The sequence below is a fragment of the Phyllobates terribilis genome, unplaced genomic scaffold, assembly GCF_046119375.1.
Source record: "Phyllobates terribilis strain yellow unplaced genomic scaffold, ASM4611937v1 Scaffold_2__4_contigs__length_985480577, whole genome shotgun sequence".
NCBI classification, from domain to species: Eukaryota; Metazoa; Chordata; class Amphibia; order Anura; family Dendrobatidae; genus Phyllobates; species Phyllobates terribilis.
The window spans coordinates 482,952,445-483,024,533 of record NW_027362762.1 but is presented as its reverse complement, the minus strand read 5'-3'; the positions used below and the strand labels follow the sequence as shown (position 1 = coordinate 483,024,533).

The window sequence follows — 72,089 nt, the reverse complement described above, 5'->3', positions numbered from 1 at the left end:
GTTGTCTCCACTGGACCTGAAACCAGGGAAGGCCGTGTGCGACAATGCTGCAAACCTGGGTGCGGCCCTTCGCCGGGGCAATGTCACACATGTGCCTTGTATGGCTCACGTGTTGAACCTGGTTGTCCAGCAATTTTTAGCCCACTATCCCAGACTAGATGGCCTTCTGCAGAGGGCACGGTTGCTGTGTGCTCACTTCCGCCGTTCGCATCCCGCAGCTCAGCGACTTACATCTCTACAGAAGTCGTTGGGCCTGCCACTTCACCGGCTAAAATGCGATGTGCCTACCCGGTGGAATTCAACTCTGCACATGTTGCAGCGACTGTGGCAGCACCGACAATCCCTGGTGCAATACGTTCTGACGTATAGCCTGGGCCAACGAGATCCAGAGGTGGGGCAAATCACGCTGGAGGAGTGGTCTCAGATCAGGGACCTATGCACCCTTCTGCACAGTTTTGAAATGGCGACGAAGATGTTTAGTCCTGACGATGCCATTATCAGCATGACTATTCCGGTGATTTACATGCTGGAGCACATGTTAAACAGAATTCGGAGTCAGGTGGTGGCACAAGAGGAGGTGGAGGAAGTAGAAGAGGAGTTGTATGCGGAAGGGCTAACATCTGCAAGGTCCAGACGGTCGGCAGCACCAAGGCGGCAGGCATGTGAGGGTGGGGCAGATGGTTTTACCAGGGCGCATGGTAGCAGCCAAACTAGTGAGGAAGGTGCAGGAGCCCAGGAAGAAGTGGAGGACGAACTGATGGAAGATTCATCAGATGAGGGAGACCTTGATCACATTTCTGTTGTGCGAGGTTGGGGGGAGAGGACAGAGGAAGGAAGCATGATTGTTACCTCGCCACCAACACAACAGGGACTTGGTGCTCCTGGATGCGCAACACACATGAGTGCCTTCTTGCTGCACTACCTGCAACATGAACCTCGAATTGTGAGAATTAGAAATAATCCTGACTACTGGGTTGCCACACTGTTAGATCCCCGGTACAAAAGTAAATTTGCAGAAATTATTCCTGCCATAGAAAGGGATGCACGCATGCAGGAGTATCAGCAGAGACTGTTGCAGAATCTTACATGTGCTTTTCCACAAAACACCAGTGGTGCACGTAGTGAATCTCACAGTTCCAACTTGCCAACCGTGGGACCGTCAAGTGTTCAGCACTCAAACCGTAACAGAACCACAGTATCTGCTGGTAACATCAATTTTGCGGAATCATTTCACCACTTTTTTAGCCCATCCTTTGCAAGGCCACAGGAGACAAGAAGTCTGACACATAGTCAACGCCTAGAGACGATGGTACAGGAGTATCTCCAAGTAAACATTGAAGCCATGACTGTGTCACTGGACCCTTGCTCTTTTTGGGCTTCCAATCTGGATAAATGGCCGGAGCTAGCCACTTACGCCTTGGAGATCTTGTCATGCCCCGCAGCCAGCGTTCTGTCTGAACGTGTGTTCAGCGCTGCTGGTGGTGTGCTGACAGATAAGCGCACGCGGCTCTCCACTGATAATGTAGACAGACTCACGTTCATAAAGATGAACAAATCATGGATCCGAAACGACTTTTCTACCCCTGTGTCATCCTGGGGAGAGTAAAAGCTTGATGATTGGTTAAAATCACCCTACCAACCGTTTTAAGCTTTCAAATTACTAATCATGTTTATCTGTATCTTGGCTGGAAAATAATTTGGGCTTTGTAGCAGTGTGCAGCACTGATTCTATTAGGCCATCTATAATAAGCTCCACCAGATTTAAAATTACTAATCATGTTTATCTGTATCTTGACTGGAAAATAATTTGGGCTTTGTAGCAGTGTGCAGCACTGATCCTATTAGGCCATCTATACTAAGCTCCACCAGATTTAAAATTAATAATAATTTTTAGCTGCATCTAGCCCGGAAAATAATTTTGGGGCTCCGAGATGCACAAGACACATAAGTGCCTTCTTGCTGCACTACCTGCAACATGACCCTCATATTGTCAGAATTCGAAGTAATCATGACTACTGGGTTGCCACACTCTTAGATCCCCCAAACTTTTCGATCAACCTTTTCATTTTAATAAAGACCAAAAAAATGGTCATTTTTGAAATTATAAGCATTAGCAGGTTATTAGAAACTGAAATCAAACAGTTTTCAACTCAAAACTTTATTCTAGGTGATGTTACATTTTCACATAGGACCCCTTGTTCGAAAGGAGCTTCTGAACTCTCTCGTCCATTGAATTTGTCAGGTTTTGGATGGTTTCTGCTTCAATTGTTTTGCATGAGGACAGAATACCCTCCCAGAGCTGTTGCTTAGATGTGAACTGCCTCCCGCCATCATAGACACTCCTTTTGATGATGCTCCAGAGGTTCTGAATGGGGTAGAGGTCAGGGGAGCATGGGGGTCACACCATAAGTTTGTCCCCTTTTATGCCCATATCAGCCAGAGATGCAGATGTTTTATGTGCAGCATGAGATGGTGCATTATCATGCAAAAAAATGATCTTGCTGTGAAATACACGGTTCTTCTTCTTGAACCATGGCAGGAAGTGCTGTTTGAGAAAATCCACATACATTATGGAGTTCATCTTTAGCGCCTTCAGGGATCCTAAAGGGGCCGACAATCTCTCTCCCCATGATTCCAGCCCAAAACATTACTCCACCTCCTCCTTGTTGGCACTGTAGCCGTGTTTGCGTGGGGTGTCCATCATCCAGCCATCCTCCACTCCATCCATCTGGACCATCGAGCGCTGCACGGCACTCATCCGTGAACAAAACAGTTTTGAAATCAGTCTTCATGTAATGTTTGGCCCACTGGAGCCGTTTCTGCTTGTGTGAAGTGGATAGAGGAGGTCGACAGGATGGCGTATGCACAGCTGCAAACCTCTGAAGGACCCTGCATCTTGTTGTTCGGGGGATGTTGGAGGCACCAGCAGCTTCAAAAACTTGTCTGCTGCTATGACAAGGCTTTTTTGCCGCTGCTCTTTTAACCTCATGTAATTGCCTGTAGGAAAGAGTCCTCAATTTGCCCTTATCAGCACGCACACGTGTGTACTGTGAATCAGCTACATACTTCTTGATTGCCAAGAGACTTCATCCTGATCATCGCACAATGTTGATTGTAGTCATGCCTTGACCTAAACACTCCACAATTTGTTGCTTCTCAGCAGCCGACACATCCTTTTTCTTTCCCATTTTGGCAGAAAATGTAGGCTGCTTAATAATGTGAGCCAGCCTTCTTAAGTAGTCTTGCCTTTCATTGGACACACCTGCCAAACTAATTAGCACAGGTGTCTGCAATTGCTTACAGTGATATAAAGAGCCCTGACACACATCACCATCAATGAGTTTAACTGACAAACAAACAAATTCTTCCCTTATCACTCCTAAACACTTTTTGCATAATAATTTGGAACACAGTGTACATGTGCTTTTCCACAAAACACCAGTGGTTCACGTAGTGAATCTTACAGTTCTAACTTGCCAACCGTGGTCTGTATGGAGTTGTTCAATAAAGGGCCCAAAATTAAGATAACATAGATGGGAGAGGTCTCCATGAATAGGAATTCCTAAGTATTTGATACCCTGTGAGGGCCAGGCAAAGGGAAAGTTGGACTGGATGGAATCCTATATGGATTTGGGGAGGGAGACATCGAGGGCCTCAGACTTCGCTGCATTGATTTTAAAATTTGACCATGTAACAAAGTGATCTATTTCAGCCATAACAGCATGGATGGATATATGTGATTGAGTGATATATACTAGGACATCATCAGCAAATAGAGAGCACTTGTACTCGGTGCCTCCCACCTCAATCCACCTAATATTGGGGTTATGGCGAATTGATGAGAGCAGGTGCTCCGTCACTAGGATGTATAAGAGAGGGGACAGAGGACATCCCTGCCTTGTCCCATTGGTGATTGTGAAAGGTGATGAAAATGTTCTGACGCACCCCCTGGGCCTTGGGACACCCGGAGCCGGACCCTTTTTGGTGGATGCTGGTGGTTGTAGTCTTCGTGGCAGCGACCCGGTTCCGTGGCTCAGGGTGGTCAAACCAGTGGCGGAACTATTTATGTGGTTTTGATGTTTAAATGTCCGACTACGCCACCCGTGGATTGCGGTCAGAGTGAACCGCCGCTGCAGGGCAGACCGCTGAGGCTGGTGTTGTGGGTGCAGCAGGGCAGTGTATGCGGAGGATGGGGGTGATGGTGCAGGGCAGCAGCAGTAACGACACGGAGTCAGTGATGCAGTCTAGGGCCTTTACTCACAGTTCTTATTATCCAGACCACGTCTGCAGGTAACGGCTGCCCACGTCGTACTGTGCTCACCAGGTGAGGGGCTCAGACAACTCCCAGATAACTTTGGAGCGCTTCACAGGACCCCCTTTGTGTGTCCTTTGTCTGGCCTTTCTTACCAACGCTTCTGTCCGGCTGCCTCGGGCCTCCTCTTGGTAAACTTGGCACCAGTTTCCCTGACCCTATGTGGTGCCTTCCTAGCGGGTGTAGCGAGGGGCTGCGCCACATAAAATGTCACAGCCTCCGGTTTCTAACTGAGGGTCGTTTCCCGCCTCCACTAGTTTCAGGGACCGGTCTCCCCCTTTGGCCTGACCCCTCTACGCAGGTGGATTCGGGCGTGCGGTGGCGACTCGCCCGTCCGCAACCCTGGGATCCCTTCGTTCCTCGTTCCTGGAGCCTTCTCCGCTCCTCTTCCTTCCTTCTCCCTCTTCCAGGCCTGGGCCTGTGTTACTAGGCCCGCCTCCGGAGCAGAGCTCATGCAGAGCCCCTGCTCCATGTCACTTCTGCTCAGACTTCTCTGCACTGAACTAATATGGTGCCCACCTTTTATACTCCCTTATCAATGCACCCAGGAACTGCTTCCTCCCTGCTCCTGCACTACAGGGTTCCCCTTCCTCAGTGTTCCCTCCCCCCACTCCAGCCAGGGTCAGTGACTGTCGTGCCCATCTCAGGGGCATATTGGTCGCCCTGCCCCACGGCAATGTGGTGTAATGCATGCAGGTGTCAGGGTCCTGATCCACACTCCATCCTTACCTGAGAGTGAGATATCACACCTCTGGGTGAGGTGCAATACCTCTGTAGCAACCGAGCCCTCAGGGTGCTACAGTTCCATTTATCTTCAGCCTAGGTGACGTATTGTGATACAGGGCCGTGATTTTGGCTATAAAAGGGTCCCCTAGACCCCTACCCCAAGCTTTTTAAGAGAATCATATATGGCGTGCCAGGAGACTCTATGGAATGCTTTCTCAGCATCCAACGAGAGTATCTAATTACAAATTTTTAACTGCATCTAGCCCAGGAAATACTTTGTGCCTAGTAGCAGTGTCTGCTAGTCAGCGGATTATCCCGGCTGTTAAGCTAGCTACACCACCTGTAGTTTGGACACTTAATTTTTTCAAAGGAAATGCTTCGGGACCACGGGATACTCAGTGAAGAGCATCAGGAGGCACCCCAAGGCATAGGGGCTGGGACTGGCAGTAGGATGCCTTGCGGTGGACAGCCGAGCTCGATCCTTATAAAAGCTTTTTAACTGCAGCAGCTTTAGTGGACGCTACTGGAGCTGGAATTACGCGGCTGCTGGCATGAGACTTGCCCTCCAATAGATCCTTGTAAATGGATTTAAAGTGTATTCATTCAAATTAGAGAGACAATTTAAATTAAAAAGCTTAGAGCTGCCTCCACCACAGGGGGGCTCGCTCGACCCACCAGCGGACAGGCACCAGTATTGGGAGAGGGGGGCTGGCCGTCAGGGTTCACCGCGGCTCTGGCACAAACCCGGCGACACTGAGGTGGCACGGGCAGGAGCGGACTGAACGTGTCGTCTTCTCACTTTTTGGATTTTAGAAGGGCATGACATGCCTATATCTGTGTCTCCCCCTCCTTTTACTCCTCCACCTCTTTTCTTTTCACATGACAATATGTACTTGTCACTTTTCCATGTGTTAGTTGTGTCTTCTGAGCAGTTTGTCAGCTTTTGGACACCTTTGAAGGTGTTTTCTATGTGTTTCTATGTGTTTTTGTTTGCCTGCCATTGGTTTTAACGGTGTTCGAAGGTGTTCGACGAACAGTTCAACGAACAGTTCGGCGAACACACGGGTGTTCGACGAACCGAACTCGAACACTACGGGGGTGGCTCAACACTAGTTATAACGGCCTGTTCAGAAGTTATCAAAATTTAGGTGATAAAAATAAACTTTTTCATTCTTGTCATGCCACTTTGCATTAATTCCTGAAAAGTACCTGAAGGCTTAATGAACTACCTGAAAGCAATTTTGAATACATTGAGGGGTGCAGTTTTTAAAATGGTATGACTTTTGTGGGTTTTCAATATATAGAACCCCCAAAGTCACATCAAACTGAACAGGTCCCTATAAAAATGAGTTTTGTAAATTTCCATGAAAAAATTCAAACTTACTGCTACATTTTTAAACCTTCTAAAATGCTAACAAAAGTAAAAGAACATTTTACAAATGGTGCTAATGTAAGGCACAAATGAGGGAAATGGTATTTATTAATGATTTTTGTGGTGTGACTGTCTGGATTAAAGGGATAATCATTTAAAGTTTGAAAATTGCAATTTTTTTTACATTGTCAAATTTCTGATATTTTTATAAAATAATTGCAAAGCATATCAACCTAAATATACCATTATTATAAAGTATAATGTGTCACGAAAAAAAAAAAAAAAAATCTCAAAATCAATGGGATATGTTATTACTGCATAAAGTGGCACGTCAGATTTTAAAAAAATTGGCCCGTCACTAAGGGGATAAAATGTACAAAACCCCTTTCAATACTTGGGAGGTTCTGTATGCTCTGGCCTTCATGCCATATCTTCCCCAGCAAATTTACCTTGATGGCGTAAGTTACCTAAGTTTATTGCAGAAAGCAAAGTCCACAAAACTTGTGTCATGACATTTTAATCTCGAGACAGGTCTTGTGGAATTAAAAGGGATTGTCCACAACTCTTTGACAACCCCTTCTCAATTTCTACATTCCCCCTTATAAAATAACCGCAGCCTATACTCGCCTCCGGTACTGGCTCTCCTGGGGCTCGCATGCAGCTCTGCAGCCAATTAGCAGCTGCTTCTTTTGCTTCCTTCTGATGAAACTGACACCCAGAAGAAATGAGAGCTGCTGATACTCTGAGGGCTGTGGAGTCGGTAAGCCAAACCTCCGACTCCTCCATTTCCATGCCACCGACTCCACGACTCCGACTCCCTCATATATGGCTCATGTTTAAGTGATAAATTTACTGTAGCACAGATTCATCTCAGGAGTAGGACAGACATTTATAGGACATTTCATAACTTTCCCAAACTCTTATGAAAAAAATATTCCCCACAAACTGGATTGAACTAATGTACCCAATGTATTATATATTTTAGGAGTTGGAGTCGGTCTATTTTATACCGACTTTGACTTCCTCAGAATGTCAGTTACTTCCGAAGGAAGTGAGTGAAGTAGCTGCTGATTGGCTGCAGGATTCACATGACCTAATTATGTCACGAGAGCCCAAGGAGAACTAGTGCCATCATCACTGGAACAGCACCGGAGGAGTACAGGCTGTTTTTAAGGGGGAATATATTAATTTAGAAGGGGTCGTCAGAGTTGTGAACAACCCCTCTAACCATTTCTGTAAGACTAACTCTGGAATAGCATTTTGCTTAACCATCAGCGGCCCTTAAACATTTTTTCGGCATGGTCTACTTATAAAGTACTGGTGGTATACTAATACCACTCCAAAGTTATGCAATGTAATAAACAAGTGCTTCTCACTAAATTAGAATATCATCAAAAAGTTAATTTATTTCAGTTCTTCAATACAAAAAGTGAAACTCATATTATATAGAGTCATTACAAACAGAATGATCTATTTCAAGTGTTTATTTCTGTTAATGTTGATGATTATGGCTTACAGCCAATGAAAATATAAAAGTCATTATCTCAGTAAATTAGAATACTTTACAACAACAGCTTGAAAAATGATTTTAAAATCCGAAATGTTGGCCTACTGAAATGTATGTTCAGTAAATGCACTCAATACTTGGTCGGGGCTCCTTTTGCATCAATTACTGCATCAATGCGGCGTGGCATGGAGGCGATCAGCCTGTGGCACTGCTGAGGTGTTCTGGAAGCCCAGGTTGCTTTGATAGCAGCCTTCAGCTCGTCTGCATTGTTGGGTCTGGTGTTTCTCATCTTCCTCTTGACAATAGCCTAACCTCAAAGAGAATCTATGGGGTATGTGCCCATGTAGCGTTCTTGTAGCGTTTTTGCGGCCGCAAAAACGATTGTAAAACAGTCTGCCATGCAAAGCAATGTGAAATCGGATGTGCTGTGCACATGATACGCTAATTAGCGCGCCAAATTCGCATGACCATTTCTACCGCAATTACGCCGCAAATTCGTGGCCATTGAGGAACATTGAAACGCAGCAAACCCGCAGGTATATGTGGATTTGCTGCGTTTCAATTAAATTCAATGGCCGCGAATTCGCTGCGTAATCGCGGTGCGTGTGGTACCCAGGATGAAGAGGAGACTACAACTCCTATTCATCCCAGCTACCACGCGGTGAAAAAGAGAAATAAAAGTTAAAAATAAAAAAAACCTGTATACTCACCTCTCCGGTCTCCTCCCGGCGGCGATCCTCCCTCCTCGGCGTCCCGCGGTTTACTGGCAGGACCTGCGGTGACGTCATTTAATCAGCTGATGGTCACGCGACCGCAAACGCCAGCAGTCAGGTGATGGTCGCGTGACCATCAGCTGACTAAATGACATCACCGCAGGTCCTGCCAGTACATCGCAGGACGCCGAGGAGGGAGGATCGCTGCCGGGAGACCGGAGAGGTGAGTATACAGGTTTTTTTTTTTATTATAGATGCAGCATTTAAAGCATCCAAGTTGGTCACACAATATAAATCCATGCCAGTTGCATGGATTTATATTGTGTGACCAACTTGTCAAGCACGTTTCCAAGTGATGCTAAAATCGCTTGGAAAAGATCTTGAAAAACACATGTAAAAACGCTTCTCCCTGGCAGAAAAAAAAACGCTTTTAAATCTGCATGCGTTTTTTTCTGCCAGGGAGAGGCAAGAATGATCTGCATCAAATCTGCATCGTGGGCACATACCCTCAAGGGGGTTGTCCACTACTTTAGACTACCACCCCAATGTACCCACCTGGGGCCCCTAAGACTTTTTGTAAACACCTTCCATTACAGATAATGCCTGTGAGCGGCTCACAGGAATCACATGACCCCCCGGCTGCAGCCGGCTCTGACATCTGATGTCACGACAAGTGCTGGCAGCAGCTGGGAGTCTGTCTTGCACGTTCCAGGTGGATGCCAGACTGTGGGCGGGGTTACCCCCCGTGTCACACCCGGCATGCACCGCGCACTGTGCCTCTCCCCATTAATTGGGAAAGCGCACGGTGGATGCTGGGTGTGACGCGGGGGGGGGGGGTGTAACCCCGCCACACAACCCAGCAGTCACCGCAGGTACCCCAGCGCTGAGTCACGCCTCACTTGTAATGTCAGCGCGGGGTCACGTGATGCCTGTGAGCGGCCACCGATAGTGCCGCTCACAGGCAGAACCTGCAACATAAGGTATTTACAAAAAGTCTTAGGGGCACCGGGGGAATAATATAAAGTAGTGCACAACTTCTTTAAGGTCAGGCGAGTTTGCTGCCCAATCAAGCACAGTGATCCTGTTGTTTTTAAACCAGGTATTGGTACTTTTGGCAGTGTGGACAGGTGCAAGTCCTGCTGGAGAATGACATTTCCATCTCCAAAGAGCTTGTCGGCAGAGGGAAGCATGAAGTGCTCTAAAATTTCCTGGTAGACGGCTGCGCTGACTTTGGTTTTGATAAAACACAGTGGACCTACACCAGCAGATGACATGGCTCCCCAAACCATCACTGATTGTGGAAACTTCACACTAGACCTCAAGCAGCTTGGATTGTGGCCTCTCCACCCTTCCTCCAGACTCTGGGACCTTGATTTCCAAATGAAATGCAAAATTTACTTTCATCTGAAAACAACACCTTGGACCACTGAGCAACAGTCCAGGTCTTTTTCTCCTTGGCCCAGGTAAGACGCTTCTGGCGTTGTCTATTGGTCATGAGTGGCTTGACACAAGGAATGCGACACTTGTAGCCCATGTCCTGGATATGTCTGTGTGGTGGCTCTTGAAGCAATGATTCCAGAAGCAGTCCACTCCTTGTGAATCTCCCCAAAATTTTTGAATAGCCTTTTCTTAATCCTTTCAAGGCTGCCGTTATCCCAGTTGCTTGTGCACCTTTTTTCGACCACATTTTTTCCTTCCACTCAACTTTCCATTAATATGCTTGGATACAGCACTCTGAACAGCCAGTTTCTTTAGCAATGACCTTTTGTGGCTTACCCTCCTTGTGGAGTGTCAATGACTGCCTTCTGGACATCTGTCAAGTCAGCAGTCTTCCCCATGATTGTGGAGTCTACTGAAACAGACTAAGGGACCTTTTAAAACACATAGGAAGCCTTTGCAGGTGTTTGTTAATTATTTTAATTTACTGAGATAATGAATTGTTTTCATTGGTTGTAAGCCATAATCATCAACATTAACAGAAATAAACACTTGAAATAGATCACTCTGTAATGACTATATAATATACAAGTTTCACTTTTTGTACTGAAGAACTGAAATTAACTTTTTGATGATATTCTAATTTAGTGAGAAGCTCTTGTATATAGTCCCACAAATGATACATTCACATGGCCGCTGCAGAGAATCACTGGCATACTACCAATGTATGGCAAGCGATTTCTGCGGGATTGAACAGATAAGGGTTTTTCTTTAACCCCTTTGTTAATGACATGTTATATCTTTCCTGCAATTTGAAGGTACACCAAAATTTGGTAATTATGTGATCTATATCATGCATGTTGATCCTATACATTTTTTAATGACAAAACATTATTAAAAAGGTGGTTTAGTGCAAAATAAGTTATCACCTATCTTGAACATTTTTACCTGTGGGGGTCAGACCGCTGTGACGGCAGCACAAGGAACTTTTATCCCAGTTAGAATGGAGTGGCAATGTGCATTACCATCCACCGCACTATTTATTCTCTATGAGGCCGTAAAAAGCCAAGCACAGCACTCAATAGCCTCATAGGGAACAAATGGAGAGGCGATCGAGCACTCACACGGCCATTTCATTGCAACATGGATAAAAGTGTTTAGTTCTGCTGATCGGTACAGGTCCCAGTGGTTGGCCCAACACTGATCAATAAGCAATAACCTATCTTAACTTGTTTTCTCTGGACAATCCCTTTAAGGCTACTAGAACTTGATAATGAAAAAGACAGACAAGTGTAAACGGGACTTGCATAGTATTATATAGTAACATTTTATTTTTAAGTTGAATCCTTTGCAGCTACATTACACCATTGCGGAAATATGTAGACATTGCTTGCTTTTAGTATGCTCAATGTTTTCTTCCCAACCATACTGGTTACATAGAAGGTAATATCTATTGAGCACAGCCTAGGCAGAAGGTTGTGCTCAGAAGGATTTCAACCCCATCTGGAAGATTAATTCGTTTTGGTGCTCACTAGTGCCTGAAGGGATCAATTTACCACTATTGTTTTTTTTACTTAAAGGGAATCTGTCAGCAGGTTCTTGCTATGTAATCTGAGGACAGCATAATATAGCAGCTGAGACAGATTTCAGGGATGTACCACTTATTAGGCTGAGTGCTGTTTCCATACAATGAAGATTTTATCACCAGGAGATTATCACTGGAGTCCTTGTCCGACCACGCCCCCTCCTCTGATAAGCAGCACACTGTCAATAGACAATGTAGATAGAAAGCGGTGTTGTCAGGGCTAGCTCCCTGAGCTCTGCTACATCTAAGAACTCTGATAGTATACTGGGTGCAGAAGTTGTTAAAGTGACACATCATTGGGATCAGGTTCTCCTTTCCTACATTATGCTGCTCCCAGATGAGGTAGCAAAAACCTGCTGAAAAATTCCCTTAAGGGTGATTTTATTAATGAAACAATTGGTATGGCTGCAAAACAAAACTAAAGCCTCCCAACAATAACAGTTTTAGCAATCTGAGCAAACCCTGGGAAAATTAGCATGGAAAGGCATTGGGGAGTGTTGATGCCCTCAATGTGCATGGACATGGCCCCAAAGCACTTCCAGAGTAATTTGCATTTGACTTCATAGGTTTATTTTTCAGATGAATTATTATGTTTTCTTGTAGAACTAGAACAGCCATACCACTAGTTTTACTAGTAAATTAATTCGAACAGATTCCCTTAAATCAACAGAAGTGAACCTTAGAAACGGGATCTGAACCATTTCAGTTTTTGGAGACAATCATAAAGGATAGATCCCTTCAAGGCGAACAATAACAGAGCTTTATCCAAAACGCAGAAATGTCAGAAGTCAGATTGTATATGCAGTACACCAACACAAAGACCTGTGAGGTTACAGATTCAGTTCTTGTGCTTTCATCCATCAATCACAACGGCTCATAAGAGACTAAACCCAGGAACCTTTATTCCATATCATTCAAAATGACACTAGAGGCACAATATTATTATATAAAGGCTGTGTGTGTAACGTCCTTCTCAACAGGTTCATTCTAAAGAATCCTTGTTAAAGTATAGTATGACAAAACACGCAGTATATGATCATGCAAAAACCAGAAACCCCTTAAACAATGTGTACATCAACTTCCCAGCAGAAATTTTGCCATCAACAGAAAGTAAATTCTGTTTGCAGCAAACAAAACATAGCCAGTTAAATAAAAAATACATATATTTCAGAATAAACAGGCTGGGATTGGCTTGGTTATGTATATAGCAATTGGGTTAATGTCACTATTCACTAAATAAGCCACAGTTATAGTTTGTATGGTCCTTTATTTTTTTTTTAGATCCATATTTTAGGTGCCACTTCCAGAAAAAAAAACAAAAAACAAAAAAACACAACTTGTAACTCAGTTGCAGTGCAGAAAAAAATCCTCAATCTTCAGGGGATAAAAGTGATGATCACGCCATGAAAAAAAAGGTCCTTATACAAAATGCCATATTGGGAGTTTTTGATTGGATATAGATGGATTATCCAAAAAAAAAATTATATTATATTAGAATCTGGCAGATTACAGTCAGTTTTATTGGGCAATGCAGTAAAAGTATTACAACGAACGTTCGTGTAGATAACACAAAAAGCTTAAAAAAAAAAAAAAAAAAAGTAAAGGCAGCCAGCAATGACGTTAAAACTGTCTGGATGACACGACGTGAAGCAAAGAAAAAAAAAAAAAATCGTGGCACCTCCCAGGTGGCAATAATGTGGAGCAGCTGTAAAAGTCAAGACTGGTACCCAGGCTATAGATGTAAATTTCAAGACACATCTGTAAAAAACAGAAAGAAATTAGATAAAGGTTAGAACAAGTAATTCACATTTTTAATTATCTAGGTGAAATTCTTAGGTTGGGGCTGAATATACTTAAGTAATTGAATGTGACCTTGAAGATACATATAGGTACAGCCTCAATTCTTCTTGATACACTGGCAGAAAATCAGGATTTTGTAGGATTATGATCTGGTGTACAAGTGTTCAATTATACCAAACGTGATAATTATTTTCATATGTAGGTTGAAACACAACCATTAACTAAAACCGTTATGTAGGAGGATAAAAACTGGGTGAAGAAGAACAACCAAACTCTGCTACAAGACCGTTTTATGTCACATGTCATACACCATGGCAAGACTGAGCACAGTAAAGACACAAGGTAGTTGTACTGCATCAGCAAGGTCTTTCTCAAACTAAGATTTCAAAGCAGACTGGGGGTTTAAGATGTTCAAGCTCTTTTGAAGGACTAAAAGCAAGCAGCGTTGAGGACTGTAGATGAAGTGGTTGGGCCAAAGAAACTTAGTACAGCAGATAAGAGACACATCATGCTTACTTCCCTTCATAAACCAAGATGTCAGGCAGTGCCATCAGCGTAGAACTGGCAGTAACCAGTAGGACCCCGGTACACCCATCTACTGTTTGGAGAAGTTTGGCCATAAGTGGTTTTTTTGGAAGAATTGTGGCAAAAAAGGTATACCTTCAACATGAAATCAAGACCAAGCGACTTAATTATGCATGAAAACTTAGGAAGTACTGGAAGTGATGAAATTATTCCCTGAGAGTCCTGATCTCAACATTATCAAGTCTGATAATGAAAAGACCGAAGGATTTGAGAAAGCTTACAACCACAAAAGATGTGTGGTCATATCTCCAAGATGTTTGGAATGACCTCTTGGTCAAGTTTTTAGCTCACTTAGGGGACTTGCTTCTGCGATCATCTGGTTGCTTGTTTTATGTTCTGCATTTCCACCATATTGCAGTATGTAGCTAAAATCAGTCTCTTATGAGATTGTCAGCAGCATTTAAAGTGTTAACAGCAGCAATCAGAGCTTTGCTTCAATCATTGCAGTTACAAGGTGGGTGCCAGCTAAGCAACACTAGTGGAGTGGGCTCAGGTCCTAATCCAGCTACATACAGTGGCACCCAATATAGAACATATCATTAAATTTTATGTCGGCAAGGAGTTAATGTTACATAAAATGTAACTTACTATGATGGAAGAAAATTATTTGAAACATTTCAACTACATGCAAGTGTGTGCCACTTGTTATAATGCAGCCCTAGATGGATAAGGCAGGAATTTTACAATCAAGCTGTAAAATAAGGCTAGGAAATGCATGTCAGATGCCAAACATATGGCAGGTACAGCTGAAGATCAGTCATGAAAGCTTATTGCTTTAAACAGCCCAATATTTATCCTACAGGATATTAATAGTATATTCCTTATCAATTATGTTGTATTCACAAAGAGTATTTCTAAAACGTAACCTTTAATTAGATATATTAAAAGAACATAAAACACATAATAATGTGCTCATGGTGCCAGTGCTTATTAAAAAATCACGATCTCACCCAGAATTGATGACTCAGGTGGGTGCTATGTACGGAGACAGGCCAGCTGACATGCAGGGGTAACGATAAATATTCCTTATGTACCCGGTCAAGCCCTGTTTGTCTCCAGCTCTAACGAGAGCAGTACCCAAGTTTAACCTATATACAAATATAACCCCAAAAGAAAAAAGCCCTCCCAAAGCGTTTCTGCCTCAATGGTGAGGGCTCATCAGGGGAGTGTACTTGAAATAGTTTAGCATATAGGGACTGAAGGTCCACTTATATAAGCGGGGTAAGAAAAAAAAACATAGAAGGTCTGAACAACACGCAAAAAGTTACATTGCCAGGTACTGCAGTGGCAATCACACAATGAGAAGATCGTGCAGAGTGCTGCCTGGTCAAAAATGGGGGACAAAAGCTTATTGCAATCAGAAGGTCCAAAATTGTAGTGCAATACACTTAATAGAAGTCAGTAGAAATTTATATGGGCATTAGTGTTGATCGACCAGTGAAATGCTCAAGTGCTCGGGACTTGAATCGAGCACATCAGACGCGCTCGACTCGAGAAGAGAGCATAATGGAAGGGAATGGCAAACTCGAGAATTTTTCTGGAGGAAGGACATATTCTCTCTTTCCTCTCTGTGCTCTGTTCCATAGAAAGAAAAATAAAGTTGGGTAGTGGAAGCCACCAATAGTTGACACCATCTCGTTTTGGAGAACAAGCAATTTTATTGTTGATAAAAGACAACAAATCAAAACATTGTGTAGACTGCTCCTGCAGCCATGGTTTACCCTCATCCTTCTGCATCCTCTTGTACCATCTTGTAGGTTAGCAAAAAGCAGCAGGCGATAGTAACTCATGACTGCAGGATTAGACTACACAGGATTGTTTGCAGTCTGTAACCATGGAAACGCGTCTGTATAGCAACTATATCAGCAAAAGATTTTTAATTGAGCTATGCAATGTAGTCGCGTTTCAGGATTTTATTTTTTGACTCTTGTTCAAACTTAAGTCATCTTAGAAAATCACTGATGTACTTACAGCTGGCAGGTCTTGCGCCATACCGTCGCATTATCTGATCATGTGTAAATTTCACAAATGATTCATATTGTTCTAGGAAAAAGGCAAAAAACAGAAGTTCAAAGATGTGATCACACCAGTGTTTTGGCATAAATGCATTAAAAAAGGCCTACTTAAAATGGTGTATAGCTCCATCATAACACATGCAGCTTCAATATAAACTATTCCATCGCAGCCCATAGGAAATCAGTGTGAAATGTACGTGCACAGCTTTCACGAGATCATTTGCTATGAGTACTAGCAGGAAACACACATGCAACCCGAGTACAGTGACGGTCACTTTACAAAAAGTGTTCGGAGCAAAAGCTTTCTGCAAAGGGCAAAATAAAAGCATCCTTATAGAGCCCTACTTTGTGTGGCAAGGGAGTTTATGTCCTGGAAAGCCTTTTTTAAAGTACCATACTTTTCGAATTCTAAGACACACTTTTTCCTCCCCACATTTGGGAGGAAAATGAGGTTGCATGTTATAAACAGTAGGTAGCTTACAGGGGGGGTAGGGTGACCGTTGCGATGGAGCAGGGTAACAGAGCAGGGTCGCTGCTTCAGGAGGCCCGGTGGCAACAGGAGTGGGGCGATGCTGCCCACCGCAGGGTAATCAATGGGAAGGAGGACTCCGCTCAGTGTCGACTTCTTAGGAGAGCCCAGGGCCCGCAGCGCCAGGACACTCCTCCTCCCAACCCGGGGCCCACAGCATTGCCCCACTCCTGCCGCTGCCGGCCTCCTGAAGCAGCGACACTGCTTCACCGCCGCTGACCCCTCGATGGTAAGCTACCATAAAATGGGATAATAAGCACAACCATTTTATTTAAAACATTTATTTTGCCATTTTCCACCCCAAAATTTGGGGTGCGTCTTTTGGTCCGCACGATACGGTATATATAGTTAGATTTTAGAAATTCTGTCAGAACTCCATTTGCCATCTTGACATGGATGTAGTTAAAAGGGTTGGCCACTACTTTCCATGTCCCTTTCATGTGAACTATCTCCCATAGAGCATTTCACTAAATACCTTGCTTTGTTAAATCCTGCGGTTTCCCGTCACATGATCTCTGGCGGAGAATCTCCTGCTTCCTGTGATGTCACGTCAGATTCTGCCTCACTTCCGGGCTCTGAAAACTGATGGGTGGGGCTTTCCACAGGGCTGTATTCAGCAGAGCTCACTCTGTTTCTGTGATTGCTGCCAGCTCTCCATGTAGACCAAGCTCTCCCCTACATCTGTATGTATACATCCGGGGGTATATACATGTACACACTGCTGGGTACCCTGTATAATGTATATACACCCTGCTGTATTCCCTTTATAATGTGAATATCATTAAGATCTTTCTCCATTTATCAATCCATTCCATCATCCATGTCAGTGAGAGGGCTTAGGGAACAATCCTTATTGCCAGGGTTGGAATAATGGTGCTTTATGCTTTACTTCTATTCCCTGAAGTGTCCTATACAGAGGATTGTGCTGGGGCGGTGTGTGATGTTGGGGGGAGGAATGGGAGGGGTTTAGGCAGAGTTACAGGTCTGTGCTCACTGCTGGCTTGCAGCCCAGAATAAGAAATGATGGGGAATGTACTTAGAAGGGAGCAGAGGATTCTGAAGAGGAAGTTATCGCTATGACAACAGAACTGATGCCAGGGCACAGGAAGTGAAGCAGAAAAGGCATAAAACTTAGCATAAAAGGTATATGGGGACCTTTATGGGCATCATCTTTAAATGGGTTTTCCCATGAATAAAAGTTTATTTTAATCAATAAAGTTCCACAATTGAATGTGTTTAAATAAAACGTTCCTGTGCTGAGATAATCTTATGAATGTGCCCCTGCTGTGTACTGTGTACAGAACACGGTCTGATCATACCACATCTCCTGGGATCGCAGCTGATTCTTTCTATGAGGTAAAACATTTCCCAGCCTGTTTTTAAACAATGTTTTACTTCAAAGAAAGAATCAGCTGTGATCCCCTAATATCTGTATATTACGTTGCTTCCTCCTTGCCCAGGAGCTGTGGTATGATCAGATCATGTTCCTGAACTGTAAGACACAGCCATTACACAGTACACAGGAGGGGCACATTTATAAGATTATCCCAGCACAGGAAGATTTTATTTAAATACATTCAATTGTGGAAGTTATTATTATTTCAAGATCTAAAGATCTATTGAGTAAAATGAACTTTTGTTTGTGGGAAAACTCCTTTAAGCATTTAAAGCAAAACCAGCAAATGAATCAAGAGTAGTGGATAACTTCTTTAAACTGCATCCATAGTGAAGTACATCCCTGCTGTGATATTTGCAGGATGCTATCTGGGCACTAAGAACACATCACCACAATGAACTGAATGTACTGTGATCAGTATTAAGGGATAGAAATCTTTTGAAATACATTTTGTGTGAAGAAAAAAAACAAACAAGAAAGCCTTCAACGCATTTTAGGGTTACACTCTAGCCCCTATACACTGCATTCTTAATCCTTGCTAATCCACACAAATTATAGGAAATAGAATTACTGAAAAATCCGGCATATTCAAAAAAAACTGTATGGTGTGGGGCTGCATTGTCTTTGCTTACATCTTCTATGACTGGATGACTATAGATTGCCTCCAGACCTTAGGGGCCCCATAAACAATAAATCGGCTGAAAGCCACGTCTCCCAACGCTCTTATTTTATTTGTGAAAGAGCCACTGCCAAGTCTAGTACAGAACAAAAGCTTTGACTGTCCAAATTGGATCATGCCAGATTTTCATCTTCCCAGACAGATTTGGGTCAGGAAGACCCCATACACAATTAGGCTGTTGAACAAGCCCACAGGTATAGGCGAATTCATCCAATGTTAGTCTAGTGTGTATAGAGGCCTATAAGCTGGTGAAATGCAGTCCAGACCAAAACAAGAACATTGATGAATGTGAAAGCTACAGTACTGACCTTCTAGTTTTGTGTTAAGAATCTGCTCGTATTCTTCCTTTATCTTATCTTCATGGTCTTTCAGAAGACGTTCACACAGAATTCCTACTTGTCGTAAGCTAAAGGTTGGCTGGTCTTTCTTTACCATAGACCCTTCAAAAAAACAAAATGACACCAGTGCATGTTAATGGAACTAAAAAAGGAATAGATACTGATGGTAAACTAAAGAGGAGGGCGACCTTAATTCATAAACTTTTATTACCTGGAGAAGATGGGGCTGTAAGAGCTGAACTGGTCTGAACCTCACTAGACTGGCCAGCTTCACTTTGGCTGAATGCTCCTTCTAATTGCCTTCGTCTATGGTAACGGGTATACTCTTGTCTCAGGTTCTGAAAAATTTGTTCTGCAGAAGAAAAAAAATATATAAATAACAAAATATGATCTATCCATCAACACATTACACAGCTAACATTTACACTGAACAGGGCCACAGATCTACAGACTGTAACAGCTGCGTGCCCATACCCACTAAGGGAAATTCCCACAGGAAGACTAAGCAGATTTTCCTTTGCAGATTTGTGAAAGGAAAATCCAGTGCGTATTACAAGAGCAGCACTGCGGATTGTAAATTATAGCATCTCCATTTAAACTGTGGACCAAGACTGCCGTCATCATGGTTACCTGCCGGCGCTGCGATCAGCACCAGCAGGGATCATGATGAGGGTAGTAGTAGTAGTGTCTGTTCCCGCAGTGTCCCTGTGTAAAAATATGTAAGAATAAAATAATTAATAAGACCCTTAAACTCACCTGTCCTAAGTGACCCCGTCGGATATTACACAGCTGACTTTCAAACCCAAAACCATTACCTCGATTGCCAACGCACCAGGGCAATCGGGAAGAGGTGAGGCTAAGCGCCAGAATTGGCGCATCTAAAGGATGTGCCATTTCTGGGGCAGCTGAGGGCGGGTATTATTTGTCTGGGAAGGGGCCAATATCCATGACCCCTTTTTAGCCTATTAATATCAGCCAGCAGCTGTCTGCTTAGCCTTTGCTGGTTATTAACAATAGGGGGACCTCACACCATTTTTTTTCATATTTATTATCTAAATACATGTACAGTAAACTACACACGCAAAGCACTGATTATATATTTCACTGACATTTCTATCTATATATCTATTTTATTCTGACGATGGGTTGGGTTTTCCTTGAGACAGGTGTGTAAAAATCAGACCGCACGCACATGGTCTATGTGCCGTGCGATTTTTGTCGCACCCACTGACTTACATTGGTGAGTCTCGGCAGTTTTACGTGGCATGCTGCAATTTTTTTTCCTCACCCCAATTTCAGGCGAGGAAAAACTTTCAGATGAACACTGCCTCAATGAATAACATTGGTGCGAGTGTAATGCGATTATTTCTCACACTGCACTCGACGATTTGAGCAAACCCTAACTATTACTCATCTTTGATGCAAAGTCAAGAGCTGAGCTTGCACCTTTCCTCACAGACTGCCTTGTTACACAGCTATCAAATGGCTCTAACAGCAGGGATCTCTGCCCATTGCACTGCAATTCATCACTTAAATGCAGCTCTCAATTGCTGACAGCAGCATTCACAGTGCACGAACACCGTGGCAGCAGGAGCCTGCTGGAGGCCCCTTAACTGCACCCCTGTGCAGACCAGCCTATTGCTGGCATTCCTAGGAGACTAAAAAATTTTTTTAGTCCCTTAAGGGAAGAAAAGTTTTTTTTCTTTTAACATAAAAATTCACTGCACTCTTCCAGTATTCATTTTTTTTTTCAGTTACCGCAACTCCGCAAAAATGCAATAAGAAGCGATCAAAACATATTTACCCCAAAATGCTATCTATGAAAATATCAGCTCGCCAATTAAAGAACAAGCCTTTAGGCTATGTGCCCACCATGCAGAAAATTTCTGCATCTCCCTAGCAGAAAAACCGCATGCGGATTGTACATGCGTTTTTCCTGCGAAATACATGCGGATTCACATGCGTTTCCGCATGCGGATTGACAAGCGCTTTCCAAGCAATTTTAGCATCACTTGGAAAAGTGCTTGACAACTTGGTCACACTATATAAATCCATGCAACCGGCATGGATTTATATAGTGTGACCCGAGAGAATGGTTACAAATAAAAAAATAAACCTATACTTACCCTCTGATGGCCCATGTGTTGCTGCGCTCCTTCCTGACTGCCAGCTGATCGCGGGACACTGCACTGAAAGACCTGCCGTCACATGACTGTGACGTCACCGCAGGTCCTTCAGTCCTGCCCGCAAGCACAGGGAAGGAGACCGGGGGCCGTCGGAAGGTGAATATAATCTTTATTTTTTATTTTATTCTTGTTTTTACAGTTTCTATAATACCTGGGTGTGGAGGAGAGTCTCCTCTCCTCTACACCCGGGAACCATCCGCACATAAGAACGCGCCAATTACGCAAGTACAGATGCAGTCTTGCGGAATTGGCACGTTCTAATGCAAGTCAATGGCGGCGAAAACGCAGCGCTTCCGCAAAATAATTGGTAGTGCTGCGTTTTTTTTCCGCAATTATAATCCACAGCGGAAATTTCCGCAGCATGTGCACAGCACATGCGGATTATCATTGGGGAACATTGCTGCCCTTCTACCATGCGCTTTTAATGCGTTTCCGCAGCTGCAAAAAACGCTGCGGAAACGCATTAAAAACGCATCGTGGGCACACAGCTCAATTTAAAAAAATAAATAAATAAGAAAAAAAAAATAATTACTTGTCGACATTTTTTTGGGTTAAAGATTTTTTTTCACTTTTCTTCACCACTTTAAAAATGAAAAAATAAAAATGCAAGTTTGGTATTGCTGTAATCGTACTGACTTAGAAAATCATTTTGACAAGTCATTTTTACCATACAATGAAAACTGTAAAATCAAGACCTCAAAAAAACAATATTGCAGGAATTGCGTTTTATTGAAGTAATATTCTCCCTCTAGCTGTTCACTTCTAGTTATCAGGGCAGTGCAGAGAGTGGTTACAGTCATGGCTCACTACAGTGAGGAAAGATTTAAAGGGACTGTCAGCACAGAATGACTGTTCAAACCAAGTATCGGCTCTCAGTGCATCCCTGGCGTGGCCAAGCATTTAAAGGGGTTGTTTGGTCCAAAACGATAAGCACATGCACTGTGTGTTGTGGAGATTCGCCAGTTTCTGAGCCGGGACTGTCGGGTATGGATGCATTATGCATACTCCCAACCAGAACCAGACTAGTGGACGCGGCCTCGCTCCATACACTTGTACAGCAAGAGACCCATCAATCACCAGAAGTGGCAGGGGGAGAGCCGGATTAGTCTCCTCTATGCCTATGGAGAGTTTCAGAGAAAATACACCTGGCTGCAGCCAGTTCCTGATCATGCTGCCCAAATTACAGGCAGCTTGTAACTAGTTGACAGGTTCCCTTAAGGCTACACACACACACACACACACACACACACACACACACACACACACACACACACACACACACACCTTACTGCCGAGCAATAGGTAAGGATTTCTGGTGGAATCCCCAGCGGAGAGATTCACTTGAATGAAGCCAATGAGTCACTTTGCACATTGTCTGGCCTCCGTCCTGGCAGTATTCGTCTTTTTCAGACATGCTCAAAAACAAGGTCTGCCTGGAAAAAGACACTGACAGGACAGAGGCCAGACAGTGTCCAAAGACAATCCAATTTTTATTTTGTATTTTATTTTGAAAGTTTTGAGGCTTTTTTTTTTTTTTTTTTTTTTTTTTATGTTTAACAAAAAAAAAAAAAAAAAAAACCACAACACCCACTATGTTCTGTCCGAGTATGCTCGGGCCGAGCTCCGAGTATTTATAGCTGCTCGGTGATATGGTTGAATCGCTCCCGTGTCAAGCAGCTGTAAATACTCGGAGCTCGGCCCGAGCATACTAGGCGAAAGGGTTAATAGAACATACTCGCTCAACACTAGTCATCAGATTAAAAGTTGGATGGCCACATGTCCAGGTTCGGATGAGCTGCAAGATGCTGCAGCGACCATCTGATAGCAAATTACTTATTTTTTTGTGTAGCTGGTAAAATATGATCATTTATGGCAAGTTATTTATGCGGGGGCATTTATGCATATTGCATTTATGCATACTTTATCGAAGTGCCATAATTTAGCAAAGTGCCCTGGCAGTTAGAAAATGGCACTGCTAATATTCATCTTTCTTCTCTTCTTACAGGTATATATTTTTCACTGCTTGTGTGATCTGTCCTGAAAACTGCATTATATCTCCATGCAATGCTCTGCAGCCTATCAATTTCTGGTATATATTTTTCACTGCTTGTGTGATCTGTCCTGAAAACTGCATTATATCTCCATGCAATGCTCTGCAGCCTATCAATTTCTGGTATATATTTTTCACTGCTTGTGTGATCTGTCCTGAAAACTGCATTATATCTCCATGCAATGCTCTGCAGCCTATCAATTTCTGGTATATATTTTTCACTGCTTGTGTGATCTGTCCTGAAAACTGCATTATATCTCCATGCAATGCTCTGCAGCCTATCAATTTCTGGTATATATTTTTCACTGCTTGTGTGATCTGTCCTGAAAACTGCATTATATCTCCATGCAATGCTCTGCAGCCTATCAATTTCTGGTATATATTTTTCACTGCTTGTGTGATCTGTCCTGAAAACTGCATTATATCTCCATGCAATGCTCTGCAGCCTATCAATTTCTGGTATATATTTTTCACTGCTTGTGTGATCTGTCCTGAAAACTGCATTATATCTCCATGCAATGCTCTGCAGCCTATCAATTTCTGGTATATATTTTTCACTGCTTGTGTGATCTGTCCTGAAAACTGCATTATATCTCCATGCAATGCTCTGCAGCCTATCAATTTCTGGTATATATTTTTCACTGCTTGTGTGATCTGTCCTGAAAACTGCATTATATCTCCATGCAATGCTCTGCAGCCTATCAATCTCTGGTATATATTTTTCACTCCTCTACGTTTTTTAATCCATGATACTTAAAGGTCATCACACTTACTTTAAGAGTTTATGATCCATGCCATTTTTTTTTTTTTCCCTGCACTTTATGGTCTCCTGTTGTCTTTTAAGCTAGTGATTGATTGTTAATGAGTTAAATCTGTGTAGATCTAAGCAGATACGTCCCTATATATTGAGACTTGGTTAAGGGGCAGCATTTATGTGGGTCATTTATGCATATAGCATTTATGCATACTTTATCGAAGTGCCATAATTTATCAAAGTGCCCTGGCAGTTAGAAAATGGCAGTTGGACAGGGCAGGAGACAGGTAAGACATGCAAGACAATTAAACAAACTTGCTTTCCAGGTCATCTTTTTGGCAAACAGTATTCACCATTTGTATCTGTGCCATTTATACTCTGGTTGCTACAATCATCCACATTCACCGTTCTCCCACAAATGCGGCACACTTCATCCATATTAATCCCTCACTCCTCTCTTCTCCTATGTACAGTTGTCATGCTCTCTTCACAATGTTATACCACGCAGATCCATTCATTCCCACCATACAACGCAGGAAACGCTCTCACAAATCACTCAATCATCTGCTCACTCTCTGTATCTTCCTTCTATTAGTCGCAGGTGATATTTCTCCCAACCCAGGACCCTCCAGTAATAATAACACTAACTCTTTCCCTGTTACATTCAGAAACCCTGCTAATCTCATTAATATTCCCTGCATATCTTCTGTCTCATTCAACTGTGCCCTTTGGAATGCACGCTCAGCTTGTAATAAACTCTCTTACATCCATGACTTTTTCCTCTCTAATTCCCTCAACCTTCTGGCTCTCACTGAAACCTGGATCCAGCAGTCGGACACCACCGCCGCTGCAGCTCTCTCCTATGGTGGCCTACATTTCTCTCATACCCCGCGACCTGACAACAGATCAGGTGGAGGTGTTGGTCTGCTTCTTTCAACAAAATGTACTTTTCAGGTTATCCCCCCTGTACCCTCCCTTATCTTCCCGTCCTTTGAGGCCCACACAGTCAGACTCTACCGGCCCTTCTCCCTGCGAGTGGCGGTTGTCTATCGCCCCCCAGGTCCCCCCCGTCAATTCCTGGATCACTTTGCTGCCTGGCTTACAAATTTTCTATCCTGCGACATCCCCACGATAATCATGGGAGACTTTAACATCCCAATTGGCGATCCTCTTTCCCCATCTGCCACGCATCTTTTATCATTAACCTCCTCCTTCGGCCTTTCACAGCTTGCTAATTCTCCTACACATGAGGACGGGAACACATTGGACCTGATCTTCTCCCGGCTTTGCTCAGTACATGACTTTACTAACTCTCCCCTTCCACTCTCTGACCATAATCTTCTTTCATTCTCTGTCAAGAACTGTGACTCTACTCAAGACACTCCCACCGTCCACACTTATAGAAATTTACGCGCCATTAACACCCAGAAATTTATAAAAAGGTTGCAATCATCATTGGCCCCAATCTCCTCCCTCTCATGTCCCGAATCTGCATTGAAGCATTATAACAAAATAATGCTATGCGCCCTGGATGAAGCCGCACCTCCTACACAAAGAACAATTCGGCATAGACGGCGACAACCCTGGCACACGCCTCAAACACGTCTTCTCCAGAGGTACTCCAGGTGCGCTGAACGGCTGTGGAGAAAATCAAATCTGCCCGAAGATTTCCTCCACTATAAATTTATGCTGAAAACATATAACTCTGCCCTTCACCTCTCCAAACAAACCTACTTTAACAACCTCATCATCTCACTTTCCAATAATCCTAAACGACTCTTTGACACGTTTCATTCTCTCCTCAATCAAACAGCACAGGCCCCGACCACCGACCTCAACGCTGACGATCTGGCTAACTATTTCAAAGAAAAAATTGACCATATCCGACAGGAAATTTTCTCCCAATCCCCAAATGTTATGCATGCTCCCCCCCGCCACATTGTATCTTGCTCATTTTCTGACTTCGAACCAGTCACGGAAGATGAAGTGATCAGGCTCCTTGCATCTTCTCGCCCTACCACCTGCACCAGCGACCCTATTCCCTCACATCTCCTTCAGTCCCTTGCTCCAGCTGTCACCTCTCACCTAACTAAAATTTTCAACCTTTCCCTCTCATCTGGTATCTTTCCCTCTTCTTTTAAACACGCCAGCATACAACCATTACTTAAAAAACCATCCCTCGACCAGAACTGCACAGCCAACTACAGACCTGTTTCCAATCTTCCCTTTATCTCTAAACTCCTGGAACGCCTGGTCCACTCCCGTCTAATCCGCTATCTCTCAGACAACTCTCTTCTTGACCCTTTACAATCTGGTTTCCGCTCTTTACATTCTACTGAAACTGCCCTCACTAAAGTCTCTAATGATCTACTAACAGCTAAATCTAATGGTCACTACTCCCTGCTGATTCTCCTGGATCTCTCTGCAGCATTTGACACTGTGGATCACCAGCTCCTCCTCACTATGCTCCGCACTATTGGCCTCAAGGACACTGTTCTCTCCTGGTTCTCCTCCTATCTCTCTGACCGCTCCTTCTCTGTGTCTTTTGCCGGCTCCTCCTCCTCCCTACTTCCTCTTACTGTCGGGGTTCCTCAAGGATCAGTCCTAGGCCCCCTTCTTTTCTCCTTATACACCGCTCCTATTGGACAAACAATCAGTAGATTCGGTTTTCAGTACCATCTCTATGCTGATGACACCCAATTATACACCTCTGCTCCGGACATCACCCCTGCATTACTACAAAAGACCAGTGATTGTCTTTCTGCTGTGTCTAACATTATGTCCTCCCTCTACCTAAAACTGAATCTGTCAAAAACTGAACTACTCGTCTTTCCTCCCTCCACTAACCTACCTGTGCCCGATATTGCCATCTCCGTTTGTGGCTCAACCATTACTCCCCAGCTACAAGCCCGCTGTCTTGGGGTCATTTTTGATTCAGATCTTTCTTTCACTCCTCACATCAAATCACTCGCTCGTTCATGTCATCTACACCTCAAAAACATCTCAAGAATCAGGACTTTTCTCACCTTTGACTCGGCAAAAACTCTTACTGTCGCTCTTATTCATTCTCGTCTTGACTATTGCAACGCTCTACTAATCGGTCTCCCTCTTACTAAACTCTCCCCTCTCCAATCCGTCCTGAACGCAGCAGCCAGGATCATATTCCTCGCCAACCGCTACTCAGATGCCTCTTCCCTGTGCCAGTCATTGCATTGGTTGCCCATCCAATATAGAGTTCGTTTTAAACTTATCACGCTTACCCACAAAGCGCTCCATGCTTCAGTACCCCCCTACATCTCCTCCCTTGTCTCAGTCTACCACCCTACACGTGCCCTCCGTTCTGCAAATGACTTGAAACTAAAATCCTCCATAATCCGAACTTCCCACTCCCGTCTCCAAGATTTCTCGCGTGCTGCGCCAATTCTCTGGAATGCACTACCCAGGACAGTTCGATTAATTCCCAATACCCACAGTTTCAAGCGAACCCTAAAAACACATTTCTTTAGACTGGCGTATCACCTAAACACACTCTGTCCATCCCAGCTTTCCCCCATATTAAAATCTTCTTCAACTTCGGGTTCAAACCAACCATGCACATAAAAGCCTCTGTCAGGACTGCACACATACTGGCTGGCAACCAGTCCATGTATTATTATTTATCCTATTCAGTATATCAAGGCTGCATTATACAATATATGTACTTTTTACCTTTTGTGTCTCCCCCACTTCCTCATAGACTGTAAGCTCGCGAGCAGGGCCCTCACTCCGTGAGATATGCTTATTCTGTATTGTCTGTATAAGTCCCCCCTAAAATTTGTAAAGTGCTGCGGAATATGTTGGCGCTATAAAAATAAACTATTATTATTATTATAGACAGACATGTGATCCCTAGAGAAGAATGTTGAATACGTTTCTAACAGATGGAAAATTATTACTGCCACGATGGCAGCATGGTGATTATCGCCAAGTGGTCAGCCGGTTTCACACTAAAGAGCAGGTAGGGGCTATGTGTGATGTACTGTATAAACTGTGTGCTTGCTGTGACTTATTTGATGCTGTATTTTGGATACTGGTAAACATCTGGATCATTGAGTCAATAAATGCTCTATTTAGGGTAGGCAACTGCCATTTCACTATTAGGCTGCGTTCACATATTGCGTATTTTCGCGCGCTTTTTGAAAATATGCAATGTGCTTTGTGTTTGCCAGCAAAGTGAATGGGAAATTCACTTTGCCGTTCAGACACAGTGTAATTTTACGCAGCGGGAAAGCGCAGCTGCGTAAAGAATTGGCATGTCAATTCTTTACGCAACTGCGTCCCGCGCTCTCTCTCTATTGTGCTCATTATAAGCGATGGAATTACGCAGCGGTGTTCACACACTGCGTAATTCCATTGCTTTTAAAAGGGGCGCAGGATGGATACTCACCTACCCGATGTCAGGGGAGAGGCGTCCGGTCCGCTCCAATCCCGCGCTTCCAGCATCTGCCGGTGAGCCGATCAGCTGTTAGCTAACCGGCTTGTAACCGGCTTCCGGTCAGCTGATTACAAGCCGGTCACGTGACAGTCAGCTGATCGCTTCACGGCAGATGCTGCAAGCGCGGGACCGGAGCAGACGCGTCTCTCATCCATCGGGTAGGTGAGTATCCACACACACACACACACACGACACACAGACACAGACAGTACACATGTCACACTGAAATGAAGTGTGACATTACACATGTCACCCTTCATTTTTCACACTGCGTTTTTTGCTGCGCTTTTTTACGCAGTGGTGTGAATGGAGGTGCTTTTTTTTACCTGCGTAAAAAAACGCAGGCAAAAAAAGCAGGAAAATACGCAGCGTAAAAAAACGCAGGAAAATACGCAATGTGTGAACGCAGCCTTACTGGGGAAGATAGGAGGGGGTTTATGGGGAGCGGAGACCCCAAATGCCCTCTGATTAATAAGGAGGGGGTGTTAATAACCTGAACAGTAATCTATTTCACCTTGTGCCCCAAGGTCGTGTACACATCACAGATCCTTCACCTTTCGATGCTGTCTTCTAATACCTCACCCCAGCACCCACCAGTCTCCTCTTTCATGCTGGCTGAGCCAAGAGTCTGGTACAATTCAATTGGCGCATTCTCCGGTTAGTATCTTGGCTGTAGCTCAAGACTGCAGTTTTAGTTTATAGCCTGATATAAAGCCATTAGAAACAGAAGTATTAGGCAAGGGTCACATCAGAGCATTTTCTCTTATCTGAGACAATTGGGCCGATTATGCTGTGATCCAATTTTCTCAGATGAGGAGAACATGGGGAGAAATAAAAGTTTCTCTATCTTCTTCATTCTGTCAGTCTTTGAAAATGAGACCACACTCGGAGGTCATCCCGATTTTTTTTAATGGACTCATTGACTTGCATGGCAGAGTGCGAGACAAAAATTGGATCCAACTCAGGTATGCTGCGATTGTTTCCTTGGACATGGCATGGCCCCATATAATAAAACTGGTCCGTTCTGTTTTGTCGGATCGTTTTGCACGGTCATGTGCACGAGCCCTTAAAGAGAGCTGTAAGTATATGCAACTGTCTCATTACCCTGATCCCTCAGGCTGAATCGCTGCTACAGCCACAATCCTGGGTCTTGTTTTTAAAGGGAAGATCAACCCACCAAACAATATATGGTCTTGCAGGTTTTTGAATGCTAAATCTATTGAAACCTTTATATCTTTTATCTATTGCTGCATTCCCAAGAAATCAGCATTTTAATTCACATGCACATGAGGTGTTAATTGCTCAGGGCATGACAGAGTAATTAAGGGGTTCTCAGAGAAGGAGATAAAATGGCATCCCTGGTGTAATTCAAACTGCAGCCCATCCTAGTCACATGTCAGTACGGGCGGCAAATTGAAGACATACAACTCCCGAGCCCTGTAGGTCAACTGACAAGAGCTGGGAGCATAGCTGTCATTAGTGAAGAAATAAAGCTTTTCCTAGCTGAGCACAAAAGGTTGTTATCTCCAGCTTCATCCTCCTCAATATTTGTTTTCCAGTTGGGTGCAGTCAGTCTCTGTGCACGGCTATAAAAACTGTCAGACTGATGGACAAGAAGGATAAACTCAGAGAACATTGTGGGTTAAAACATATTTCTTCACATATGACAGCTGCGCTCCTGGAAGACAACTGAGGTATGTGTAAAATACAACTCGTTAGGCGAGACACAGGTCTTGGGAGCTGTATGTCTTCTTCAGTCTGTCGCCCCTACTGACATGTGGACTAAGATGCGCTGCAGTTTGAATTATATCAAGGCCTCCATTTTATCTCATTCGTGGAGAGCCCTCTTTAAGGAGCCATTACCTCCTGAGGTTGTTTCCTCACCCAACACCAGCCTCTTTAGCTTAGCAAAAAAGAAAAATATCCTAGTGATGTTCAATTTTCATGTCTGTTTGGAGAAGAACGAGAAAAAGAAAAAAAAGATTAAACTCTGATGGTAAAAACTGATACATGGACCAAACACTGATGAAAAACGGTCATTTTGCATACATGAATAATCACTAATGTCTGATTGAGGCGTAAAAGTGAGCTGAAGGGCTGACATGCTTTTAGAACCTAGCAGTATTGGCCTCCCAGTTGCCATCCAGAATGAATGGGTTGATTGCTCATGAATAGCTCTGCCCCAATTTAAACACGGCTGACCAGTTGCCGAATTGTAGGTCCATCATGAAACAGATGGGAACAGGAAACTGGCAGAGGCAGACAACATTAAGATTTGCCACAGCATGACGCATATTTACTACACCTGGAAATATAACATGATGATATCTCCAAAGTCCATACTGCTCCCATTTTGACACAAAAAAGTGGCAGTTCAGCCAATCTCTGGCTGACTTAGGTCACTGTTAATCTCAGTGATTGACAGAGGACCTGTAAAGAATCAGAAAGGTGGAGGTGGGTAAAGGGGAGGTGTTGTAAAGGCCATTTTGTTTTTTAATGTAATTCTAACACTTTATTTTAAAAAGGGCTGTTCTTAAGTTATTCAAATTACTTTAAATTTGTTAGACACCATGAAAATAAGCAAAGTTGCAATTTACTTGCTTTTTCTGTCTCCTGTCATTCTCCTGCAGGAAGAGCTTTTATCTTTTATAGCGTACAGCTGGTTTCCATGGAGCTCGGACATTAGTGCCTGCAGATCTCTTAAAGCACCACTCCAGCCATATACTCACCATCCAGAGTCTTTCCCGGTTTTCAGCACCGCTCCAGTCCTGCAGGGCCATCTTGTCAGCACAGCTTCTGACAGCCAGAAGTCAAAATCTCTGCTCACAAGCTCTCAATACAAGTCTATGAGAGCCAGAACGAGGCTCAGACTTGGATTGAAAAGTGACCTCCGCGCAGCTCCATGAAGCACTGGAGCTGGGAGCAGGTCACCTCTCACAGGAGATGGACCAGAGTGGCAGGGAAACCGATGAAGGCGGCGGAAGGTGAGTATATGACAGGGGGAAGGGGACTTAAAAGAGGTATTCCCATCTCCAAGATCCCATCCCAATGTGTAGTAGGTGTAGTAATAATATTAGCAAATACCTCCAATTAGAAATGTACTATAGTTCTTCTGATTCACCATGTCTCTTTCCTCAAGGTCCTGCAAAGCCTGCACATAGGTATCCATGGTTACGACCACTGATATAGTGACAGCTAGTTCCTAGTAGTCATAACCATGGATACCCAAGGTCCTGCAATGCCCTGCACATGAGGAAAGCGACATAGCGAATCAAAATCTATATTATATTTTTAAATGTAGGTATTTGCTAATATTATTATTATTATACCTACTACATATCAGGATAGGATCTTGGAGATGAGAAAACCCCTTTATGATTTAAAGCACTACTCCAGAGGTGCAATATAAAAAAAAAAAAAAAAATGCTGGAGTGGTGCTTAAACATCTCAATCAGCTCTCTCCAGACCATTGATTTCTATACAGCAGTTAGCGCTCCCGTCACTCTCATAACTGCATCTTTTCAGGAGCTAAGTCACCAGTCAAACAGCTGTCACAGCTCTCACTGACCGATATGTTTGCTTGTTCAAATGCCCTGCTAGCTCTACATGTAAATATAGTGATAGCGCAGATTCCAGAGCAAACCACTGATAGCTGAATGTGTTACAGCAGGACTTGTGCTGAGCTTTATAGCTTTAATACTACAGCTCTGCTACTCACCAAAACTCACTCAAGGAGGAGAGCCCACTCTGCTAGTTTCCTTATTTCTTGGTTTCTAATGAGATTGCATTATTCTGAGCTGCTGAATACCCCTTTAAGTCCAAAGCCACTTTTAGACTGTCGAGATTCTGCTTATATCTGAAAAGACGTATGGTTGTTCATCTGTGATTTGGGTCAGAGTTTAGTCAGTTGCTACATCACTGATTTTCATGTATGGGGAAAAAATAAAATAAAAGTTTACAAAAAGCTTCTATTCATTACTACATCAATCACAGACAGCACACAAATTGCAAACTGATGGTCTCCATGTGCTGTGATTTTTTAGGACCCACAGACTTGTGTGGATGATTTTGTTCTGTGACTCGAATGAAAGACGGACGTCTACATGATATTTTTTTTGCGGACACACTGTCAGCAAAAATGGCCAGACATGTGAATAGCACTGTAGACAATAGTGTGTATGTGTTCTGTTAGAGAAAAAAGACTTATAGAATATGTACATGAAAAACAGGTGTCTAAAAGAGCTGGGATTAAGGCTGCGTTATGCCCTTATCTGCACCCCGGTTTATGACTATGTTGGAGAATTCCGTCTGAATCCCTGAAACACGGGACCTTGTAGATTGTAAACCCGTGAGGGCACTGTCCTTTACCCCTGTTAACTATTCTGTTAGTTTGATCACTGTAATTTTTTTTTATTTTTTTTATATAAACCCTCTATACATCTACAGCATTATGGAATTAATGGTGCTATAATAATAATAAATAATACTGCAGACTGTCACTGACTTGATTTAGGCAGCGTTCAAGCCATGATATTTCCTTTGAATTCCTCACTGTCAGTGTCCATCTAGTTTACTATGCTATTGTGTCCAAGTAGATCAGGGGTAGGAAACTTTTTCTGCCAAGGGCCATTTGGATATTTATAACATCATTCTCAAGCCATACAAAATGATCAACTTAAAAATTAGCCTGCAACAACTCAAATCCTACCGTTGAACATAAATCTATTTGGAAGGCAGACAGGCGTGTGTATACCCTTTTTGCTTAGAGAAATCGAGCAACGCAGCCCTTTCCATAGGAGGCAGGCATATTTTGAAAATGGCGATAATGTGGCAAGCTTACATGGCAAAATGGGCCTCAGAGCCTCTGGTGATTACAGTAATTAAGCATGGAGAGGAGTGGTTGGGGGCCCTAAGCGGGTACTCTCAGGTTGTTCAATTTACCATTCCCTTTTTACAGTCTCCACTTTAAAATTTAAAGTGCAAATGGAGGAATACTTGGCACAGGTGCCTGTCCGTTCCCCAAGTCAGGAAGCATTAGACTTGTTAGATTAATCTATGTCTAAACAAGAAATAGAATCGGTAATAGCGGATTTAACAAATAATAAGTCCCCTGGTTCTGATGGGCTCCCCGGGGAGCTTTATTAACAATACATGCAATGCTAGTCTCTGGTTCTAAAGTCTCTTTGAAGAACCTCTTGAGAGGTGCTCATACCGGCATCAAGCTAAACCTTCCAGACAATTACCTTTTTCTGCTACCTACAATTATGACATGCCCTTCAGACCTTCTTCCTGGGTCCAGACTATGTCCTGCGAGACTTCCCCTTGTCCCAGAAGCTACTGGGTCCACCTGGATCTGGGCTTATTTCCCATTTACAGTTAGGTCCAGAAATATTTGAATAGTGAAAACTTTTCACACTTTAGCTGTTTAAGCCCAAAAAGATTATATAACTATCTTGAGTATGTTTTGGTTAAAGTGAAGACTGTTGGCTTTAATTTGAGGGTATTCACATCCTAACTGGAGTAAGGATGTAAGAATTACAACTCTTTAATATGTAGCTGCCTCTTTTTAAAGGGACCAAAAGTAATTGGACAATTATCTCAAAAGCTGTTTAATGAGCTGCATGGGCTTTTCCCTTATCAATCCATTAATTAAGCAGGTAAAAGGTTTGGAGCCGATTTCAGGAGTCACTTGCATCTGGAAGCTGTTGCTGTGAACCCACAACATGCGGTCACAGGAGCCCTCAATGGAAGAGAAACAAACCATCATTATGCTGAATAAAAATCCAGCAGAGAGATAGCAGAAATGTTAGGAGTGGCCAAATCAACAGTTTGGTACATTCTGGGGAAAAAAACAAAACAAACACAAAACCAATGCACTGCTGAGCTTGGGAAATTAAAAAAGCGCTGGACGTTCACGGAAGACAGCAGTGTTGGATGATCGCAGAATCCTTTTTATGGTGAAGAAATATCCCTTCACAACATTGACCCCAATGAAGAAAACTCTCCAGGAATTAGATGTTTCAGTATCTAAGTCTACCATAAAAAGACGACTTCAGGAGAACAAATACAGAGGGTTCACCACAAGGTGCAAACCATTAATCAGCCTTAAAAATAGAAAGGCCAAAATTAGACTTTGACAAAAAACCTCTAAAGAAGCCTGCTCTGTCCTTGAAAAAGCATTCTTTTGACAGATGAAACTAAAATCAACCTGTACTAGAATGATGGGAAGAAGAAAGTATGGAGAAGGCTTGGAATAGCTCATGATCCAAAGCACACCACATCCTCTGTAAAACATGGTGGAGGCAGTGTGATAGCATAGGCATGCAAGGCTTCCAATGGCACTAGGTCACTAGTGCTTATTGATTATGTGATTGTAGACAGAAGCATCTGGATGAATTCTGAAGTGTACAGGGCTATACTTTATGCTCAGATTCAACCAAATAGAACAAGGTTGATTTGACAGAGCTTCACAGCACAGATGGACAATGACCCAAAACAAACTGCGAAAGCTACCAGGAAGTTTTTTTAAGGCAAAGAAATGGAATATTCTGCACTGGCCGAGTCAATCACCAGATCTCGACCCCACTGAGCATGCATTTCACATGCTTAAGACAAAACTTAAGGTAGAAAGACCCACAAACAAGCAACTTAAGTCTTAAGGACGGGCAAAGCATCACAAAGGAGGGAACCCAGCGTTTGGTAATGTCAATGGCTTCCAGACTTCAGGCAGTGATTGCCTGCAGAGGATTTTCGACAGATTATTAAAAATTAACATTTTATTTATGGTAAAGTTAATTTGTTCAATGACTTGAGCCCCTGAAATGAGGAGGCTTTGTAGAAAAAGGTTTGCAATTCCTAAATGATTCACAAGATATTTTTGTTCAACCCCTTTAATTAAACCTGAAAATATACAATTCAATTGCATCTTAGTTGTTTCATTTTAAATCAGAAATAGTGGCACACAATGCCCAAATCATGAAGATTCGGTTACGTAATATTTCTGGACCTAACTGTACATGCCCTTTTACTGGCAGGGAGCGCAGAACCACTACATGACCTGACGATAACCAAGTGGGAGATAATGTAGGACCGATAAGCACTGGGAGCTCACCTTGGAAGCCCTAAACATGTTTCCCCTAGCTATATTGAAAGAGTCACACAATTATACACTGCTCAAAAAAATAAAGGGAACACTCAAATAATATCCTAGATCTGAATGAATGAAATATTCTCATTGAATACTTTGTTCTGTACAAAGTTGTATGTGCTGACAACAAAAATCACACAAAAATCATCAATGGAAATCAAATTTATTAACCAATGGAAGCCTGGATTTGGAGTCACCACCAAAATTAAAGTGGAAAAACACACTACAGGCTGATCCAACTTTGAAGTCAAAATGAGGCTCAGTATTGTGTGTGGCCTCCACGTGCCTGTATGACCTCCCTACAATGCCTGGGCATGCTCCTGATGAGGTTGCGGATGGTCTCCTGTGGGATCTCCTCCCAGACCTGGACTAAAGCATCCGCCAACTGCTGGACAGTCTGTGGTGCAACGTAATGTTGGTGGATGGAGCGAGACATGATGTCCCAGATGTGCTCAATTGGATTCAGGTCTGGTGAACGGGAGGGCCAGTCCATAGCTTCAATGCCTTCATTTTACAGGAACTGACACAATCCAGCCACATGAGGTCTGACATTGTCCTGCATTAGGAGGAACCCAGGGCCAACCGCACCAGCATATGGTCTCACAAGGGGTCTGAGGATCTCATCTTGGTACCTAATGGCAGTCAGGCTACCTCTGGCGAGCACATGGAGGGCTGTGCGGCCCTCCAAAGAAATGCCACCCCACACCATTACTGACCCACTGCCAAACCGGTCATGCTGAAGGATGTTGCAGGTAGCAGATCGCTCTCCACGGCATCTCCAGACTCTGTCACATCTGCTCAGTGTGAACCTGCTTTCATCTGTGAAGAGCACAGGGCGCCAGTGGAGACTTTGCCAATCCTGGTGTTCTGTGGCAAATGCCAAGCATCCTGCACGGTGTTAGACTGTGAGCACAACCCCCATCTGTGGACGTCTGGCCCTCATACCACCCTCATGGAGTCGGTTTCTAACCGTTTGTGCAGACACATGCACATTTGTGGCCTGCTGGAGGTCATTTTGCAGGGCTCTGGCAGTGCTCCTCCTGTTCCTCCTTGCACAAAGGAGGAGGCAACGGTCCTGCTGCTGGGTTGTTGCCCTCCTATGGCTCCCTCCACATCTTCTGGTATCTGCTCTAAGCTCTGGACACTGTGCTGACAGACACAGCTGCCCTTCTTGCCACAGCTCACAATGATGTGCCATCCTGGATGAACTGCACTACCTGAGCAACTTCTGGGGGCTGTACTGTAGACACCGCCTCATGCTACTGTACCTCTAGGGGTGAGAGCAATGGCAAAACGAAAAAGTGACCAAAACAACAGCCAAAAGGATGAGAACAGAGACGTGGTCTGTGGTCACCACCTGCAGAACCACTCCTTTATAGGGGGTATCTTGCTAATTGCCGATCATTTCTACCAATTGTCTGTTCCATTTGCACAACAGCAGGAGAAATGGATTCACAATCAGTGTTGCTTCATAACTGGACAGGAAGATTTCACAGAAGTGTTATTGACTTGGAGTTACATTTTGTTGTTTAAGTGTTCCCTTTATTTTTTTGAGCAGTGTATGTATTACCTTCACTGTATGTATTACATCACATCCAAAATGAACAGAGTACAGCCTGAATACCCGCATTAGTCCCCCAAATGTCACAGGGGACGAGAACGTTTTTTTGACTTTCTGTGAGATAGCCGGGAGATTAATGGAATACTGGGCCCAAGAGGTTCACTTCCTATGCAACCGCATGGGATTGTCCTTCACAGATGACCCTAAGGCTATGTTCACACATGTTGGGTTTTTCAGCGTTTTTTGCTGCAGATTTTTATGCAAATCTTCAGCTGTGTTTTGCAGTACCAGCAAAGTCTATGAGAAACCAGAATTCTCTGTTCACACACACGTTTTTTTGTTATTGTGTATTTTATGTCTTGGTTAGGTTTTTGGAAAATAGAGCATGGACTTCTTTCAGCATTTTTTTTCCACCCGTAGGAAGTAATGGGTAATGGAAAAGAAAAAAACGCATCAAAAACGCACCAAAATTTGCATCAGGGTATGTGCACACGATGCAGAAATGCTCAGGATTTTTTCCTGAGCGTTTCTGCATCTCTCTGGCAGGAAAAAACGCATGCGGATCGTACATGCGGTTTCCTGCCAGGGACATGCGGAAATGAAGCGTTCTTCACTTTCATTTCCGCATGCGGGTTGACAAGCGCTTCCCAAGCGATTTTAGCATCACTTGGAAAGTGCTTGTCAACTTCACACTATATAAATCCATGCAACCGGCATGGATTTATATAGTGTGTGATGTCAAAAAATAAATCTATACGTTACCCTCTGATGGCCCCCGGTGTCCTGCTTCATCGGTCCCGGCTGCCGGCAGTGAAGACTGTAGGACCTTCCGACGTCAGCGTCACGTGACCCGTCACATGACTCTGACGTCAGCGAAGGTCCTTCATTCAACCGCGAAGTGCGCGGGAAGCCGGCAGGAAGCAGCGCGGGCCGTCAGAAGGTGAGAATAATATGTATTTTTTATTTTATTCTTTTTTTTTTTAATGGTACCTGGGTCTGGATGCGAGTCCTCTCATCCACACCCGGGTACCATCCGCACATTAGACCGCATGAAAAGCGCATCAACATATACAGTAATGCGGATTCCATGCGGTCTAATGCAAGTCAATGGCGGCAAAAGAGCAGCGTTTCCGCAAAATTAATTGACATGCTGCGGATTTTTGACCGCAGCGTTTACGCTGCGGAAAAATCCGCATCATGGGCACAGTACATGCGGATTTCCATTGGGGAACATTGCTGCCCTTCTACCATGCGTTTTTCATGCTTTTCCGCGGCGTTTACGCAACTGCAAAAACGCCGCGGAAACGCACGAAAAACGCATCGTGTGAACTCAGCCTCAGTGTTTTTGATGGCAAAATACAATGGGGTTCTTTTTTTTCCACAGAACTTTATGTGCATGCATAAATAGAGAGAGAAGGACAGTGAAAAAAAAAAAGCATCAAAAAATGCAGCAAAACCTGCGTTTTTGACGCAGCTGATTTCCTACCAGAGATCAGTTTTGCTGCAGATTTATGATTTTAAAAAAACAAACAAAAAAAAAAACACAACCTGTGTGAACATAGCCTTAAGGCCCTGTCACACAACGATATAGCTAGCGAGATCGTTGATACATCACGGTTTTTGTGACGCAATAGCAATCTCGCTAGCGATCTCGTTATGTCTGACAGGTAGCAACGATCAGGCCCCTGCTGTGAGATCGCTGATCGTTACAAAGCTTCCTGGACCATTCCTGGGTCGTTGCGCTCCCGCTGGGCAGTGTGCATCGCTGTATTTGACACCTTATCAACGACCTCGTTAGCGATTCAGAACTGAGACACGTAGGCGTGCATAAATTGGACTTTTCCGCGCCCCTCGTCCCCGATTGGTGGTCGCTACTGCATCCTTGCTTTTCGGATCCCACCAGCGTTCTCCGGCTGTGACTCCACTTTGAAGAAATCAGACATCTTTAGCGAGGTAGGTATTGTTTGGGGTCTCAAATGAGTTTCCATTTTTAATTCATTTATAGGACATCTACCAATTATCTGCTATCATTGCTCTTCAGGGAGGGAGGGCTTGGCTTCTATCTGTATATATATATGCTTTTGCATGGGCAGATATTTAGGGGTCTCGTGCACACACACCCACACAGCACGTTTTCTGACACGCTGTCCTGGCCAACAGCTTCAGAGTTTTTCACACGCCAATTAACATGAAGCTTAAATCAATAGACTGTTGTTTTGGCCTGTTGCACGCGTCACAACTTTCTTCGTCGACGTGATGCAATTATGTACTGTCCGCCTGGCTTCGTGGACTCTGTGGACCTAGCCAATGGGGAAGTGGAGCTCGGTGAATGGCGTGCAAACGATCCTGCAATTGCAGGCCTTCAACCAGTGGGATATGGCAGAAACACCCATGATGCGAAGACCTGCCGCGACAACTACTGACAGTATTTTAACGGTCCTGGTGCTGTTCCTTGGCAGCATCAGAACCTATAGTGGGCAACTACTCATGTTTCTACACTACTGACATTTCTGTACTGATATATATATACACACACATATACATTCGTGTACTCGTATGTAAACAGATTCATCCATGTACTCATACATATTTTTAAGTACATAAATATATACACACACACACGTATACAGATAACTATATATACACATACATACTCTCAAACATACAGATATGCATACACATAAATGGCCATTTACATCATATATATATATATATATATATATATTTTTTTTTTTTTTCATATAAATATATGGACATCCATACATCTGTACAGGAACAATGCACACACCAGTGTTCCCGTCTGACCGACCGGAGACGCAGTAGCGATCCCGTCTGACCGGAGACGCAGTAGAAATGTTAAACCAAGGCCGCCCAATCAGAACGCAGTAGCGTCCACCAATCGGAGAGGAGGGGGCGCGGGAAAGTGATTTTATGCAAGCCTTTGTGACACAGTACAGTCCCTATCAAGGTGTGGATCATTGAAATAGCTGCTGTGTGAAAGCGTCCCAACGACCGCCGAGATAATTAGTTAGATCGCTGGGGCGGCCGAAATCGTTGGGAAGTTCTGCATGTTTGACAGCTCCCCAGCGATCACGAAACGACTCTCCAGCGATCCCAAAACCGTGATGCACTAACGATCTCGCTAGCGATCTCGTTATGTGTGACGGGGCCTTAAGACTTGTCTACGATGATTTGACCCTGAACAATAACAAAGGACTGTAGATAGAACCTCCAGTGAGGAGTAATCTATTTATATAGTCTGCAAGTGTGTGGCTAGAAACGGGATGTCCTCAAGTGTGTCTACCATCTTGCAATAGAAATAGACAGAAAACCTATACCTTGCTTTATAGAAAAAAAAATTATCTATGTATGCTGCAGCTGCCCTGGAAAATTCCTAAGAATTTTTGATAGATTTGATACCCCCCTGACTACCTAACTAGTGGGTGGTGCGCAGGGAAGGGTTGGTGGTCAAACCAGGGGAAGAAAGGGAGGAAGGTTTCTGGGACTGTACTTACTTTCTTCTATGCAGTCTTTGAACCCACGCTCTATCAACCCATCTCACTAAAGAGAAAGAGACCAGCAGCTATGACTATTGTGCAACGTCGTTTATTTGGTATGATTTTCTCTTTTTGGGCAGAACCTACTAAGATATATCTTTTGAAATATTCTATTGAAGTTCAAATATCTGTCCTACATTACTTTTAATACTGTTATTACAATGTACTAAATATGTTTAGAATTGCTCCTGGTCATTAATTTCCTGTATCTTTTAAATCTCCTCAACCTTGATGTGGTTTAAAAAATAAATAAATAAAAAATGTAGATATCTGATTCAACATTTAATTTACTCTCCCCTAATGTGAGACAGGCGGCCGGTCCGTGCATTGCAATCTGAGATCGGACCAATGATCCTGGACATCTGAAAGTGCCCTTAGAAAGAATTAAAACGCAGGGAAAACAGGACTAGTGGCCTGAGCTCTGCAGTGCCCAGGAGTCTGGGAAGAAATTAAATTGCTGGTCGTAAGGTTCCCCATATCTGAGCCAGACAGTCAGACATAATCAGAAAAAATCCAAACAGAATCCAAGAGTTCATGCTTTGGTTTTGATCCTTTTGCCTAACTGAAGTCAGTGACTGATGGGGTAAGCCTTTATCCTAGTTTTTGAGGATTCAAGCAGAAGCTTCAGATGAAGTCAGAAACTGGCACAGGCACGGTCTGAAGCCAGTCCTAAAGAAGCACTCCCATCAATATTTTTATTCTCTTAAGGCAGGAGTGGAAACCTTTTTTCTGCCAAGGGCCATTTGGATATTTGTACCGTCCTTTGGGGGCCGTACAAATCGAGCACTAACTCTGCCCAGACACTGGCACTGGTGTCAGGACATAATCTTTAATTGCACGCGCCTCAGCGTTCAGTAGGCAAGTAAAGTATAGGGCTGGCGGCCATCAAAATACAGCTGCAGGCCAAAGCACTGCTGTTCTGGGGAATCTGCCCAGGGGCCGCATAAAAGGTCATCGAGGGCCGTAAACGATGACCATGAGAGCCTGAGGTTTACCACCCCGGTAGTAATGGAAAAAAGAAAAAGTTAACTGGGTAGAAAGGTAAAATGAGGAATTGTAAGTACAGAGTGCTGTATAATATGATGGTTGTAATATATTAACAGGATAAAAACTTTGATGGGAGGAGGAGTGCTTCTTTAAGTCAGGTTTACATCTGGTTACGTGGACATGTCAGCCATAAGCTTCACACATACGCCAAACGTAGCCTAAAGTGTCCTGTGGTCCTCTGTTGGGGTAGTATGTGCTGCTATATCTTTTTTTTTTGTGTGTGTAGGAAAGCATTGCAGACTGTTGTCATATAGTGGGCCATCGTAAAAAAAAAAAAAAAAGTATGCTGAATAGGACCCTTTTTGAAATTGTGGTTAGTGGACAACGTGTGTGTGTGTGTGTTTTGCGGGCATACTTCTGATATGTATACAGTGTTTAACCACTGCACTAAGGTTAAGAGGACACGGTGTTTGTGGCTAATATGTAAATGTACAGTATTTTTCAGATTATAAAATGCACTCCCCCCAATTGAGGTACGTGTTTTATAATCCGAACGCGCTTACCGGCGTTGGTGGAGCCCAGGGTCGCTGCTGTTGAGAACTTCCGGCAGAGGCAGGAGTCGGAAGATGGCAGCGGGAACCATGCTTGCAGTAGGTGTTTGGTGGTGGGGGGGCTCCGCCGACATTTTGTAAAAGCCGGAGCCCCGCACCTTTCATGCTTTCCTATGTATGCCGGAGGCGGCGCATGCGCAATTGAGATCTCGGGAGCAGAGATCTCAATCTGAGCATGCGCTGGGAAACCGCAGCATAGGAAAGTATGGAAGGTGCGGGGCTCCGGCTTTTACAAAATGTCGGTGGAGCCCCCGCACACCTCCTACTACAAGAATGGGACCCGCAGCATCTTCCGACTCCTGCCTCGACCCTGCCACCTGGGACCTCCCTCCACCAACGCCTCGGCCCCCCAGGTAAGGTGATTATAACAGGCACTGGTTTATAAAAAACAAACAAACAAAAAAAAATACAACAACATTTTTTCCTAATCTCCTCCCCAAAATTTGAGGTGCGTCAGAGTGGACACATTACTGAAGGATACCATGTTACCCTGGCATAGATGGTGGGCTAAGTGTACAGGGGTAGTATGCATACAGCCTAAAGCTAGCCATAAATGTGGCTGTTATACCAACAGCTACGCCTTCCAACTCCCCCATACACAGGAACGCTCTCCCTGGCTGAATGTTCCCCTCTTCTTCATGAGAGCCACTGCCAGATGAGACTTATCCCACAGCTACAAAAACAAAAAAAATTGGGATATTGAATTCCAACCACCCAACGTTTATGTCCCACGACAATCTATGGGGGTAGGGGGGGGACAGAGGACCCCCAAACTAACTTATCTAATGTGCATGGGGGCCTTAAAGGGGTTAGCCACTACTGGACACCCCCGAACTTAATGCACATGACAAGTTGCGCCACCATTTTGAACAGCAGGGCCTACATCACAGGAATAGGGCCACTGCGAGAGTAAGGCTATGTGCCCACGTTGCATTTATGAAGCAGAAAATTTCTGCTGCATAAATGCAAGTCCTCTCCCGGAAAAACGCATGCGGAATTCCGCACGCGTTTATCGCGCATTTTTCGCGCGTTTATCACGCGTTTTCCACATGCGGAATTGCCTTGCGTTTTTTATGCATTGGACAAAGGCAATTCCGCTTGCGGAAACGCAAAATTAAATGACATGCTGCGGATTTTTGAATGCGGCATAAACGCTGCGGAAAAATCCGCAGCATGTGCATAGAACTTGCGGAATCCCATTGGGGACCATGGGGTGCGGATATACATGCGTTTTTCAAGCGTTTACGCTGCGGAAATTCCGCAGCATATACGCTTGAAAAATGCTACGTGGGCACACAGCCTTATATACTGTTTTTTTATTTTAAATTAAGGACAGAAATTGATTAAACTGGAGGTGCCCAGTAGTGGACAACCCCTTTAATCCGAAACAAACAATCTGGAGTTACTAATTTGCAATTTCAGATTTGCAAAACCAAAAACCATCACAACCCTGTTCCACAAGGATATGTAGGGTTAACCCTTACATGCCTGATTTACTACACCAACTTAATCCCCGATTTGTCCCTATAGGCAAGTGCTGCGAAAAAAATAAACCTGATTGATTGAAATATAAATCAATTCAGATTATAGGGAAATCCCTACACAAAACCCAGGACTTCTGATCATTGGCATCTATGGGCGACCCCACCATGGCCGGCAGATCCCACCATGCCTGGTGTCTATGGGCGATCCCACCATGGCCAGCAGACCCCACCATGCCTGGTGTCTATGGGCGATCCCACCATGGCCAGCAGACCCCACCATGCCTGGTGTCTATGGGCGATCCCACCATGGCCGGCAGACCCCACCATGCCTGGTGTCTATGGGCGATCCCACCATGGCCGGCAGACCCCACCATGCCTGGTGTCTATGGGCATCTAGGGGCGATCCCACCACGGCCGGCAGATCCCACCATGCCTGGTGTCTATGGGCATCTAGGGGCGATCCCACCACGGCCGGCAGATCCCACCATGCCTGGTGTCTATGGGCATCTAGGGGCGATCCCACCACGGCCGGCAGATCCCACCATGCCTGGTGTCTATGGGCATCTAGGGGCGATCCCACCACGGCCGGCAGATCCCACCATGCCTGGTGTCTATGGGCATCTAGGGGCGATCCCACCACGGCCGGCAGATCCCACCATGCCTGGTGTCTATGGGCATCTAGGGGCGATCCCACCACGGCCGGCAGATCCCACCATGCCTGGTGTCTATGGGCGATCCCACCACGGCCGGCAGATCCCACCATGCCTGGTGTCTATGGGCATCTAGGAGCGATCCCACCCACACACAATCCAGCACACAGGAGCTGCCCTCCTCAGACAATAAGCACACAGCACGATCACACAGCCATGCTAGCAGCCATGACAGCCGCGACATACCCGGGGTGAGCCTGCAGTCTCCTCCCAGCTGGGGCAGTGGGGATGGCTGGCCGGCCTGACTCTCCTGTCTGAGGCCGCATCTCTGAGGGGTAGGGGTGGCCGGAGATCCGGGGAGAGGGGTGCACCGACGCCGCTTAGGAGACTGTGGGCTCAGCAAGGCCTCAAACTCCATTGAGCGTTTTAACGTCGCTCCGCAGGCCATCTTCTCCTCTTGGTATAAATCCGCTGAGTCCGGTGTGTAGCCGCTGAGGGGTAGACAAGGCGCAGCCGGCGGAGACCTTCACCCTACAGCTTCCTCTCGGTTAACTCCACACCACAGAAATGGCGACTCCTCCCGGCAACGGGCCAACTGCCGCGATTGTGACGTCACGTGAAGGACCACACCACTGCGCGTGGGGAAGGGCGGCCGACAGCATTTCCCTCGTCGTTACACAACGCAGGAGGCTTCTTCAGGGCATATTACCTGGTTTCCAGATCCGTGTATTGGGGTAGAGAGTCGCGTTTGTATCGTTTGCCTCAGTATCGCTCTTCTCCCCCCCTTTATGCTGTAATGGCATGCTCCAATACAAATGTGAACGCTTCAGAGGCAGAGGTCAGAAGCTGGGGCGGCTTCTCACAGGGAGGCAGGAGCTCCTGTGTCCTGGCACCGTGAGGAGAGGGCGGATTAGTGCTCAGGTCTGAGGACTACACACAGGGCTGACTCAGGAAGCTGGTGTGTTTACTCCGAACATCAGGGTTGTTTCACCCCCTATTATCTCCTGTCATGTCACATGGGGGAAAGTGAGAATGGTTGGTCTTATTATCCCCTGTCCTATGGACGTGGCCGAGGCCGGTGGTGGGGCGTATCACCCCCTGTCCTGTGGCCGAGGACTAGGCCGGTGGTGGGGCGTCTCGCCCCCTGTCCTGTGGCCGAGGACTAGGCCGGTGGTGGGGCGTCTCGCCCCCTGTCCTGTGGCCGAGGACTAGGCCGGTGGTGGGGCGTCTCGCCCCCTGTCCTGTGGCCGAGGACTAGGCCGGTGGTGGGGCGTCTCGCCCCCTGTCCTGTGGCCGAGGACTAGGCCGGTGGTGGGGCGTCTCGCCCCCTGTCCTGTGGCCGAGGACTAGGCCGGTGGTGGGGCGTCTCGCCCCCTGTCCTGTGGCCGAGGACTAGGCCGGTGGTGGGGCGTCTCGCCCCCTGTCCTGTGGCCGAGGACTAGGCCGGTGGTGGGGCGTCTCGCCCCCTGTCCTGTGGCCGAGGACTAGGCCGGTGGAGGGGCGTCTCGCCCCCTGTCCTGTGGCCGAGGACTAGGCCGGTGGTGGGGCGTCTCGCCCCCTGTCCTGTGGCCGAGGACCAGGCTGGTGGTGGGGCGTCTCGCCCCCTGTCCTGTGGCCGAGGACCAGGCCGGTGGTGGGGCGTCTCGCCCCCTGTCCTGTGGCCGAGGACCAGGCCGGTGGTGGGGCGTCTCGCCCCCTGTCCTGTGGCCGAGGACTAGGCCGGTGGTGGGGCGTCTCGCCCCCTGTCCTGTGGCCGAGGACTAGGCCGGTGGTGGGGCGTCTCGCCCCCTGTCCTGTGGCCGAGGACTAGGCCGGTGGTGGGGCGTCTCGCCCCCTGTCCTGTGGCCGAGGACTAGGCCGGTGGTGGGGCGTCTCGCCCCCTGTCCTGTGGCCGAGGATTAGGCCGATGGTGGGGCGTATCGCCCCCTGTCCTGAGGCCGGTGGTGGGGCGTCTCGCCCCCTGTCCTGTGGACAAGATGACGGTGGTGCTTTGTGAACTTGAAAGGCCAGAGTCTGAGAGTGGGGCAGTCTGTCCATGGAGGTGGTCTGGAAGCTTTCATGAGGTTACATTTAAAAACAAAAAAATAATTTCATGTTATTTTATCATTCCTATAAAAGCCAGAAACGCATGAAAAAACCCCGCCATGAACATGTGGAGTTTTTATTTGAAGGAAAAATAAAAAAAGGCCAGAAAGAGAAACTGGGGCAGATTTACTAATCCTGTAGAATAGTTTATAGTGTAAACTTAAACTGGACAGTGTGGAACCACATTGAATGATAATTGTGCATCTGTAGACACTTGTCTAACTTTACACCCCTTCTCAAGCGACTTGGGCATTAATGTGTTGTGTAATATTTTAGGTCACGTTTTAAGCCACGTTCACCTGTCAAGTAAGCTGCAAAAAGTCTTAGGGCTCATTCAGACGAGTGTATTACAAGGAATCTGTCACCAGGTTTTTGCCACCTAATCTAGAGCATCATAATGTAGAGACAGAGACCCTGATTCCAAAAATGTGGCACTTACTAGGCTGCTTGCTAGAATTTTAAGAAAATTACACTTTTTGCAGTGGCAGATTATCATTAGAGGACTAGTAAACCTGCTGCCATTTAGTCCTCCATTTCATGAGGTCTGTATTACCCACTACCTCTGATTGACGGCTTTCTGCCTATGCACAGAGTACACTGTAAGCTGCGAAACATTGGTGTAGGCGACCGTCTTTTCCAATCTCTATCTGTGTCTCCCGGTATGTTCCCTGCATCTATTATCTGCTGTGTATCCACTGATCCCTACTAATTCTATTCTATCTGTCCTTGTTCATCACCTCAATCCTTTGATCCCAATACACACTGGTCCCTAGCTGTCGGTTTCCTGAATACATTTAGCCTCTGTGTCTTAATTACTCCCCCACCCCCCCTCCCACACTGCCTCCCCTGTGCTGTGTTACGGTGACTTGCACTTAACCCACAGTCCTCGCCCTGGTAACAGACATGGTGGAGGAGTGGGTCTTCTCTCTAACAACTGCACCTTTAGCCCTACTCCTCCTCTTTTCTCCCTTCTTTTGAAGTCCACTCTGTCCTCATTTACTCTCCCTCCAACCTCCAAATGGCTGTCATATACCGACCTTCAGGCTCGGTCACTTCCTTTATTGACCAAGTCTCCACCTGGCTTCTTTAGTTTCTCTCTGCTGACATTCCCACAATCATCATGGGCGATTTCAACATCCCCACTGACACTCGCCAGTCAACAGCATCCAAACTCCTGTCGCTTACTTCGTCCTTTAAATTTAATCAGTGGTCCTCCACAGCCACCCACACAGACAGACACACACTATACCTCCCCCCTACCCCTATCTGACCACCATCTACTCACTTTCTCATCCCTGTCCTTCTCATCTGTCACCCATGTCCAGCAACTGGCACACCCTCCGTAGAAACCTTGCACATCTGGACATTCACACACTCTCTGACTCTCTTCTACCACTGACATCCATATCTTCACTTCATGACACAGACAGCGCCACTGCTTTCTACAATGCCACTCTTGCATCAGCTATTGACTCGGTCGCCCCTCTTATACATGGCAGAGCGCGACGAGTCAATAGGCAACCCTGGCACAACAACCTCACTAAACAGCTTTGATAAACGTCCAGGATTGCGGTGCGGCGTTGGAAGAAAACACATACTCAAGATGACTTCACTGCATTCAAACAAGCAACACTTGCATTCAAATCAGCACTCACCTCTGCTAAACAGGCCTACTTCACAACCCTCATCTTCCCTATCCTACAACCCCTAACAGCTATTCAACACTTAACTCCTCTGCCCCCTCCGACCTCCGTCATCTCTGCTGAGGACTTTGCCACACACTTCAAAAACAAGATTGACCAAACACGGCAAGTCTTTACTGTCTGACCACCACAACCCCTTTGTTTTCCACACCATTGCCCTACCCCCATAACCTCCCTTCCCAACATCACAGAAAGAGACCTTACTCGTCTCCTGTCCAAATCACACCTCACCACATGTGCAATCGAACCCATGCCACCTCTTCCCCAACCTCACCCCCACACTCATCCCATCCCTAACCCATCTTTTCAACCTATCACTTTCTTCTGGTAACATCCCCGCTGCTTTCAAACATGCCACAATCACGCCCATCCTCAAAAAGCCATCCCTCGACCCAACCGCCCTGTCCAGCTATCGCCCCATATCGCTGCTCCCATTTGCCTCCAAACTCCTTGAGCAACACGTTCACGCTGAACTTTCTTCTCACTTCTCATCTAACTCCCTCTTCGACAATCCAACTTCCGGCCCCACCATTCCACCAAAACTGCCCTTACCAAAATCACCAATGACTTACTTACAGCCAAAGCTAACAGACAATTCTCCGTACTCCTTCTTCTTGACCTGTCCTCGGCTTTCGATACAGTTGACCACTGCCTCCTACTACAGATCCTCTCTTCCTTTGGCGTCAAAGACCTTGCCCAATGTTGGATCTCCTCATACCTTTCTAACCGCACATTTAGCATCTCCCACTCCCACACTACCTCCTCACCCCGCCCCCTCTCTATTGGGAGTTCCTCAAGGCTCTGTCCAATCTATATCCTTGGCCTGGGACAGCTCATAAAATCCCATGGCTTCCAGTACCATCTGTACGCTGATGACACCCAGATCTACCTCTCTGGCCCAGATGTCACCTCTCTGCTGTCCAGAATCCCAGAATGTCTAGCAGCCATATCCTCCTCCTTCTCCTCCCGCTAGCTCAAGCTCAATGTGGGCAAAACTGAACTCCATTATCTTTTCCCCCATCTCGCATATCTTTCCCACCTGATCTTTCTATCACAATAAATGACATCACTCTTTACCCTATACCGACACTCCGCTGCCTCGGAGTAACCCTTGACTCTTCCCTGTCCTTCACACCCACGCTCTCGCCACCTCCTGTCGCCTCCAGCTCAAAAATATTTCCAGAATCCGTCCTTTCCTCAACCCTCAATCTACTAAACTGTGCATGCCCTCATCTCCCGCCTTGACTACTGCAACATCCTTCTCTGTGGCCTACCTGCTAACACTCTTGCACCCCTCCAGTCCATCCTTAACTCTGCTGCGCAACTGGTCCATCTCTTTCCTCGCTACTTCCCAACTTCCCAACTTGCTTCCCAACTTTGCAAATCCCTTCACTGGCCCCCATTTCCCCAGCGTATCCAGTTCAAACTACTAACACTGACCTACAAAGCCATCCATAACCTCTCTTCCGTACATCTCTGAACTAATCTCCCGATATATTCCCTCACGTAATCTCTGGTCCTCCCAAGACGTCCTTCTCTCCTCCACACTTATTCGTTCCTCACGCAATCGCCTCCAAGATTTCTCCCGAATATCCCCCGTCCTATGGAATTCTGTGCCCCAACACGTCCGATTATCCACCACACTTGGATCCTTCAGACAGAACCTGAAAAACCATCTCTTCAAACAAGCTTACAGCCTGCCATGACCTTACTTGCTGCCACTTCAACAACACCGGAGCTACTGCAACCCCTCAACCTACTGTCTCCTTCCCCATTCCTGTAGAATGTAAGCCCGCAAGGGCAGGGTCCTCTGCTCTGTACCGTTCTATCATTGTTAGTTTGTTTACTGTAAGTGATATCTGAATTTGGTATGTAACCCCTTCTTATGTACAGCGCCATGGAATCAATGGCGCTATATAAATTAATAATAGGCTGGGCTATACAAAGCTCAGCATTCAGAAAACTACTAGATCAGCAGATGAAACAGGGATTTTATCAAAATGACAGCAAGCAGCTCAGTAAGTGATAAATCGCTGGAATCATGTTCTCTGGCAATACGCCATGCGGCTCTCAGATGGGGTGGCAAAAACCTGGTGACAGATTCCCCATGTCCGTATGCAAAACAGGTGGCCTACAGAGGGCACAAGAAGAAATATAAGTCAATGTGTTGGTTCACATGAACATTTTTACACCCTGATCAATAGTCTGTGTGTAATAAATCACACCCTGCACTTCTATAATCTGTGTATTTTGAATCCGACTGGCCCATTATAAGTCAATGGGTGCACCCAAAAAAAAACAACAACAAAAAAAACAGATCAGATACAGGTTACCATCCATATGTTATGTTTTTTACTAATACATTAGTTGTTATGATAGGAAACTGTATTTAACCACCTTTTATTAAATTGTTCATGTAAAAGCCAGATGCCATACAGGTAACAATATGGATAAAAAAATATTTTTTTTAATGAAAAATGTTTGATTTTGCACATGTTCTTTTGAAACTGGCATTTCTTGGCTTGGATTTTTCTGGCTAAAAAAATGTTTTTAAAAAAAAAAAACAACCAAAAAAAACACACCACTCTATTGCTTATTTTTTCCCTTTAACTTTCATGTGTGTAAGTGAATGAGACTTGAGAAATTCGTTCTGAGTATCATAGACTTACATTCATTCAGAGTAATTGGCGCTTCCCACAGTGATCCGGCAAGGTTTTTTTCACTTTTTTTTCAGGTATTGGGCTTTTTTTCCATGTGAGGAAAAAAAAATACTATGTTCTTTGAAATTAATAAGAATCTTAAAAAGTATTTAACCCCTTCTTGAATGTCAATTTTTGCGCTTTCGTTTTTTCCTCATCTTCTACCATAGAGCCGTAACTTTCTTTAATTTTCCCATCCACGTAGCCATATGAGGGCATGTTTTTTGAGACCCAAATTGCAGTTTTGAATGACATTATTATTTTTAGATTCCATGGTGCTGTACATGAGAAGGGGTTACATACAAAATGCAATATAAATTACAGTCAACAAACTAACAACAGAGTGGTACAGAAAGGAGAGGGCCCTACCCTTGTGGACTTAAAGTCTACAGGGTAATGGGGATGGAGATAGTAGGTAAGGGATTGCGTTAGCTCCGATGGTGGTGAGGTCAGTCATTACAGGCTGTAAGCTTTCTTGAATAGATGGGTTTTCAAGTTCCGTCTGAAAGTTCTGAATGTGGTAGATAATCAGATGTGTTGAGGAACAGAATTCCAGAGGATGAGGGATATTCGGGAGAAGTTTTGGAGGGGATTGGTTGAGGAACGTATAAGTGTGGAGGAGAGAAGGAGGTCTTGGGTGGACTGGAGATTAAGTGTTGGAAGATATCAGAAGATCATTTTGGAGATATATGGAGGAGACAGATAATGGACGGCTTTGTAGGTCATTGTCAGTAGTTTCAACTGGATACTTTGGGGAATTGGAAGCCAAGGAAGGGATTTGTAGAGAGAAGGGGAAGAATAGCGAGGAGAGCGGTAGATTAGTTGGACAGCAGAGTTAAGGGCAGACTGGAAAGGTGCGAGAAAGTTAGTAGGGGGGCCACAGAGGAGAATATTGCAGTAGTCGAGGCGGGAGATGATGAGGGCATGCACTAACATTTTAGTACATTGAGGGTAAAGGAAAGGACGGATTTTGGAATATTTTTGAGTTGGAGGTGGCAAGAGCTCTGATGGACGAGGTCTGAAGGACAGATCGGAATCGACGGTTACATTGAAGCAGCTCACTTTTGGTACAGGGGAAAGCGTGATGTCATTTATTATTATAGATCGGGTGGGGGAGTTTGGTAATATAGAGGAAAGATCATGAGTTCAGTTTTGTCTACATTGAGTTTTAGGAACTGAGAGGAGAAGGAGGAGGATATGGCTGATAGAGACTCTGGGATTCTAGATAGCAGAGAGGTGATGTCTGGGCCAGAGAGGTAGATGTGAGTGGCATCAACATATACAGTTATGGCCGAAAGTGTTGGCACCCTTGACATTGTTCCAGAAAATGAAGTATTTCTCCTAGAAAATTATTGCAATTACACATGTCTTGTTATACACTTTTATTTCCTTTGTGTGTATTGGAACAACACAAAAAACTGAAGGCAAATTGGACATAATTTCACACAAAACCCCAAAAATTGGCTGGACAGAATTGTTGGCACCCTCATCTTAAAGGGAACCTGCCATCAGAAAAAACACTATTAACCTGCCCTGCGCCTGCACTTAGCCGAACACTGCAGGGAGAAAATGAACTTTATTCTCCCCTGCAGCGTTCCGGTTTCAGTCACGGGGCGAAGTGGTCAATAAAGGCAGTGGCCTGACCCAGTGGTCGGTATATGATGGCCACTTGGAGGTTGGAGGAAGAGAAGATACAGTTGGAGTGCATTTCAAAAGAAGGGAGAAAAAGCGACGGTAGATGTGGGATTGGGTTGAAGGTGAAGTTGTTAGAAAGGAGAAGACCAACTCCTCTACCATGTCTATTACCAGGGCGAGGAGTGTGGGTGAAATGAAGGCCTCTGTAACCTGGCGCAGCAAGTGAGGCTGTGTTAGAGGGTGTCAACTACAGTGGGCACGGAAAGTATCCAGACCCTTTTACATTTTTCACTCTTTGTTTCATTGCAGCCATTTGGTAAATTCTAAAAAATTCATTTTTTTTCTCATTAAAAGTACACTCTGCACCCCATCTTGACTTAAACTTGCAAAAATTTCTACATTTTGTTTTTTTTTTATTAAAAAAGAAAAACTGAAATTTCACACGGTCATAAGTATTCAGACACTTTGCTCAGACACTCATATTTAAGTCACATGCTGTCCATTTCCTTGTGATCCTCCTTGAGATGGTTCTACTCCTTCATTGGAGTCTAGCTGTGTTTAATTAAACTGATAGGACTTGATTTGGAAAGGCACACACCTGTCTATATAAGACCTCTCAGCTCACAGTGCATGTCAGACCAAATGAGAATCATGAGCTCAAAGGAACTGCCCAAGGAGCTCAGAGGCAGAATTGTGGCAAGGCACAGATCTGGTCAAGGTTACAAAAGACTTTCTGCATTACTCAAGGTTCCTAAGAGCACAGTGGCCTCCATAATGCTTAAATGGAAGAAGTTTGGGACCACCAGAAGTCTTCCTAGACCTGGCCATCCAGCCAAACTGAGCTATCGTGGGAGAAGAGCCTTGGTGAGAGAGGTAAAGAAGAACCCCAAGATCACTGTGGCTGAGCTCCAGAGATGCAGTAGGGAGATGGGAGAAAGTTCCACAAAATCAACTATCACTGCAGCCCTTCACCAGTCGGGCCTTTATGGCAGAGTGGCCCGACGGAAGCCTCTCCTCAGTGCAAGACATATGAAAGCCCGCATAGTTTGCTCAGAAATACATGAAGGACTCACAGACTATGAGAAATAATATTGATGAGCCGAAGATAGAACTTTTTGGTGATAATTCTAAGCGGTATGTGTGGAGAAAACTAGGCGCTGCTCATCATCTGCCCAATACAATCCCAACAGTGAAACATGGTGGTGACAACATCATGCTATGGGGGTGTTTTTCAGCTGCAGGGGCAGGACGACTGGTTGCATTTGAAGGAAACATGAATGCGGTCAAGTACAGCGATATCCTGGATGAAAACCTCTTCCAGAGTGCTCTGGACCTCAGACTTGGCCGAAGGTTTACCTTCCAACAAGACAATGACCCTAAGCACAAAGCTAAAATAACAAAGGAGTGGCTTCAGAACAACTCTGTGACCATTCTTGACTGGCCCAGCCAGAGCCCTGACCTAAACCCAATCTCTGGAGAGACCTGAAAATGGCTGCCCACCAACGTTCACTATCCAACCTGCCGAAACTGGAGAGGATCTGCAAGGAAGAATGGCAAAGGATCCCCAAATCTTGGTGTGAAAAACTTGCTGCATCATTCCCAAGAAGACTCATGGCTGTACTAGCTCAAAAGGGTGCTTCTACTCAATACTGAGCAAAGGGTCTGAAAACTTATGACCGTGATATTTCAGTTTTTCTTTTTTAATAACTTTGCAAAAATTTCTACATTTGTTTTTTTTTTCTATCAAGATGGGATGCAGAGTGTACTTTTAATGAGAAAAAATGAACTTTTTAGAATTTACCAAATGGCTGCAATGAAATAAAAAGTGAAAAATTTAAAGGGGTCTGAATATCTTCCGTACCCACTGTATGTTTCGGTGAACAGGAAGAATAGAGTGCGGGAGGTAAAGAGATCATGAATGATGTGGAGTTTTTTGCAGACGGAACAGGTGTTCCAAAGCTCTCCAGAGAAAGGGAGCGGCAGAGTTTGGGGTCAAGTGAATGGGTTTAATATTGCATAGACTGTAGTAGTTTCTAGTAAGTGGAGAGTGACAGGAGAAAGAAATAATAGGGGGGTATCAGCTCTGGGGTTCCAGGATTGGGAGATTCTGTATATCACCAGCAGTGAGGAGAAGCAAAGAGAGAGCAAACAAGTGGGAGGAGAGAAACCCACTTTTAGTAGGAGGGATGTGAGGTTGAGGAGCAGGTCAGCAGATAGGTTAGGTGGGGGAGTAGGAGGGAAGGTGAGATAATTATTTGGAGAGTGCTGGTGTTTCGGGATAGTGAAGGAGAGTAAGGTTTAGTGGAGAAAAACGGTAATACTATTTGTAAGCATGGTGAAAGAGTAAGTGTGGGAAAATAACGTGTCTGTAGTGCATTGCCTTATGTGTATTGCTTAAGTGTGAGATATGAATTATACCTGATTTGAACCTGAAGGTAACTGGATACTTGGACACGGTAAACAATGTTTGTGTTTATCTTCTCTCTAACCCCCTTAATCCTTCACTTCTTGCAACCACCCCTAATCCCTGCACCTAGCAAGGAACTCTTCATCTCTCCCTCCATCCTCCCCATTCATCTCTCCTCTTCCTCTGAACTATTCCTCAACATTCAATCCTGTGTTTCTAAGCACAGACCGCTACCTCATGCTCTCTCCTGCTCCCACCTACTAACACTTTCTCTGTGCCTCCTCACTGCTGGCGATATCTCCCTAAATCCTGGCCCTCCTCACCACATCCCCACAGTCTCTTCCACCTCCTATCCATGATCTATCACAAACTCTCACAACCCTTCTAACCTCATACACGTCCACCCAGCCCCCGCTTCCCCAGTCCCACTAACAGGAGCTCTCTGGAACGCTTGCTCCGTCTGCAACAAACTTTCCTACATCCATGATCTCTTTATAACTAACAAATTTTCCTTCCTCGGCATTACCGAAACCTGGCTCAACCCCTCTGACACAGCCTCTCCAGCTGCACTTTCATATGGTGGATTCCACCTTTCCCACACTCCCCGCCCCATTGGCAAGCATGGTGGAGGAGTTAACTTTCTCCTGCCACATAACTGCTCCTTAACCAAAATCCCTCTGCCACCCTCCATTACTCTCCCCTCTTTTGAAGTGCACTGTATGCGCATCTACTCCCCCTCCAAATGGCTGTCATTTGACCGCCTCCCCCCCCCCCGGATCAGCCACCACCTTCCTAGACCATTTCACCACCTGGATATTTCACTTCCTTTCCGCTGACATCCCCACTATCTTCTTGGGTGACTTCAACACCCCCATTGACACTTCTCTCTCAGCTGCCTCTAAGTGTCTATCCCTCACTTTCTCCTTCGGTCTTACTCAATGGTCTTCCGCAGCCGCTCACAAATATGGCCACACTCTGGACCTCATCTTCACCCGCCTCTGTTCCCTGTCTTACCTCTCTAACTCACCCCTCCCTCTTTCTGACCACAACCTACTTACATTCTCTACCCTCTCCTCTCCAGTGCAACAATCTCCACTCCACAAATTAGCATACCCTTGCAGAAACCTCAAGCACCTTGACCTACACTCACTCTCTGAATCCCTCCTCCCTCTTACAGACATCAGTTCCTTACATGACGCAGATGTTGCTGCCACATTATATAACACAACAACTGCAGCTCTCAATTTGGTCGCCCCCCTCACACATACCAATGTTCGCACAATGAACAGGCAACCCTGGCATACCAACCTAACCAAAGAACTGCAATGGGCTTCCAGGGTTGCTGAGCGGAGATGGAAAAGGTCCCACTCCAATGAACAATTCATCGCATTCAAACAGTCCCTCACTACCGACAAGTCCACACTCACTACAGCAAAACAAACATACTTCTCATCTCTCATATCCTCCCTGTCTCCCAAACAACTGTTCAACACCTTCAATTCTCTCCTCCGCCTCCTCCCTCTCCTCTCAGCCGAAGACTTTGCCTCATTCTTCAAGCAGAAGATTGACACCATAAGACAAAGTTTTTTCCTAAAGTCCCCACAGCCCCTACTCACACCTACTCAATCCTCCTCCTCCATAACCAGTTTCTCCACCATTACGGAAGATCAACTTTCCTCTTTACTCTCCAAATCACACCTCACCACCTGTGAACTTGACCCAATCCCGTCCCACCTCATCCCCAACCTTACCACTATCTTCATCCCAACCCTAACCCACCTTTTCAACATGTCACTAGCAACTGATGTCTTCCCCTAATGCTTCAAACATGCCTTGATCACACCCATCCTCAAAAAGCCCTCCCTTGAGCCATTCTCTCTGACTAGCTATCGCCCAATATCACTTCTCCCCTATGCCTCAAAACTACTGGAACATGTCCACTTTGAACTGTCCTCCCACCTCTCCTCCTGCTCTCTCTTTGACCGCCTCCAATCTGGCTTCAGACTGCACCATTCTACTGAAACTGCCCTGACTAAAGTCACCAACGACCTGCTAACCGGCAAATCCAAGCGACACTACTCTGTCCTCCTCCTCCTAGATCGGTCATCTGCCTGCGACACTGGACCATTCCCTGTTACTACAGACTCTCTCATCTCTCGGCATCACAGACGTGGCCCTATCTTGGATCTCTTCATACCTAACAGACAGGACATTCAGTGTCTCCCACTCACACACCACCTCCTCATCTCGCCCCCTATCTGTCGTTGTCCCCCAAGGTTCAGTCCTAGGACCCCTCCTCTTCTCCATCTACACCTTTGGCTTGGGACAGCTCATAGAGTGTCACGGCTTTCAGTATCACCTCTCTGCTGATGACACACCGATCTACCTCTCCGGACCCGACTTCTCCTCCCTACTCACCAAAATCCGACGTCTGTCCGCTATTTCATCCTTCTTCTCTGCTATATTTCTAAAACTTAACATGGACAAAATAGAATTCATCATCTTTCCGCCATCTGATTCAACCCCCCCAGCTGACTTATCTATTAACATCAATGGCTGTTCACTCTCCCCAGTCCTGCAAGCTTGCTGCTTTGGGGTAACCTTGGACTCTGATCTGTCCTTCAAACCACATTCCACAAAGCCCTTTCCACGCCCTGCTAACTCCAACTCAAAAATATCTCCCAGATCCCCACATTCCTCAACCACGAATATGCAAAAACACTAGTGCACGCCCTCATCATCTCTCGCCTGGACTACTGCAGCCTCCTGCTCTGTGGCCTCCCTTCCAACACTCTTGCACCCCTCCAATCTATTCTAAACTCTGCTGCCCGACTAATCCACCTGTCCCCCCGCTATTCCCCAGCCTCTCCTCTGTCAATCCCTTCACTGGCTCCCCATTGCCCAGAGACTCCAGTTGAAAACCTTAGCCGTGGCATACAAAGCCATCCGCAACCTGTCTCCTCCATACATCTGTGACCTAGTCTCCCAATACATACCTGCATTCAACCTCCGATCCTCACAAGATCTCCTGCTCTACTCCCCTTTCATCTCCTCTTCCCACAATCGCATACAAGATTTCTCCCGTGCATCCCCCCTACTCTGGAACTCTCTACCCCAACATATCAGACACTCCCTTACCGTGGAAACCTTCAAAAGGAACCTGAAGACCCACCTCTTCCGACAAGCGTACAACCTGCAGTAACCCTTGCTCCACCATACCGCTGCACGACCAGCTCTGCCCTCACCTACTGTATGCTCCTTGTAGACTGTGAGCCCTCGCGGGCAGGGTCCTAGCTCCTCCTGTACCAGTCGTCGTCACGTTTTGTTCAAGATTATTGTAATTGTTCTTGTATGTATACCCCTTCTTCAAATGTAAAGCGCCATGGAATAAATGGCGATATAATAATAATAAGGGGGTTAGCACACTTAATAAACAGTGGTAACTCTTACCTTCTGGTATATTTCTGCTTGACACTTAAAAAGCTGCACGCATAGATGTCATTCAATTTACTGGAAAACGGGTAAAAAAATTCAAGTGCGGTGAAATTGTGCAAAAAATGCAATTCCGCATAATATTTTTGGGTTTGTTTTTTAGTACAATCACGGCAATATCAAACATAGTTTTGGGTTTACACGTGTTTTGTTTTTTTTTAATTGGTAAGAAAAATTTGCTTATGTCACCATTTTCCGAGACGTGCAAGTTGTTTTTTGTTTTGTTTTTTTTGCATGTGGAGCTGACTTTACATACAATGTTTTCATAAAAATTTTTATAGTGTTGCTGGCACCAAAAAAAAATAAAAATGTAATTCTGGCATTTCAGGGCTTTTTTTCTCTTTACGGCATTTACCTGTCTAGTTAATAAATTTTAGAATTTGATATATCAGACTTTTATGGATGTGGCAATACCAAAAATGTTTATTTTTTATTATGTCTTTTAATGGGGGAAGGAGTGGGAGGTTTGAATTCTTATGTTTTTATTTTTTTTACTTTATTATGTTAATCCCGAGACTTGAACTTGCGATCATTTGATCGCTTGTACTATATACTGCAAGGCTACAATATTACAGTATATAGTAAAAAAAAAAAAAAATCAGTCTTCTATGAAGCCCAATTACATACTGATCCTCAGATAAGTATCATAACGGCAGGCACCGATGCTTCAGCAGACCCACGGCTGCCAGGAATCCTGTTGCATGGAACAGTGTGCCCGATAGACCTCACACATTAAGTTCAGCTTTCAGAAATTGACAGCAGCATTTATGAGGTTAGCATTGGGCGGAGCTAATGTTCACTTGCTGCTGATAGCGGCAGATGCTGGCTGCATAACACAGCCAGTGACTGACAACGATACGGGCTCTGCTCCTGAGCATGCATCAAAGCAGGATACCTGATATTTAATGTCAATGAACGTCATATGACGTGAGGGTTTTAAAGTGTTTTTTCGTGTGGATTTTAAAGCTACTTCAAAATCCACGTCCAAAACTCCTTGTGAACATACTCATAAAAATGATTAAGGCTATTCACACATCAGTGGGGTGTTTTTTAAGCTGAGCAGACTGTCAGATATGAGGAAAATACACTGTATACCATGTCCTGGTCCATCTTTGCTGTTTAAACTCGTCCATTCGTGTGTGGGAGTGAGAAATAAACTGAATGCACATGAAAGCCATACACTATATGTGAAACCATTTCTCCCCATAAGTTGATGCCAGATTACATGTTCCTACATTTCTCAGATTTAATGTTAAACTTATTCATGAGCCTGTGAGTTTAGAATATTTTTAGATGGCTTCAAAATGTAAAAATTACAATGTGCAATTGTAGAGCCCCGTGGGTTCGGTCGCTACAGGGGTATTGCACCTCAACCAGAGGTGTGATATTCCACTCTCGGGTAAGGATAGAGTGTGGACCGGGACTCAGTTAGCTGCATGCATCACACACACCCCACTTCCGGGGGACTGCTCAACGGTGCTCCCATTAGTACAGTAATGCAGGCACGACAGAACATGTCCCTGGCTGGAGTGGGGAGGGGGGAGGAAAACCCAGTGATGTAGGAGCAGATAGGGGTTGGGTTTCTGGGCATAGGTAGGAGCCCATTGGTTGCAAGTCACCTGGGCTCATACACAGAGAGGGAGGTATATAAGGTGGGCACCATCTTAGAACAGTGTTCAGTCTGAGAGAGGAAGTGACAGAGCAGGGCCTCTGTGGAGCTCTGCTCCGGAGGCGGGCCTAGCCTGTGAGGCCCAGCCAGCACTGGAAGAGAAGAGAAAGTTTAGTCAGTGGAGTGAGAGAAGGAGCTCAGCCAGAGAGGGCTGATAGGGAGCTGTGGCTCAGTCTGGGCCCAGCTCCACGAGGCAGGCCTAGAGTGGAGGCCAGAGCCAGAAGAAGGGAACAGAAACAGAAAGGAACAGAACACCAAGAGAGGCCCAGAGACACGAAGGCAGAAGGAACCCTAAGGACCCAGGAGATTGCGGGTGACGGGTTGGCAGAACAGGGTACCGGATCCCAAGTTGGTAGAAGCGACTAATCCTTAACCAAGGACCGGCGGTCGTGACTATTTACTGGTGCGACCCCTCACTACACCTACTAGAAAGGCACACCACATAGGGTCAGGGAAGTGGACACCCCGTCCTCCCAGGAGAAGGCCCGAGGCAGCTGGACAGAGGTAGTGTCACTGGTGGGGCACGGTTGACGAAAGGATAGAAGGGAGTCCTGTGCCACACTCCGGAATTGCCTGGAGGTTGATCGAGCCCCCTGTCTGGTGGACGCAGCACGGCTCGGGCGGTCCTATCTGTGCACAAGTGACCTGGATGAGAACTGTGAGTAAAGAACCTGAACTGCAACACCTTGTCTCTGTGCTTTCTCACCGCGTCAGCACTACTAGTACTGGGACGCCCCGCACCATCACCCCCACCATCTACTACACTGCCCTGGGGCTGCACTCTTCCCGTGGGGAGTTACACTACCTCAGCTGCATACACCATCAGCCCCAGCGGTCTGCCTTGCAGCGGCGGTTCGCACTGACCGCTATCCACGGGTGGCGTAGTCGGACATTAAACCATAAAAACCCCATAAAAGACTGCCACTGGTTTGACCACCCTGAGTCACGGGACCGGGTCACCGCCACGCGGAGACTACAACCCCCAGCATCCCACAAAAGGCCCTTTTCCGGGTTCCCCACGCGGCCCAGGGGGCGCGTCACAATAACCGTACCTTGCCAACTCCGCTCTGGCACTTCATCACTAGCTCTGTACGGAGCTTATGTGTGCAGGGATGTAACTATGACATCCAACATGTTGATGTCACTACACCACGTTCAAAATTATTATGAAAATTGGATTTAAGTGTATAAAGATTATAGGATTTTTCAAGGAGGAAACGTCAGATCTTGGATACACAGACATAAAGGTAGGTGTCCAACAACATTAGTTAATTGTAGCACATACATATCCCCTTTAATGCTTAAGAAGCATTATTATTAGTGATGAGCGAGCACTTTAAATGCTCGGGTACTCGTTGCTCGAGTCGAGCAAATTAGAATGCTTGAGTGTTCTACCCGAGCAACGAGCCCAATGGTCTATGGGAAACTCGAGCATTTTTCCTCCCACCCCCCCCCCTTCCCCAGAGGTCTGCAGGGGGCCTAGAAATTGACAAATGGTCAAATGACATGGGAACAGAATGTGATAGGCCCCTGGAAGCATCTCTGACTCCAAGGTCACTTCTGTGACGAATGTTGTCAGAGGTATTACGCCACTTTTACGGACTCGCAATAAAACATACAAAAACGAAACCAAAATGGATTTTCCTGGGACATATGTTAAGGAACATCCTTTCCAGGGTAATGACTTGTATATAAGGTAAAATAAATAACCAAAAACAAAAATGTTCCTCCACACCTTGGGTTATGTTCACACGTAGCATTTTTGATGCGTTTTTGCACTTTTGCATTGCTTTCAATGGTGAAAAATACATTCACCGGTAAATGTAATTTTAACATTTTACTACCTTATCTGGCCATGTGGTGTGTGAGACATGATCAGACACATCTATACAGTGCTGAAAAGACATGGGAACAGCATGGGGAAGACCCCTGGAAGCATCTCTGACTCCCAGTTTTGGAAGATGCTGGAGGACTACCTTGGCGATCGTACCAGCGTCCTTCATGATTCCTCTCTGTGTCTTACAACTGTTGCGTATCCAAGCTGGACACGTGGCATGAACTGTCTCTCTTGGAGGTCCTGGCTGCTAGTGTTTTGTCAGAGATGTTTTTTAGTGCCGCTGGTGGAATTATAACTGATAAGCGCATCTGCCTGTTAACTGAAAATGCTGACAGGCTGACTTATCAAAATGAACAAGGGCTGGATTGGGCCAAACTTCTCAATGCCACCAGATGATAGCATCGAACATAAACTTAAATTCAAATCCAGTGGTTATTTTTTGGGGGGACTATTCCCATGCACCCCTTCACACCCAGACATGGGTATATGTGGCACCCCAGGGGTCTGGTTTCCACAGTAATAGCAGTATTACATCTGTGAGCAGGTGGGAGGTCTCCTGGGCAGGAATCCTAAGCATGCCACACCTCCTGCCCAGTCCTGGGAGGAGAAGAACTTCCCCTACATAAACTGGGGCTGAGGCAGGGTTAGGAGAGAGGAGTTCCAGACAGAGACGGAGTCTGGTCTGGACACGCAGAAACAGGGACAGATAGACATCAGGAGCTCTGTAGGAGCCAAGGAGAAGCGCCAGGGGCTGGAGCTGTGCAGAGCTCGCCCTGGGAGAAGGTACTAAAACCGGACACAGGAGTCCGAGCTGTGGGGACTAAGATATACCCAGCAGCAGAATCCATCCGGCAGGGGATTCCAGGTCCTCTGGCCATAAAAGCCCGGAGGCTCAGTCACAACGAAGGGACCAGCACCGCCATCCCGGAGCGGAGGCTAACAGGAGGCCCCAGGTCACCAGCCATACGGGTGAGCACCACACGGTATACCCAGGGACGTGGGCTACTTGTAACCGCCGAAAGCAGGGTAGCCAGGAAGGGTACAGACTAACGGGAAGGCCTACAACTCCACCTGGCCAGGGGAACTCCGGCTTACTCGCAGACTAACCAGGCCCCAACTACTAGCCAGTACTCCCAGGGGAATTTGCCTTGTACCATCAGTAAAGACCCTGAACTGTACCCTCGCGTCTCCGTGCTTCCTTGTCGCACCATTAGTGCTGGGACATCCACACCATCACTCCCAACATCAACCTCATCCTCTGCCCTGAGGCCATACCCCTCCCGTTGGGGTTATACCATCCACGCTGCACATCCGTACCACCGGCCTCAGCGGACTGCCCTGCAGCGGCGGCTTCATAGCCGCATTCAACGGGTGGCGTAGTCGGACATTAATACCATCATACCAATAGCTGCCACTTAGTTTGACCACCCTGGGCACGGACCGGGTCACCGCCACACGAAGACTACTACCCCCATCGGATCCGGCTCCGGGTATTCCCCGCGCGCACGCGCGCCGCACTACAGCACTGGCCCAGGGGGCGCGTCAACTTTGGCGTAGTCGGCAGGATTACGTGCCCGCAACCACCGGGTACTGCGTGCCTGAAAAAAGAGACTTTTATACTTACCTGTGGTGAAGTTTTCCGCCGTCCGGAGTCGTTTCCCGCCATCTGGAGCCGATTCCCGCCATCCGACGCCATCTTCTGCCTTCTTCCCGCCATCCGTGGAGTTTTCCCGCCATTGGACGCCATCTTGAGGACGCCGCGCGGGAAGAAGAGGGGCGTGGACTCCGAAAGCCCGCGAGAACTGAAGCCCCGCCTCACGTCCGGACGTTGCGTAAGGTCCTGGAAGGAGCCCAGCAGACGCCGACGTCACAGGAGCGCGACGGAAGGTCCTCAACCCTGACGATCCACTGCGGAGCCGCGGCCTACGGAAGAGGATCATCGCAAGGTAGGCCACGGTCCACTAGGGGGGAGGAGGATGTCGGATACGGAGGAGAGCTTCACCGCCACAACCGCCGCCAGCGCCACCGCTGCTGCGGTCATGCCTTTCACCATGCCCTATATCCCGGGGGCAGCCTGGCTACCCCAGTACTCAGGGGAGTCACATACCCTAAATGACTTCAGAGAAAGGCTGGATAGCCTCTTCCAGGTGTATCCCCTCACGGAGGCGCAAAAAGTGAGCATCCTGGTGGCCCAATTAATCGGGGCAGCCCAAAGGGAGGTAAAGTCCTGGCCACCTGGGAGGAAGAGGACTGTCAGAGACATACTAACCCGGCTGAAAGACACATTTGACACCCGCACCTCAGCCGAAATAAAACTAAGATTTTATGGGTGCAAACAACGGGCACATGAGAGTATAAGAGACTATGCTCTAAACCTACAAGAGGCCCTGAGAGCCATTAAGCAGGCAGACCCTGACAGCGTGGGAAATGAAGATAAGCTGTTAACTGAACAATTCATTGAGGGTCTACTGTGCAATGCCCACCGAACCCAGTTGCGGGCAATGGCCTTACAGGACCCTGACCTGGACTTTGCACAGTTCAAGGACAGAGCCATCCGGGTGCTCCGAGACCCGGCACCAGGTGGCGCTGTGACCCACAGGCGCCCTGCTATCACTTATCACCAGGAGACGGCGCCCTTGTCTGCAGGGCCTGTGGGAGCTGATGCGCAGGCTTTAAACAGTGACCCGGCTACAGACCTGCACCATCAGGTCCAAGAGCTAACTAAAAGCGTTGCCGCGCTAACCCGAACTGTGCAGTCTTTACAGGTTTCTACTGCAGGGAAGATCGAGCTGGCATCCGGACCGGAGGACATCCCGTGGCGCCGACCAAGGAGGACCCCACCGGCCAGAGGAAGACCCAGCGATCGATACAACGAGGACGGACGACCTATTTGCCGCCGCTGCAATCAACCCGGACATGTGGCAAGGTCTGTCATTTAAACGGGCACAACCTGGGGTAGAGGGCCAACCCCCAGGCATAAGACCATCAGGCCCATCAAACTGGCGTGATAAATACGTAGGGGGGCGTCCAATCTTGCCTGTGGTACTGGATGGCATTCCTGTGAGTGCCCTACTAGACACTGGGTCACAGGTCACCACCATCCCGTACGTGCTCTTCAAGCAGTACTGGAATGATTCGGACATAACCCGCTACCCAGACGATGACCTGAGTATCATCGCCAGCAATGGTCAGCCCGTGCCGCAGGTGGGATTCAAGGAGGTGACCATTAAAATCGGTAAAGTCGAACTGACGGCACAAGGACTGATTATAGTGGACTTAGACCGTCATGAGAGTCACCCTAGAATCACCCTGGGAACCAATGTAATTGAAAATTGTCTTGCAGAGGTGATTCTCATTTTACAGCAGGTTGCCAAGAACGCCAGTTCCGGCCAGCAGCGTGTGCTCCAAAAAGAGATCCGGGCACTGATGAAGCGGCAACAGGTGGAACTATCTGGTGGTGAGATAGGTAGCGTGAGAATGTGTGACCCGTTCCCTATTGCCATGCCCCCAAAAAGTGAGATGATGATTTGGTGCCGGGCAGCTATTGGTCTAAGAGGTAGAGACTACCAAGCAATGGTAGAACCCGTCTACTCAGACAGTAGGCCCACCATTTTGACAGCACGGGGGGTGGTCGATGTACGCCATGGGAGGGTGCCCGTTCGCATCATAAATATCGGTGAGAGAGAAGTACACCTGCCCCGGTATGCCACGCTAGCTAAATTGTTCACCATAAACCAGAATTCTGTACAGGCCGTGGAACCCTTGCCTCCATCTCAACCAGAGGAAGGTAACGGCTCTAAGAAACCAATGGAGGACTGGTGTCAGCAACTACATCTGGGTACTGACTCCACTCCCTCACACCAGAAACAAGGAGTCTATCGGGTGGTTCAAGAGTACGAGAGAGTGTTTAGTAAACACCCGTTAGACTTCGGGCGAGTAAAGGGGGTAGAACACCACATCCCCACGGGAGACCATCCTCCCATAAAGGAGAGATACCGACCCGTACCCCCTGCACACTACCAACACGCCAAGGGGATGCTTAGAGACATGAAGGAGGCTGGGGTAATCAGAGACAGCTGTAGCCCCTGGGCAGCTCCACTAGTTTTAGTGAAAAAGAAGGACAACACTATGAGAATGTGTGTAGACTACAGGAAGGTCAACCGTATCACACACAAAGATGCGTACCCGTTACCAAGGATAGAAGAGTCCTTAGCTGCATTAAAATCTGCTAACTTCCACTCTACTTTGGATCTCACTAGCGGGTACTGGCAGGTTCCTGTAGCAGAGGCGGACCGGGAGAAGACCGCATTCACCACCCCGATGGGTCTCAGTGAATTTAACTGCATGCCGTTCGGGCTCTGCAACGCACCAGGAACCTTCCAACGGTTGATGGAATGCTGTCTGGGACACCGGAACTTCGAGACGGTCCTGTTATACCTGGACGATGTCATCGTCTATTCCAAGACCTACGAGGACCACCTGAAACACCTGGCAGAAGTGTTCGAAGCTCTGGCAAACTACGACCTAAAGGTGAAACCCTCCAAGTGTCATCTCCTGAAACCAAAGGTGCAATACCTGGGACACGTGGTGAGTGCTGACGGAGTGGCTCCTGACCCTGATAAGATCACCGTGATTAAGGACTGGCCAAGACCCTCCAGCATAAAGGAAGTGCGGCAGTTCCTCGGGTTGGTAGGCTACTACCGAAGATTCATTCCCAGTTTCACCAAAATGGCAGCCCCTATGCAGGACCTCCTGATAGGTCAATCTCGAAAAACCAAAAACCAGAAGCCGCCCTTCAGGTGGGAAAAGCTGGAAGAGGAGTCCTTTTGCCAGCTGAAGATGGCCCTCACGGGGGATGAAATCCTGGCATATCCAGACTACAGCCAGCCCTTTATCCTCCACACGGACGCAAGCAACATCGGGCTAGGAGCCGTGCTGTCCCAGATCCAGCAAGGAAAAGAACGGGTAATCGCTTACGCCAGCCGAAAGCTACGACCCACCGAGAGGAACCCTGAGAATTATAGCTCATTCAAGCTGGAGTTCCTGGCAGTAGTGTGGGCAGTGACCGAACGTTTCAAGCATTACCTTGCCTCCTCCAAATTCATCGTGTACACGGATAACAACCCGTTGACACACCTGGACACTGCAAGGCTCGGTGCTCTGGAACAGAGATGGATGGCTCGCCTGTCCAACTTTGAATTCACCATCAAATACCGGGCAGGACGCTCCAATGCCAACGCGGATGCCCTGTCTAGAATACCGAACTTACCGGATGTAGGGGAAGATCCAGAAGATCTGGAAGAAGTTGAGCTCCCTGCGTTCCACCGTCATGGGATTACCCTGTATTCCAACCGTGTGAAGGACAGGCGCTCCGCGACGTTCAATCCCTTGCCCCACTACAACTGGGCGGAGATGCAAGACAGTGATCCCGCAGTCCGTCTGGTGAAGGAAATGCTGACCCAAGCCGATGCCAGTCTGGACCCAGACGCCCCAGAGGAGACTAAGCAACTGTGGAAGGAGAAAAGTAGGCTGTTCCTCTACAGGGAGAAGTTGTGCCGGAGAATGGTTAACTCTCGAACACATGAGTTGACCTGGCAGGTAGTGGTCCCCAGACGAGACGCGGCTATGATTCTGGAGGCGTACCACAACGGAGCAGGACATTTCGGGTGGAAGAAGCTGGAGTAATTGTTGCGTGAACGGTTCTACTGGGTAGGCATGAGAGGAGCCATCGAGAGGTGGTGCAGAGACTGTGGACCGTGCCACCTAAGAAGGAAGGACCGTGCCAGCCAGAAGACTCCCTTGCAGCCCATCATCACCCGACAGCCACTGGAACTGGTAGCCCTGGACCATGTGAAACTGGCTCCAAGCAGATCTGGGTATGTCTACGCCCTCACAATCGTAGATCATTACTCCCGGTTCCTGGTGGTGGTCCCGGTCAAGGACTTAACGGCTCAAACAGCAGCTAGAGCCTTCCAGCAGCACTTCTGCCGTCCACACGGGTACCCGGACCAAGTGCTGACAGACCAAGGGCCAGCCTTCGAAGCGGAAGTCTTCCAGGAGTTCTGCAACCTGTATGGCTGCACGAAGATAAGAACAACGCCCTATCACCCACAAACTAATGGACTCTGCGAGAAGATGAACCAGGTGGTGATAGACCTCCTGAAACATTGCCCCTGGAAGAACCCAGTATGTGGCCTGAGAAGCTGCCTGATCTGGTGGACCTATACAACCACATCCCTGTAGGTTCTACCAACTGTACCCCGGCCTACCTAATGAGAGCGAGACCTGGTAAGCTGCCTATCGACCTGGATATGGGAGTCCTGACGCCCGAGGACACCTCGCCAGAGGCAGACTGGGATACAGAACGGCAGCAGCAGTATCGGAAAGTACAGGAGAGCGTCGAGCGAAGTCTGTCTCAAGCTAGAGAAAGGCAAGAGAGGGCTTATAATCAGTATGCTCCCGCTGTTCCCCTGGTACCTGGAGAACAGGTCTTGAAGAGGAAAAGACGGCTCCACAAGTTGGACGACCAGTGGGAGAAGGACCCGTACACCGTACTGCCATCAAGCCATGAGAACCCAAAGATTTGCGTGATCAGTAAGGATGGAGGAGAAACCACAGTCGTTGTCTCCAGAGACCACCTGAAGAAGTGTCCCGAGCAGCTGCAAAACCCTGAAGAAGAAGATCAAGAAAACCCTCGACCCGCAGAGGAAAGGGAAGAAATGATCAGGACTGTACTCGGAGACTTCCCCCGGTCTTGGACACAAGTAAACGGTGCTGTCGTGGTACCCGTCCTCACCATTCTCCAGCCAGCCCCGCAAGTGCCTACAGAAGAACCAGTAGAGCTGGAAGAGCAGCCGGCCCAAGAGGCAGAAGAGTCCACACCAGCAGTACAGGAGGATCAACCCTCTGCTAGTAGTGAGCCTGCCGTGCCCCTAGTGAGCCAAAGAGTGCGCAGAAAGCTGCCCAGCTTACCCATAACACCTCCTACACCCTGTAGTGCAGGACCAGTGAGTGAGCTCCGTAGGTCCACTAGGGTTACCAGAGGCCAGATGCCCGTACGTTGGAGAATCTAAGTTGGCTAATTGCTTTAACTATTTTATGTTTACCTGTTTTGTTGTAGCCGTTGCTAATTATGTTTTTCAGTTACAGATTTCTTTATATGGACTGACAGGTTATGGACAGTGAGTAACCGGAACTCTGTTGTAAATATGTTTGGAGCGTAACCCAGGAATGGACTAAAGACTGTTAAAGACTCGGGGCAGGACAGACCCCTACCTGGTTACGGCTCCCTGTTCTTTGGTGAAATGGACACCCTTATTGCTTCCCGGTTACGGACACGCCGTGACCATCTCATGTATTTAATTGTTCCTGTTTATACCCTGTTATGTTTTTAAAAAAAAAATATATATATGTTTAGTCCGGGAGTACTAAATTTCACTAGGGGGGAATGTGGCACCCCAGGGGTCTGGTTTCCACAGTAATAGCAGTATTACATCTGTGAGCAGGTGGGAGGTCTCCTGGGCAGGAATCCTAAGCATGCCACACCTCCTGCCCAGTCCTGGGAGGGGAAGAACTTCCCCTACATAAACTGGGGCTGAGGCAGGGTTAGGAGAGAGGAGTTCCAGACAGAGATGGAGTCTGGTCTGGACACGCAGAAACAGGGACAGATAGACATCAGGAGCTCTGTAGGAGCCAAGGAGAAGCGCCAGGGGCTGGAGCTGTGCAGAGCTCGCCCTGGGAGAAGGTACTAAAACCGGACACAGGAGTCCGATGCTGTGGGGACTAAGATATACCCAGCAGCAGAATCCATCCGGCAGGGGATTCCAGGTCCTCTGGCCATAAAAGCCCGGAGGCTCAGTCACAACGAAGGGACCAGCACCGCCATCCCGGAGCGGAGGCTAACAGGAGGCCCCAGGTCACCAGTCATACGGGTGAGCACCACACGGTATACCCAGGGACGTGGGCTACTTGTAACCGCCGAAAGCAGGGTAGCCAGGAAGGGTACAGACTAACGGGAAGGCCTACAACTCCACCTGGCCAGGGGAACTCCGGCTTACTCGCAGACTAACCAGGCCCCAACTACTAGCCAGTACTCCCGGGGGAATTTGCCTTGTACCATCAGTAAAGACCCTGAACTGTACCCTCGCGTCTCCGTGCTTCCTTGTCGCACCATTAGTGCTGGGACATCCACACCATCACTCCCAACATCAACCTCATCCTCTGCCCTGAGGCCATACCCCTCCCGTTGGGGGTTATACCATCCACGCTGCACATCCGTACCACCGGCCTCAGCGGACTGCCCTGCAGCGGCGGCTTCATAGCCGCATTCAACGGGTGGCGTAGTCGGACATTAATACCATCATACCAATAGCTGCCACTTAGTTTGACCACCCTGGGCACGGACCGGGTCACCGCCACACGAAGACTACTACCCCCATCGGATCCGGCTCCGGGTATTCCCCGCGCGCACGCGCGCCGCACTACAGCACTGGCCCAGGGGGCGCGTCATATACACTTCAGGAATTGTTCTATTTTATGTCGCCCTCCTTCTCCTCATCCTCCACCACCATATCACCAGGGTGACCATCATGCCATGCCCACATAATTTTTTTAAGGGTGTTTCTGATTAGAGACGAGCGAATATTTCAATATTCGTTTTGGATTGCGATCGCCGTTTTTGCAATATTCGCCAATGTAATTGTCGAATATTCTCCGAACATTGCCGAATGCCATTGGATTCAATGGGGGCCAAAAGCAAATGCATACACAACACCTTCAAATGGGGCCAAAAGCTGCCAAAACACATCAATTTTGTGGCAGACACCAGGAAAGTGCCATCAATTGACCCAGAATACAAGTAGTAAAATTATTATTATAGCGCCATTTATTCCATGGCGCTTTACATATGAAAAGAGGTCACCGACTGGTACAAGAAGAGAGAGGACCCTACCCGTGAGGGCGCACAAACAGTTTATAAGGGTTGGGTGAGGATACAGTAGGTACAGCTGGTGGAGCGAGGGTTACTGCAGGTTGTAGGCTTGTCGGAAGAGGTGGGTCTTCTGCTTTCTTTTAAAGGTTTCAACAGTAGGAGAGAGTCTGATATGTTGGGGTAGAGAGTTCCAGTGTAGGGGGGGATGCACGGGAGAAATATTGTATGCAATTGTGGGAAGAAGAGATTAGAGGGGAGTAGAGAAGGAGATCTTCTGAGGATCGGAGGTTGCGTACAGGTATGTCCCGGGAGACTAGGTCACAGATATATGGAGGAGACAGGTTGTGGATGGCTTTGCATGTCATGGTTAGGGTTTTGACTGGAGTCTCTGGGCAATGGGGAGCCAGTGAAGAGATTTTATAGATTGCAATCTTATAGATTGCTGGAGCCTGTCCACAGTAAAAAAAAGCTGCCATAGAGTGTCCGGGAACCTTCCCACAGACTTTTCTTAGCCAGGGCTGCTTCTCGGCAGGGTTGGACGGGCCCACCATAGAACTGTAAACTCCTCCGGTGGGCTCTGGCTTCTCCTTCAGGAGAGTTCATAGTTCAAACCTTGCAGGTCATGATGATGATAGAGGCCACCATCTCCTTAGCTTGCTGCTGGTACTTTTCTGTGGGAATCAGCTTGGCTCTAACCAGCCTGGAATATTTCCAGTGAACTATGGCACGATGCCATGGTATTAGCAGTGCCCCCAGTACCAGTAGCGAAGCCATCCACAATTTCATTCTCAGGAATTTTTTTTGGTAGACTGAGTGGCTGCCCAAATACATTAGTTTCTCACAAAGGAGCTGAAGATACTGAGTGACAGTAGGTGCAAGTTTCTCCAGCATTTTAGATAGAGGGAGAACAGAGAGGGCAGCACAGTGACTCAGTGGTTAGCATTGAAGCCTTGCAGCACTCGGGTCCTGGATTCAAATCCCACCAAAGACAACATCTGCAACGGTTTTGTATGTTCTCTCCATGTTTGCATGGGTTCCCCCCTCAGTAAAAACGCAGCCATAGAGTGTCCAGGAACCTTCACACAGACTTTTTTTTAGCTAGGGCTGCTTTTCAGCAGGATTGGACGGTCCCACCAGAGAATCCTCCGGTGGCCCTGGCTTCTCCATCAGGAGAGTTC

At 46.3% G+C, this 72,089-nt stretch overlaps 1 protein-coding gene across 1 annotated transcript; it reads right to left on the bottom strand.

The window, feature by feature from the left end:
- Nucleotides 1-12,899: 12,899 nt before the first annotated feature.
- On the bottom strand, nt 12,900-45,098 carry AKIRIN1 (akirin 1). The gene is made up of 5 exons (XM_073665864.1): nt 44,702-45,098; nt 19,206-19,346; nt 18,965-19,096; nt 16,009-16,080; nt 12,900-13,410 (listed from the first exon to the last, which is right to left on the bottom strand). Exons 1-5 carry the CDS (start codon nt 44,901-44,903, stop codon nt 13,400-13,402), a joined length of 558 nt encoding a protein of 185 aa, XP_073521965.1. The 5' UTR covers nt 44,904-45,098; the 3' UTR covers nt 12,900-13,399.
- Between the last annotated feature and the right edge of the window lie 26,991 nt (nt 45,099-72,089).

What these genes read in the sequence shown, in the direction of transcription:
- AKIRIN1 (XM_073665864.1), bottom strand. Translation starts at nt 44,903, where the DNA reads ATGGCCTGCGGAGCGACGTTAAAACGCTCAATGGAGTTTGAGGCCTTG. An exon ending in AGACTGCAGGCTCACCCCGG is followed by an intron (nt 19,347 to 44,701) that starts GTATGTCGCGGC and finishes TTTCTTCTGCAG; the next exon opens with AACAAATTTTTCAGAACCTG. An exon ending in TCTTAACACAAAACTAGAAG is followed by an intron (nt 16,081 to 18,964) that starts GTCAGTACTGTA and finishes CCTTTTTCCTAG; the next exon opens with AACAATATGAATCATTTGTG.